The following is a 69,516-nucleotide window of genomic DNA, read 5'->3' as shown; positions in this document are numbered from 1 at the left end:
TATTGTTATCAGTCAATGTGGTCGTCACCACATGTGGTGTGCCACCAAAGTCCATAATAATGTCATGTAGCCATTGTAGATAAGGAAGCATCAACATCAATCGGCATGTTAGTTTCTAAATTTGTTAACTACAAATTACAATATTAAATGATCTTCTTAAAATTTATAGCAAATAGATTTTCATATCTGAGCATGCAGATATACCTAAGCAAGTCACATGTACATCTACATGCCTAGATAAAAAACGCCAATGCCATATCAACTGACACATGTGGATAATCTCGTAATTATGTCAAATCATCAATTGCAGAACAAGTAAGTATCAAACTAGTTACTCACTAGGAAGTGATGGTAATATCTTAAACACCTATATAGCGATACACATCTAATATCATGACATACACATCTAATAATAAGCCAACATATTTTAAACTAAAATATATATCTAATTTCAGGACCTAAATTGGCTAACTAAAATTGTTAACTATAATTTGCTAACTTTAATTTGAAAATTAACTCAGGTGTTTTGTGGTCTTTTCGGGTAGGAAGAGGATACATCGTTGAGGATCTGGAGGCCGAGAGTATGAGAGTGGTCATCTGGACCCGGATGACCAAATAGGATGGAGCGGCCGCCTCCACGCTACCTAGATCTACGCTCAACACCTCCACTGTCGTTGCTGCTCGCCATGGGGATGTCAAGGAGGCGACGAGGAGGCGGTGGTGGGCTGACGCGCGATGAGTACAAGGAGGCAGCGGTGGGCCGACGCACGGTGAGGATGAGGAGGCGGCGGTGGGTTGGCACGCGACAAGGACGAGGAGGCGGCGGCAGAGTGACATGCGATGAGGAGGAGGAGGCGGCGACGGGCCGACACATGACGAGGACAAGGAGGCGGCGGGCCGACACACGATGAGGATGAGGACTAGAAGGTGACGAGCCAATGCGTGATGAGGAGGCTGCGGACAGGAGGAGGCGACGATCGGGGAGGATGAGCGGCGTCAGGCTAAATGGAGCAGATGAGGAGAGCGACTAAGTGCTGGATATAAATATAACATAGGCATCAGTGCCGGTTCTAGTTCCAACCGGCACTGATAGTGACTATTAATACCGGTTCTTAAACTCCCATGCACGAGCAATAATTGAGACGCCAAGAACCGGCACTGATAGTGTCTATCAGTGCCAGTTCTTGATGCCTCAATCGTGGTTTACGCGCGAGAGTTTAAGAACCAGCATTGATACATCAATAATACCGTTACGCTTGAACCGACACTGATGAGGCGCTACTTATGACATGTTCTGTAGTAGTGTCACGTTCTCACTCACGTCTCGAGCCTTTTAGAGATCTAGGGTTTAGGGTATTTGTAGCGTTCTGGTTGCTTAAAACCAACTAATCTATTCTTTAATCATTAGTTACTTTTTCATGTGGTGTGTTTGAAAATTTGAAAAACAACATTTGTATTTTGACCCGATGGAGTAAACAAGAGACAAAATGAATGATAAAGTGCTCACCCCTTCTTCTCTTACAAAATACGCTCTCTCGCCTTTCTTAATACCTCTACCCTCCTTTTTTCCAATCTTTTGGTGCTGCAAAAGTGGATCTGTCGGTAGGGTCTGCATGCTAGCCAAGTAGTGATGCAAGTGGGCCAAGTTAGCTCCAGACATTGGTATATCTTAGCCCCTTTCACTTCATCAACCATTTGTTCAGAATGAAAGATCGAAAGGGTCGACAACCTCCAATTTATCTTAAGGAGGTATTAGGACTCGAAACCATGCCGGTTCAGTGAGAGCGCAGTCCCTCAACCGGTAGACCACGAGAGTCTTGGCACCATTTATTCAGAATGAACCACCGATTAGTAGGTGGAAGTGAGCCCCCGGCAGGGGCCGGTGGACTCATGCATTGGTCAACCTGGGCTCCGCCCCACCCCCTACCGTGCAACATTTTCTGAGGACTGAAGAGGCAGTTCGCAGTTAGTTCGGCTAGCAGCTAATCCAGTCCACAATATACACAAGAAATCAGTCCGTAGGCCGCAGACATGTACAAGCAAACATAGGTCATAGGTGGGCGATGGCAAGCCTAGTCTCACACAAATGCACATCTCACATTCTAACCACACGTCGTCACGGAATTGGGGATCAAGATCAGAGAGCTCGTAGCCTTGCACTCGCATGACACATCGAGGCTTGACCGCTCGAGCCATTGACGGCCTCCGTAGTCTGCTTCGTCAGTTGCTACGATTCCCCGGTGGACTCACAGAATTGGGGATCAATGAGCTTGCAGCCTCACACTCGCACGACGCATCAAGGCAATAATCTTGACCGCTGGAGCCATTGATGACCTCCTCGGTTGCTTTGCCTGCCTCCACACTCTCCGGCCACCACGATTCTCCACATCCCACTCCAACCGCAACTGGCTCCACCGCCCTCCCCCTATGGTTTATTCCTGGCTCCGCCACTGCCCCGGTTGAGTGGAATGGCGCCTGATGCCAGGTTGGATGTATAGCATTGATCTTGCATGAAATGCAAATCATGCAGTGGTACACTATGTGTCTATGTCCATGACTAGATGATGCCGATGGTACTTGCACTTTTGTCGACTCAGCCAGGATCGATGAAGCTTTCTCCTCGCCCTTGCACTTGATCGTGCTTCTATATTTGGGGGTTTTGGAGGCATACATGTCGAGATCACGGAAGTGACCAAAACTAGCTGGAATCAATGGGAATCGTTCTGGATGCATGCCGTTTTTTTTTTTTTTTTTTTTTTTTTTGCAATGTTTGATAGCGAAAGCACTAAACGTACGGGATCCGGTTCTGAGATTTTTCTCTAAGGGCTTATTTTTTTTCTTTTATTTGCAAGTAGGATTACACATATGATCGCTCGTAGAATTACACATGTGATCGTTTGTACGCAATGGCAGAGCCAAAGCCAAATTTTAGGGGGAGAGGCTCAACTCCTTGTTCTTTCTCCTTCCTATCCTTTTTTTCTCTTCTTCCTACTCCTCTTCTCCTCTTTTTTTTACTCTTTCATGCTCAAAAATTATAGAAGGGTTTAGAAACTCTCATGTGTTTTCGAGGTGAGTACTCGCATCCATCTGGGCTTGAATGCGGGCACTGCACGTAGTTCTCAAATGCAGTGCAAAACGTGAGCAAGTTAAGTGCATAAGCGGTTGATAAATCCAGGTGAAAATAGCCACCGTGCAAGTTTTTTCTACCTTTCGAAATCACATTGGATTTCTACCTAGATAGGGGATAGGGCAGGTGCAATGAAAGATACATGCTAAACCACATTCAGAAGAAAGTTTTCTAATACAAGATTTGGCTACGTGACATTAGATTTGTATAAATAAAGAGTTTAGCTGACCATTCCTAATACTGACAATGACAATATTCTAACCCTTCAGTCACTAAAGTGCCTCAAATATCCTATTGCAAAGAACAACCATCGATATCAACAATTGTTAGGTGAAACGTTTAACCACTAGTGGGTGGTTACAAGTGTCGTTGTACTATATGCGTATGTATTGTGCAGTGTAGATTATCTATTTATTTTGAGATCTATGTTAGTCCAAGAAAAATATGAAAAATAGTTGAGGATGAAATCGCTACACGAATCCCAAAGGGAGTGGCTTTTGTGTGGAGAATTGTAAGTTAGCATGCAGCATTGTGAACTGATTGCCTTCAATGAAAGCGGAAACATACTTTTATCTAAAAAAACCAACGAGAGTTGAACGGCTTTGTTTAATTTCCACCCAACCGTGCCAAGAACATAGGAATAAACATCACCGTACAAGATCTTCCAAAAAATCAAAATCAAAGAGGTGGTGCGTGGGAATGTATCTGTGTATCTGCTCACATACACGCTTTACCGGTATACCCTCCTGTTCTGGTATGATCAATCTTTTTCTTTTTTTTATGGAGTGGAATCTTATTCCTCACTTCTTCCCATATTATTAAGCACTCCACAATTGGCTGGCTCACCTAACAATTAGTATTGACTAGACGAATAGAGAAATACAATATTATAGGTATTTATACATATATAGTTTATCTTAACCGTTTATTTTTTTTATCTGATATTCATCTCTCTTATTCTCGCTCTAGAGGAAGCAGCTACAATGTCTCACAACACCACTGGTCCAGCACCTTTGAAACCTCGTACACGCGACGACATTGCTCAGCTGAGCTCATGATCACATGAGGCTTTGTTTAATTCCCACCCAACCGTGCGAAGAACATAGGAATACACATCACCATACAAGATCTTCCAAAACATCAAAATCAAAGAGGTGGTGCGTGGGAATGTATCTATGTACCTGCTCTCATACGTGAAATCCTATTCCTAACTTCTCATATATTGGATACTCCAAGATTAACCGGCTCACCTAACAACTAGTATTGATTAGACAAAGAAAGAAATACAAGATAACATACATTTATATACATCTAACTTATCTCAACCATATATCCCATTCATCTGATATTCATCCATCCTTAGATTCTCGCTCATGGAGGAAACAGCTACAATGTCTCACAACACCACTGGTTCAGCACCCCCGAAACCTCGTACACGCGACGACATTGCTCAGATGAGCTCATGATCACACGAGGCAGGCACCCTTTTTTATGTTGAAATAAAACGAGGCATTCACTTTAATAATGAGGGCACGCATCGATGAATATCGATCAGTGGCCACATCGGACGAGGCACGTACGCAATGCAGGATAAGATCATCGACCACCAAGATGGCACGGCACAGTGGCACCCAGCTGAAACTCGCAAGTAGTGGAGCCTCTCCAGAGTCATGGGCGCGCGTGCACACCAACTGCAGCTGGAAGAGACCAAATCAATGGCTGGCCAGATCAGCTGCGCGTTGGAATGCCACCGAAAATTGGCAAATTGCTCCGATCCGGCCGTGCAGTGCAGACGCCTGTTTTGATCGGTTCTTTGGGTCTGATGGCCGCACGGTGGCCGTGCTCTCCTCCTCCTGTCTCTCTGGATCCGTACCTGCAACAGCCACCGAGTGTACTGTCTGGATCCGGCGTGGCATGCAGAGGAACCAAACCATCAAAATGGCGCATGCCAGTCTGCAGGGTTTTTTTTTACCAGTAACTAAAAATTTACCCAAGATCACTGCTAAATATGATTTATTGGATAAAAATCGTAACTGGATATATCGGGCCGGATTTTTTTTTCCTTGGGTGCTTCTGTACGTAAGTGAAGTAGCTTGAGGGCTCGTTTGGATTTCCCATGGTTCTGTAGGAGGCGAGCTAAGGAATTTCCTCATGAGCGGTGGCTTCTGTAAAACTCTCGTGGCATTCATGCGTTCCAAACATGCCATGGTTCGCAGTCGCAGGACGGTGCAAGCATGCACTTAGCCTATAATAAGGTAGGAGCCTAGGAGGCTAATGCTTGGCAGGGTAACTTCTGGTCAACTTGTGTGCGTTGTTGCGTGGAACCATGCATCTGTGAGATGTATCACCAATAGCCGGCCTCTTTTCTGCAAGATACGGGGAGATGCGCCACTCTCACTGGGCGAAGGTGCATGCAATGGTATTATCGGCAACAGAACAGAACAGGGTCACAAGGAAGGAGATGAGATGCGATGAGATAGAAAGGGGCAAAGGCAACAGGGCCTAGTCGCCTCGCCCTACTGCAATGCAATTGCAAGCGCCACTAGTAAGATTGGCTGCAGGTCTTGGCCCGACCACCCAAGTTGCCCGCGCAAGCATCTCTCATCCCCCGCCGGGATCACCTCCGATTCGTGCGTGTTGCCAGAAAGGTCGCTCGCGCAAATGGGCACAGCATTACCACCACTACCCATCGATCGATCTAGCCATCCATCTCCGGGTTGGGTTACGCTGCAAGCCAAAAAAGTTGCTCGGAAGGCTTGCGTGCATGTCAGTTCAGCCACTGTCAGTCATTCTCAGGGCCTAGATTTTGGGTTTCAGGGTAAGCAGGGGGGTTTGGACCCATTTTGTCAAAAGAAGAGTACTATCAGTTCTCATCTCCTCGTGCGTTTTCCGATACTGATAGCGGTTTAGGTGCTTAATTGGGTCATGATTACGGTGTTTGTGTGTAGTGTATGATCAGTTTTAGTTACCTAGCTCAGTTGGTAACTGAAAGTTGAGACGGCTGTTCTGTCCTTTGAGTGTTAAGGGAGCTTAGTTCTAGGGCTTACAAGTTGAAAGTGCATCTAGTATGATCCTGTTTGATCGTGGACATGAGATTCGGTGCTCAGTGCTGTTCTCCATATCATGAGGGGCCAAGTGGCAAAAGTAACCGGGAATGATATTTCTGCTCCCTTTTCCCCTGCTCCTCCGGCAATGGCATCAAAGTTTGAAGGGTGGTGAAGCTGAGGAAGTGACGCTCATGCTGTCATGCATGCTGCCGTGGACTGCCAGATCAGCTTGCGTGTGAATGGCTGTCAAGTGCTGCCTGTTATGCCACTTCGCCAGTTCAAGCTTTCCTTTGGTCAGCTCTCTTTCAATCAACCAAGTCCTTTGGTCACTACGACAGGCCTCGAAAACAAAGTTTGCCACACGAGGATGGGTCCTCTGCATCAATTGAGATACGGTGCTGACACTGCATATGATTCGTTTCTTTGAGAAAAACTTTATTGTCTTTTTAAAAACGCACAAAAAGATGGTTCCTTTTCGATCGAACTGTCCGCGAGCAATGAACATGGGATCTCTATTTGATCCTCATGGATACTGTTTTGTGAGGCTGTCTGGGTGAATTGTGTGAACTAACAAAGGGCAATGGTATTGTGATCCTTGCATGCAATGGAATTGACAAGGAGACACATGGATCAAGCTCTAGGATCCCTTGTGCTGTTCTCGAATAAGGAACAGGTGTTGAGCTCAGGCTAAGCTGCATGCACCATTGACCAGAGCTTCCCTAGTGGACGGCTCCTCTCTTTTCAAGCCATTGGGAAAATGTACTCGGTAACTAGGCACCACACCTTTCGGTCTCCAAGTTCATGATGGGTGTAAACGTAGGTGCATCATAAAGGTTAGTGAAAGTGAGTACATTAGTAACAGTTCCAAGGATTTCAATTTCGTTTTACATTTTTTCATTCACCGGTGAATATTTTTTCGTCTTCTGCTCTGTTGGTCCTAGATGTCAGTGAAAGAAAATTTTAGAATTAGATATTTCGTTCTCCTCCGAAATTTCCAAAATTTATGAAATTTCACCAAAATTTCGATGAAATTTTAATCGTGAACAGCTTCATCTAAATATATAGGTGATATTAACTCTGATTAGTTGACTCGTGCGGAGGACTTGTAAACGATGTAAGTCACTAGTAAGGCCTTGTTTGGAACTCAGGAAATTTTCCCGACTCCTACGAGCGAATTAAATTGTAACCTGTAAATTCCGGCTCTCGAAACGTGGCGTGACCTTGGCTATTTGCGGGTGAAACTAAACATTAGTAACATTTTTTTTTCATTTTATTTTACAAAATTTAACCATCTTTAGTTAAAAAAGCGGAGAAGAAAGTTCACCCAAGCCCACCCAGTTATATCTTTGGTAGTTTCACACAAATAAAGTAGGAGCTGCCTAACAGTACTTAGTTTTACAGCACTTCTGCAATAAGGTCAAACTAGGTGTTATATCTAGAATCTCTAAATCTACTGGCTTTTTCATTTTTAGACAAGATAGGATAACAGCTTTGCATCTTCTGGCCACTTAGAATGGGTGTATATTTATGCATATGCCTTTTAAATTTATGGAGGTTGCCTTTTAAATTTATGGAGGTTGATATTGGCATGATGAGAACTAACCACCCTATCTTGCCTAATTTTGAAATGGAGAAAAACAACCTGATGAACCATCTTGACGCAAGCAAGCGTCAAATTTCACACCCTTTTTCTGCAATTGGACGTTGGAATATTGCGATGGGCAAGAAAGCTTCAAGAAACAAGAAGAGGACAACAAGGTACTGTTCATCTGCAAGCTTATCACACAATAATGCAATAAAAATGGCACCTAAATTTATTTCAAAGAAAATATCACCTTTGCATGAGTTTGTAGAAGAAAAGGGTGGTTTGTTTCCTCTTTGCTTTGGCTTACAAGCAACGGAAATTGCTTGAAAAACAGTGAGTTGTCCTTGCATTCATTGATGAAGAACATTAAGGAACAACATATTTATCGATTGATGGAGATATGAGTCCATTCGCATACTAAGATTTGGAATCAAGTACTGAATTGGAGGCTATCTACATGCCTACTTGAACAATCTATTCTCTCTTGGGGTAGCTCCTCCTCTGAGGCATACATGGCAGTACTACACATTTCAAGTGAGCTGAAACTGTCCTAGTTGACCAAGAACTTCTAAAATATCATCTGATCACTTCAACTTTCAACATTTCTGTTGTGTAAGAAAACTAAGTTCTATATTTTTTCCCTTTAACATTTATTTTTTATTCGAAGTGGAAAACAGGATCACTTAATGGGTCTGATCTTTTTAATTTTTTTTTTGAATTTACATAACTCCCATCTTGACGAATGTTGCTACCTCAAGAACTAGCTGTGCAAAAAGGGATTTATCAGATGGAAAGAAAGCCACAAAGTGTGTGGTTTCTGTGCACAAAGCTCCAGGCAAGGACAATAATTTGATGCACTTTTGCAGGTGCTATGTGAGCCTTAAGGGGCCCAAACTCTGCATTCCAAGGCTCTTGGGAAGAAAAGAGAGACACAACAGCTTTGTTTCTTGACACTTTATTTTTATTTTTCTGAAAATAAGCCTGTTTCCTTAGTTTACATGGATTCTTTGCTGGGGACAAAGCAGAAGTAGATCAGTATATATGAAGGCAATATAGGCTAGGTAACACAATACTGCAAAACAAGAGCAACTCTGAAGTTTCAACATCTTTTTCAGTTCGACGGAGGAGGACTTTTCGCGTATATCATCTGATTTCTCCTCCAAAATACAGGCAATCACGGAATGCGTAAGCAGATCTATCATCTTCCTGAAAGCAAGAAATCAGGTTCCTATTATTGGAAGCATTAATTAGCTCATAATCATTGCGATTACATTCTAGTACAAATAATACCCAAGTATACTGAATAAAACAACAGAAGTAAGGATGTTTCTCCAAAATGGCATTCCTGATGATTGGTTGCAAGCAAGCTACTGCCTAACTGATAGTGCTTCAATTCACACGGTTCTTCCAGCTAGAAACTATTGTACGCATGTAAGTATGGTTCCACTATATGTTTCTTTCTCCAATCAGATCAGTTCTGGCTACGCTCGTATCTAGGTGGTATCACTTTTTTTTTCATAAAGGAGGCCCACACCTCCTAACCACAAAGAAGCTGAGGAGCGTCTTCGGGTAGGAGCATTAGAGATCCAACCCAAATCACCCCCACTAGGGCTGCCCTCAGGAACCTAAGCCGGTGTCAGCTTGTGGAGGACAGTATGCTCAGTACTGTTATTGATCAAACCACTTTTCAGTGTTCATGAGAGAACTGAAAGCAGATGTTTCTTGTGTGACTATATACCCTGCCCCACCAGTCAATTTATATAGGAATCATTGCTCTTGTCAGCCTGGTTCAAAGAAAAAAAAAGAGAGCGCTTGTCTGCTAAGTCGTTGTTCATGCTAGGTTATGACTTAATCAGCAAAAAGGTTATAATTATCTTGCGAGTGCCGTTTCTTTTCCATTTTCACTGTATCTATCTCAGAATAGATATTTGGGGTTGATATTTTTAGGTCTTGATTATATTAACAAAAAGAAGTTTAACCCTTGTTGATGATTTGTGAACCGCTGATTTAACGAACTTGTTGAAGAAATATGGGTGCTTTGAGTAGACGAATTGCAGAGAACACACGTGAGTTTTTATATAAGGTCGGGCCAACTTAAGGATAATAATCCTATATTATGTTTGTCTTGTATTAATTTCAACCTATTATAAGGGGGTATGTGACTGGTTTAGATGGATCTAAATCTACTCAATAACTTCCTTGCTTGGCTTTAGGTGTCTTCTGGTTTGTCGAAAGGTTTAAGCGATCTCTTTGACTTTTGTTAGCTTGTGTTCAACTTGTCTGGCTTCCTCCTCCGCAGGGTCCCCAGGCTCAGTATATAAGGGGCATCGTACGTTATCTAGAGTCTTCCTTCCTATTTTTGGAGATAGACTACCCTATTTACGAGACACTCTGGTTTCTTACGGGTAGTTTTCTTTTATCAATAGATCCCCTTCCCAGAGATAGAGATATGTCCCGAAAATTACGAGAAACTCTAGGGTGACCAAATATGGTAATTATCCAGTAGTCATAGTCAAACCCCCCACCAGTACGTGAAATGAGGTTATGACGGATCAAGAAACTTAGCTCAGCTAAGGAAGACATCTTGACAGGCTACCTCTCCGAGTGATAACTCGGGCTTCCGGGTAGGATGTACATTCATCCGGGTTCCTGGTTGTGATCAGGTCACCTAGTCGGGATATTAGGCTTTCTCCGGGTAGATCTGTGAGCCTCCGATTAGGGATCTCATCCAAGTAGAAAATTCGGGTCAACCGATAAGCATTATCCCAACTTTCAGGATTCCGAGAAGGTTAGGGAAATCTGGCCCTCCGTCCGGTGAATTTTTGCGTCATGACAGAGATTTTGCGTGGTGATGAAAGAATATTTCCTCCTTTTCAGACAAAAGATCAAGATGACATTTGAAAACTGAGCGCCTTTGTCAACAGTTCCCACATGCGCCGGAAGAGATCCTGAACAGGAAATGTGATGGGACCCTAGCATAGAAGATCATAGCTCTGAGTAGGACTCGGACCCTAGCAAGTCCGTTTAGGCTTTCTTCTGTTTCATGTGCTTGAAAATAGAAACTTATTCTTTTGTTAGTAAAAAAACAAAAAATAATATAAGTGAAAACAGTGGGACTTCTTGAGAACTGGATACCGAGAAGATATTGATAACTTAACATGCTTAGTGCTACTCACTTCCTCCTCCGGCTAGGGTAGGATGACTTCGTTACTAATCGGGGAGCTTAATCAGGTCAGCCCTAGGTCCGACGTGAGTGGGAGCCATCGTAGTTCCAGGGCACTTGAGGGCACGATAGAGAACCTTTGTCACATACTGCGAGGTCGTAACTTAGAACATCATCTCCACGCGCCGCTTTGGCATGCGCACAATATGTTGTTATTAGCTCTTGGTATATTATATTCATCCGGCCCCTATTGGTTATCTAAAAAGAAAACTCAGATATGCAGTCAAAGATAAAAAATTGCAGACTGGCCATTATGAATTAGCCGACCAGGTAAAAAAAAAGAATTGAGCAATCATACTTCCCCTATGGTAGTAGAAACTCTTATTTCCTGAAGTTAGTTCCCGTATGACCTTGTCTAGGCTTATTCGCGTGCACGCAATAGGTAAATGTACCCAGATTGCAACTTACCACCGGTGTACCCGTCTCATGGGTGCTAGACGTTTAGTTTAGGGAAGACAAAAAAGAACATGAAGAGATTCAAGTAACCTTATGGTAAATATGAACATTTACTAGTATAAACTTACTCTCAGTACTTACACATACAACTTTTGGAGTTGGTTCCTGCCTTAAAACTTTTCCCTATAGTCTGTAATAAATAACTTGGTAGATTTGTTATATTTGTAGGAATTTAAACGCTTTTTGCATTTGATAGGAATACTTCATGTTGGATGCATTTGACAGCATATTGTGATCTCCTTATTGACTTCTTCCTTCGATTAGTTTGAGACTCGTTAATCACTAGTCGGAGCACTTATTATGACTAGCCTTAGGTTCGCTTGAGTGGGAAGTGTCGTAGGCTAGTCACTTGTGGAACGCGATAAGGAGCATTGTCGCAACCCGAGTTCACGACGTAATGATCCTTCCCTGCTAGTTCGAATTTTCTTTAGAGGGTACACAATATGTCTATTTCGGTTTCTAGCACCTAGTACTTGTTAAGCCTCTGACTTTCTGCCCAGAAGAATTTTCTGAGTAAGCAGTCTAAATAGAAAACGCAATAAAGAGAAAAGAGCTCATATTGCCTTTGGGTCGAGAAAAGCTTTTTACTGCTTATCCCATTGCCAGGCATAAGGATGCACAGAAAGAAAGTAAGGAAAGAAAAGAATTCGATCGACTTCCTAGGTAATATGATCGTTATTATTATGAAGGTACTCTTAGTACTTGCGCTTAGGACTTACAGAGCTTATTGATGACCCACGAGCTATTTTAGACCTAAAATCTTAAACCTAAATAACAAAGACTAAATTAATCCGATAAGTAGTGACCCTTATTACTTTGGGGGTAGTGTATGTGCTGTTACATGGGTTTTGAACTAATCATGAAACCCAGCCCTCAGATTTTTGGTTTGCATCTCGAGGCGTTGGTCACGGTTACGATTGAGGCTTCTTGTCCACCTTGATCCCTGAGCTCTGAGGTTCCTTGCTTGGTTGGTGTTGAGATGTCATATCGAGACTCCACTTATCACAACATAGACCTGCCTTGAGGCAACTCTAGATAGTGATGACCCATTCGGGTTCCAGGATCTTCATGCATTGGTAAGAGTAATACACGACTGTCATAAACTTGGAAAGAATAGGTCTTCCTAAGATGGCGTTGTATGCCATCTCAAAGTTGACCACATCTAATAGAATGTTTTATGTCTGGGAAGTTGTCATACTTCTCAAAGGTAATGGGGTCGATATCTGGCTGATGTGAGTGGCTGAAGATCCAGATACTATGTCGTGGAAGGCTTGTGTAACTAGCTTGATGGTAGATCCATCATAGATTTTTCATCAAATTGCTCCAGATAGGTGACTTGACTATACATGTTGCCGAAAATTACGTGGGAAGATCCTAACTTGTGCTGAATATGGCATTCACGGTTATCTTGACAGCCAAGTGGTTTGAACTCGGTGTCGTAATCCTTAGCGCATTGATCCATAAAGCGACTTACCTCATCGATAAAATCATTGCTGGAAAGTTCTTCGTCGAAGTTCACCTGTTCAATCACCGCTTTGTCGGTGGGAGGGCTGAAGTTGTCATAGAACCCCTCGTCAAAAAAATAGTCCTCTACATAGGTGTAGTCAACGACATGTTCCATGTACAATTTTCAACACCTATTGTCATGAACCCATGTCCTAGCTGCCCCTTCGAGGGCGGTTGGGAGGTAATTTTCCATTACCTTCTTCTCCCTACCAGCTGCTTGGATGGTCGTGGCATAGATTTGGAGAAACTCAACGGTGATTGTACTTCTATTGTATTTCTCGATCGTCCCAGGGTGGAATCTTGCCGACCAACTTACATTTCGCAGATCTGGGGAGAAGGTTAGGCATCCACTGATGGCGTCGTGCTTGGTTCTAGCAGGCTTGAGAGTTTTTCCCATAGAGATCAGAGATTGGTCCCGATTTGATCGATGTTAGGACATTCCTTGATTATATCGTTGAGGGGTAGATGAAGCCTCATCAGAAGCCCTCTGGTGCATTCGCCTATTATCGATAACCTCATGCAAGTCATTGATCGGATGACCTTTGACTGGCAATGCTCAGTGGCAATTGTTCTTCCGATTGTCTTCCCAGGAAGCTTTGTTCCTGGGGTTACGCCTCTTCGAGTCCGATGCATCTACTTGTGACGGGATATTGTCTCGTCTGCCCCGCAGCACTATTTCCATCTAGGGATAGATGAGAGTTCTCAGTTTGGATGATGACCTCCTTTGTCAAGTCGATCACCGAGTTCATCCAATCCTTATCATCTAGGGTAACCAAATATGTTGTGAGATGATGCATGAGGACCTCTTGTAGAAGAAGGATCCTCTTAGCGATTGCAGATTTAAATGATCAGCCCCTTGTTGATGGTTGGGAGACAGTAAGATCGGGGCTCCGTTAAGGACCGAGAGAGGTGGTCCCATCTAGAGCTGACCATTGCCCACACCCGGGACCGAGGGACCCTGTTTGTTTGTAGGATCATCGTTATGATTACCCAGATTGTTACACTCGTCTCCGATAGCAAAAACTTCTCGAGGGTAACCTCCACTGGAGGAAGTATCCAAAGCCATCATGGAAGTTTCATCGGATTGCTCCAAGTTAGTGTCTTGACAATCTATATTATCAAAAGCTACGGGGATTGATCCTGACTTATTGTGAATTGGACATTCATAATTGCTTAGTAGCTGAGTGGTTTGAAATCGATGCCGTAATATTTGGTGCATTGATACATGAATCGACTTACCTCGTCACTTGAATCATCGCCGCCAGAAAGTTTGTCAAAATTCATCTGATCGATCACCGGCTCGCAAGGAAGAGGGGTAAAGTTGTCGTAGAACACATCATCCGAAAAACTGGTTCTCGGTGAAGGCCTAGGTAACGTTGATGGCATGTTGTGTGTAGATTCTTCAACGCATATTGCCATGATCCCTACGGACGGTGCCAACTGTCAACAATTTGTGAACTGTCGATCTAACGAACTTGTTGAAGAAATAAGGGATGATTTGAGTAGACAAATTGTAGGAGAACACAGGGAAGTTTTATATAGGTTCATGTCTCTCTGAGGATAATAACTCTACGTCATATTTATCTTGTATTGATCTAAGTCTGTTACAATAGGGTATGTGGCTAGGCTAGATGGGTCTAAATATAGCCGGCGACTTCCTTGCTTGGTTTCGGATGTCTTCTGATTTGTCGACAGGTTTGAGCGATTTCTTTGGCTTGTGTTCGACTTGTCTAGCTTCCTCCTCCGCAGGGTCCTCAGGCTCTATATATATAGTGGGCGGCGTACGTTCTCTAGAGTCTTTGTTTCTGTTTTTAAAGATAAACTTCTCTATTTACAGGATACCTTAGGTTTATATATGTAGTTTCTTTTCATCCAGGGATCTCATCCTTAGAGATAGAGATATACATCAAAAATTAAAAAAAACTTAGAGTGCCCGAATATGGTAATTATCCAGTAATTATCGTGGACACTTTTAGCCCTCTTTAAAACACAGAGAGTGAGACTATATCTTAGATCCTGTAAAAAATCTTGTGAAATTTCTACGTGTTCCAAACAGTCCTTTAACCAGCTAGTACAAACTAGTTAGGAATATGGAATGGAACAGTTCCTGAAATTTATGGGTGCCTGAATCATATTAACTAGGGAAAAATATAATAAACTTTCAACAAATACGAATGAACTTGAGGAACTACATAGAGTTGTTTTAATAAGAGTAATGTGGCTTCTTTCTTAAAAAACAAGGGTATAATTGATGGGGCTACAGACTAAACACCAATCACCACAACCTTATGTTTTGCTATTAAGTTGTTTTGTGCACATGTGGCACCCTGAACAACCAGAACACTATCGGATTTTCAAGATAGTTTCCTTTTTTTTATTTTTCTTAGAGTTATTTGACTTTTCATGTATATAGCAGTTTGGTGAGGTAAGAACTCCGAAATCTACCAAAACAAATGCAAGCTAATCCCTTCGATGGTACTATAGTTCTATTTGTTTTAGCTATGAATTGTGAAAAATAACTTGTAAATTGTAAAAAGCTAGAATATATAATATGCAGAAGTGGATGGAAGGTGAATTGTTAGATTGTTATAATCTACAATCTGAAACAAACATGTTGGATTATAAAAGCTGTATTATACAATCTAGCTCTTAGATTATAACAATCCAGTAATTCGCCTTCTAACAGCTACTACATATTGACAATCTGCAATCTACAAGCTGAAATAAATATACCCTTAGGGCAAGTACATTGGTGTCATCTTATATACCACATCATGCATTGACATTGATCTTGAGACGATTTAACAGACAACCCTTATAATGAGTTGTTTATTCAGCTGTCTCATAGTAATTCCATAATTCCTTAATTTTTGTACGAAACAAATAAATATTATGAATTGCATAGCAATAACAACTCGTATAATGGTATGAAAGTAATAACTAATCCTAAATTTTTACATATGAGACCATCGATTCGCGAAACAATGGTTATTTCTCTCACCCCCTCTCTCTCCTCTATATCATCTAAAATCCTACGTGATATTGAATGAGAAGATCTATGAGATACCTGACGTGTACCGATGTACTTGTCCTTAGTGATACAACAACATGTGACAAAATCCTTTCCTTTAAGATTCATTTTTTTTAAGAAAAAATCGACGATGATATAACTATTTAGACAAATAATTGGCTAGGGATTTCAATGAAAGCCTCATTGCTTCTACTTCTGTCTAGCTTTGATGTTTCGATGAATAGGCCAAAATCACTACTACAAAACTATATATCGGTGCCAGTTAAAAAACAGTTTCACTGCTGGTTTTTTAATTGGCACTCTTTACTTGACACTGATAGTCAGTGACTATCAGTATCGGTCTAGAACTAGCACTGAAAATTCTTTTCAATACCGATTCATGCCTTTAACCGGTACTGATATGTGTTCCCGAGCCAAAAAAAAATAAATGAGCTGGCTCAAGAGAGCCGGCTCAGCTACCGCTCTTGCCGTCGCCACCATCATCCTCATGCTGCTGCCACAGCTATTGTGCTCAAATCAACTCATCTTATCCATACAAACATATCTCATAATCAAATCGAATCATCTCACATAGTCTCCAGAACTCAACATCTAACATAATCAAGCACCTTAGTTCTACAAGACGAACGCTAATTGGCAAGAACTCAACAACCTCTAACGAATTTGCCCCTCCGGTCGGTTGTGTGCACACCAAACGGTGGCACCGTTCTCTAGATAGCGGCCGGCCGCGCGGCTCCCCCCTAACTGCACCGCCCAGATATGGTGGTTCCACTGACAGAGGGCAACGATGAGCCATGCAGACGTGTAGATCCAGCAATTGGCCGGTGGTGGCGCTGCAGACTGTCCTTCAGTGGCACCTGTCGTCTAGTGATGCCCTTACGGGACAACGCTCCTTCGGGGCACGAGGCCAGTGGTGCCCACAGCTCTTCTCCCTGTGTCGCCTTTGTCGGCCGACCACACTTCTCAAAGGTGGACGATGTCATCTTGTAGAACTAAGGAGGCCGAAGGGGAGGCCGGTGGAGGCAGGAGGGGAGGAGGCCAGAGGGGAGGTCGGACGAGAGATGGGGGTGAGGACTTGAGGAGTGAGGTTGCAAGGGTGAGATACCGAGAGGATAAGGACACATCTGAATCGTGACTGAGGTGAACGAACGCCAGTGCGAGCCAAAAATCCATTGCATAAAAATTTCAGGTCCGATCATAGTATCAGTGCTAGTTCGTAATACTAACCGACACTAATACTAGTTATCAGTGTCGGTTTTTATCTGAATGGAGGAGTTAATACTTGGTATTGCTACCAACCAACACTGATACCTTATCAATATTGATTTTGACTAAACCGTCACTAATAAGACGACAATTATGACTAGTTCTGTAATAGTGAATCTTGACATGTTGGTATTACTAATAAAAGAGATCTTGACATGTTGGTATTAATAATAAAAGAAATCTTAACACAAGAAATTAATGCGACAAAAAAGTTAGAGGCTCCGTCCTTTTTCTCCTAGAAAACAATTGTCTCTTCTTTTGAAATGTGAAAAGGGCTAAATCAAATAAAATATCTTCCTTTGTATATTCTTTCCACGGGAGTGCATGGTACACAGGCGTTTATCCCGTAAAAATGCACCAAATATGAAAAATAGGAGGGTGAAAGCTTTCAGACAAAGTTCCAACAAATAGAAGAGAGAGAGAGAGAGGAGGGGTGTTATAAATCTTCACAAAATTTCAAGAGCAAGCTCGAAAAACAAAATTAAAGATAAGTCCATTCTGCAAGCCTGAATTATTGTATTTTATTAGAACTAAAATATGAAAAATTTATTTTCTTTAATGATAGTGTGTACCGAGAAATTAGATCCAAAACATATATAAAATCAACTCAAAAGGACATCGCATCAATACTTGTTATGTTTGACAGTTTGAGATGGTTGTTGTTGCACTCCAGTAATATCGAAGATAGCAGATGCACCCGTGCTCGCTCCTTGAATCCTCAGCCTGATTTCATCTAGGCCAGCGGATTGTACACATTGGCTGGCATATCAAGGGACAAGGGTGTATATAGAAACATCCAAAATTTTATGCATTTTTTAATATATCAATTATATAAAACACGAGTTTGTTCTTACGTCACCTCTTCCCTCCACTCTCCTTCCATTTAATAAAAATCTCTAAAATTTAAATAATTTATCCACTTTTATTATCCACTCTCGTACTCTACTTTTCTCGTCTCGTTACCGAGTACAGATATATACTTGCTTTACTAATAAAAATAACTAAACAAATTAGGAGAAAAATTTGCATATAATCTCATACTCCTATTTTGGATTCCATCTGAAATCAATCTACGGTATCGTTCCTAACGTATTCATTTAGCGGCGCTCTTGTGGTGCATCCACATATCTGTACATTGAGTTTATAATTGATGTTATCGCGTCTAATATTTGTGTTTTGTTGTAACATATGGACACTTAGCTAGTGTCTCCATGCCTTCTCCAACTCGATTTTTTATAAACATGTTAGTTCGGTTCTACATTTCGTTACATTAAGCACTACATATTTTACTACGGTTCTACATGTTTCTACAAATAAACCGCACAAATAAAGCCGCGATAACCCTTTCTACTTCTGAGGCAAGTGAAAATAAAACCAACACTTAACTCATTTTCACATGTTTCAAATGCAAGAAATGCTAATTGGGTGGAGTGTCCTCTAACCTTTCACACGCATAACCACATCTAATCTGAGTGGAGAGGGACAAATGTATAGCTAGCATGCACAAATTATTTCTCACCAATGTAAAAGAAATATCGACCACAAAGAAAGTGCAGACTAGATACACCCTTTGTATGACCCTGATCTGCTGGTGCATGCATGCACACCGCAATGTGCAGTGGTTGATGAATTATACGGCTGGGATCGAGTGTGTACCGAACCGTTGAGCACCCAGCACCAGCCCCAGCCCCAAAGGGGTAGGGCTCCGGCTATATATTCCTGCGCCCATCCCCAGGGCCAAACCACACATGCAGTTGTAGTAGCAGCAGACGCACCTTGTATAGCTCCTCTTGTGGCTCAGGGAGTCAGGGAGGGAAGTAGGGAAGGGGTCTTGGCTTTCTTCTCTCTGACGAAGAGAAGATCAGCAGATATCTCTTGAGCTCTAGCTAGCCCGTCTAGTTAGTCTCTCTCTCCTCTTCCTCTCCTTTCCACTGACACTTTCGTCAACTAACTATCAGCGATGGCGTTCTTGTCCATGGCTCACCCGGCGATCACCCTCTCCGGCGTTGCAGGTAAAGATTCATGCATGCCGGCCGGCCATGACCGGCGATCATGCATGCAAGTGCACAGCTCTAATCCATGCATCGATATGATCCTTCTCGTGCATGTGGCTTTTTTCTTTCTAGTTATATACTTTCTTGTGGAATTTTTCACATCACCTTTTGTGCATGGTTTTTCTTCTAATATCGTACGTTCTGTACGTCCTTCTAGATTGCACCGACAAGACGACGTACGAGATTTCTATTTTACCTTTTCCTCCTCATTTCGTTGCTGATATGTTAGTCTTTCTTTTCGTTTGTGCCATTGCACTGTAGTCATGCATTTCTGTTGTCATGCATGCAGCTCACACATGACAACAGACAGTCTTGTTGATTCATCAATACCTTTCATCTTTTGTTGTTGTACTACTCCATCTTCTTTAACTTTCTGTCCCCATTGATCTACTTTTTTCTTGTTTAGCAGTGATCACTGCACAGGTCAGACACCTTCTCTTTCTAGCTAGATCGAACACACACGCATGCATGCATCGCCTAGCCACTATTCAACTGAAGAAGGATAGGAGCGCATTTAATCATGGATTAAAATTGCCAACAGCTCACCATGCACTCTCTCAGAATCAGTACTATATATGCTCGATCTCCTTCTTGAAATGGCGATTGGTTGAGCAGTGAAGAAGGCGTGTGGCTGCAAACTTTTCCATGTTGCACCAGTAAATAGATGAAATCACAATAAAATACATCGCACCCAAAACTACCTCTCATTACCTACCAATCAGTTCCAGCCGTACTCTCTTACATACATACCGTTTTCTTCTAATTGGACACATTTCGAGTGCATTTGTGAATTAAGAATATATATATACTGAAAAATGTCACTGATAAGTGTTTGTTGCTGATCTTCCTTTCTGCAGGAAACATCATATCCTTCCTGGTGTTCCTCGCACCAGTGTAAGTTTTCTCTTCACTATCCCCATCGATCGTTTCAGCTGACTTCATTTACATGTGAAGTTTGACTGACCGATGGATGCATGCATGTACGGCGGTGCAGCACGACGTTCCTGCAGGTGTACCGCAAGAAGTCGACGGGTGGGTTCAGCTCCGTGCCGTACGTGGTGGCGCTCTTCAGCTCGGTGCTCTGGATCTTCTACGCGCTCGTCAAGACCAACTCCAGGCCACTGCTCACCATCAACGCCTTCGGCTGCGGCGTCGAGGCCGCCTACATCGCCTTCTACCTCGTCTACGCGCCCCGGAGGGCCAGGGTCAGGACCATCGCCTACTTCCTGCTGATGGACGTGGCGGCCTTCGCGCTCATCGTGCTCGTCACACTCAAAGTCGTTGCCCAGCCCTACCGGGTCAAGTTCCTCGGCAGCGTCTGCCTCGCCTTCTCCATGGCCGTCTTCGTGGCGCCTCTCAGCATCATCGTAAGCTTATATACATCATCTATCATTTCAGCCGACCTTGTGATAAGATTTGTTTTGGCTAATCAACTGGAACGATCCATGGATGTGCAGTTCAAGGTGATCAAGACGAAGAGCGTGGAGTTCATGCCCATCAGCCTGTCCTTCTGCCTCACCCTGAGCGCCGTCGCCTGGTTCTGCTACGGACTCTTCACCAAGGACCCCTACGTCATGGTATGCACCAATCATTAACTTGAGCTTCACAAGCACATGATGAGACATGCACGACACGGCTCTGATCTAACCATGCATGCATTGTTCTGCAGTACCCGAACGTCGGCGGCTTCTTCTTCAGCTGCATCCAGATGGGGCTCTACTTCTGGTACCGCAAGCCTAGGAACGTGAACGCCGTGCTGCCGACGACGACCGATGGCGCCGCCCCGTCCGTGGGTGGGCAGGTGATCGAGCTTCCCCCGCACACCGTCGCCATCCTGTCGGTGAGCGGCTCGAGCCCCATCCCCATCCTCGGCGTGCACAAGATCGAGGTGGTGGACCAGCTCCCGGTGGACTCCACGGCCGTCGACAAGGACCAGCAGCACAAGGCCGCCGCCGCCGCCGCTGAGACCTGCAGGCTGGCGGCGAACGCCGAGGGCAACAAGCTGGAGGTCATCGAGATCGTCGCCGCCGTGTGACCGCGTGCCGATGGACAATGGACAAGCAGCAAGAGTGGCCGCGCACTCTTGCAAGCATCATCAATATGGGTGTGTCGTTAAGTTAGTTGGTCTTTAATTGGTTAATTATTGGATTATGTCGTGTGATTAGTTGCCGTTAAGCTGCTGCTTGTGTGCGTCTTACGTAGTTTCGTTGGCACGAAATTTCATCTATACCACCAATAAGGCGAGCTAGCTAGCTACTATGCATGTGTGCGTGTGCTCTAGACCTCTAGTACACCTTGCAGTCTTATGGTCCTTCGCTGTGTGTAACGCAGTATCAATGCATGATGGGGAGATAAGATTGTAACAGAGGACAGAGCATCTATCTTAACATATTGTTTTGTGTGAACACCCCGGCCTGTCTCTTAAATTTGTGTCAACATAGTTTCTCATGTCCTGAACAAATTGACTAAAGATCAAAGCTTTTTAAACAAATAAAAAAAACTACTAAAGATCAGCAGTAGCAATAGGGATATATCAATCTTGTTTTATATTTTTTTCTCCGGCAAAAAGACTGAAATTCACAAAATTTTACCGAAATTTCGGTTATTTTTCATCCTCGGCTCTGCCATCGAAATTCACAAAAAAATTGCCGAAATTTTAATGCCTGATGAACAACAAGTGGTAGCTAGAGAGCAAAATGACCAGTTGGAACTTCATCTATTCATTGAGATAATCAGTTCAAACTCGGTGCTCATAAACACTGGATATGTCAAATGTGAGTGGCTATATGTAAGGCTACGTACCAACCAGCTCAGGACGTGCACTGCCACGGGCTCATGGCAAGGGAGAGCCAACGCACTGGCCCCGGCCCCCCTGCCGCGCTCAATTGCTGCCGCACAAGCAACGGCGGCATGATGGCGTATGTCGCCTATCGTTTCTTTCTTCCGCTGTGCCCATGCTGCTGCGTGCTGACTGTAACATGATCCGGCACAGCACCCACGGCTGCCTTTGCGTCAAGAATCTTGGCGTCGTCGCTTGATAAAAATCGTTTGGCTGTGCTTTTCCGTCCTGCCGAGAGATGAAAAGCGCACAGCACAGCCAGGTTTGAGATCATTCCCAGTGCGCTGCTGTGCCCAGATCATAGTGCCTGCTCTCAGTTTACGGCGTCGCGGCAGTGGATGGATCGAGTGGACGAGTCGGCACGGTCAGCCACTCTGCCGCCGCCCGCTCTGTGCTCGTACGGCGCCTCGCGCATGCGAACGGCCAGGCGGAGGACCGGCGGCGTGGGACTTGGGAGAAACAACAGCGGCTGAATCTTCGCACATCGCAAGCATTCTTCTCATCGGTCACTGCCGATCTGGGCTCAGCACTCTGTCTCCAAACAGATGACGACCAAGCTAAGTGATCATGGAGACTGAGAGAATCAGCGGGACTTAATCTTCTCAGAACAACTGGAGGCACACTTTCGCATGGACAACTCAAGCTTTTCGTTACCACTCGACAACGACCGCCAGTAAGTGTGAGAAATTACCTGCTACCTTATCTCGAACAATGGCTGGGAGAGAGAAAGAGAGAATTGCGAACAATGGCAAAAATCATCATATTTCCAGAGTAAGTACATGATCAGTAGGTATTCAGATAGAACGATTAAACAGGGAGAGAAGGAACATAAAGAATCAGATGGTGTTCACATGGCTGACCATCAACAAAGTAGTATATGCAACCCATAACCCAACATATTTCTCGTCACCAAGAATCTAGAAAAACAGCTACATTTCTCCATGCTTCCAGGATTGCCTTGAGAATAGAAAACAAGGTTTTTCTTATGACCATCATCCTCACAAATGGTAGAGATTTAGCATACATTAATCTCCTATTTTACCACAGAGTACAACTTGTTATGTTACAAGACTTTTCAATGGTCTGTCACAATCCATAGTGTATGAATCGTGGTTTTCGTTCTGTTAGAAGGTCAGACAGATAAGTCTTGCACAGAAAAACTCATGAGGTCTCTGATCAGTGAACAGATGTGTGGAGGTGAGAACTTTTGCTTCCTCTTCAGCATTTGCCCCTCGTGTGCTTCAGCATGAGGTTGCAGATGGAGTTAAGCAAATCATACATATACTGACCGCAGATCATGTGGCCTCGTGTTTCTTGAAATACCACTCCACCGTAGTCAGTCAGCGATGAAGATGAAACTTCCTGATCACGAGACTTGGAGATTACACAGCAAAGACCTTGAATGGCATCGTGAATCTCAGGTCAATGGACATCATTTTGTGTAATGCACTTCTGCGCGACAGCAATAGCCATGGAGAGCACATCAGCAGAAACACAGCCATGCAACCTTGGATCAAGTAGTTCCTGAAAGTTCTTTTGATCATTTAACTTGCCTCTTGCCTGCAAAGGTGGTATTTCTGAAATGGTCATCTGGGGAGAAGTGAGGAGATAGGGTACTTTCTATAAAGTGTAGTAGTCACAACCAGGCGCAGCACATCTCCAAGCCGATGATAAAACGAACATTATATGGTACCAAACAACTCTCTCAGGTATTATCCATCTTGGGACAGGTAACAGATAAATCACATATATATCGACATGTCCATCAATTTATATATCTCCATTAGTTCCAGAAAAGATTTTTCGACTTTAGACCATCCATCGATTTGTACTTCCAAACACGTTCAAATGAGCCACTACTCCAAACCTTGCTCTTTAATACCATAATGGCTCCAAAAATTGCCTTTCAATGCCATGAGGGAAAAGTCGACTAGTTAGGTACAGGGGAAAATAATAGAAGAGGAAAAGAAAACTAAAGCTGAATATATTGCTGGAAACAAGGAGCATACCCAGTAAGCTAGATTATGTTCCTCATCTTGTCTAGTACTATCAATGGCTTTACTTCCAGTAATCATCTCCAAGAGCACAACCCCAAAACTATAGATATCTGACCGAACTGATACTGATGAGCACAAATTACACTCTGGTGCAATATATCCAGGTGCCCCTTCATTGCAGATGCTTTTGCAAAAAGCTCATCACCAGCTGGGGCAATTTTAGCGGTCCCAAAATCAGAAACCTTTGGCGGAAATTCCTTGTCCAATAAAATATTGGTTGATTGAATGTCCCTGTGAATGATTGGTGGATTGACTCTAAGATGGAGTTGCTCCAGACCCCTAGCTGCACCAAGGGCAATATTCATTCTTGCATTCCAATCCAAGTCTATTTTCTCATTTGTTACAGTTCAGCTCAGTTAATAACAAAAACTGGAGACTTAAAAACTTACTGCATAATAAATCCAGGGCTAAAGAATAGCATGAGTCTACTGGATAACATCTGCATGTAGAATAAATTATTTCTTCAGAAGTTATACAGATTAAAATGAACCAAAGAATAGTTCCCCACACAGTCACCAGCTAGGATGCCCCTATACACGTATGGGTACACTGATATGGGGATACGGGAGTTTTGAAAAACAAGTATACACCGATATATATAAATTAAAAATAAGAATGCAGCAATTATAGAGAATGATATGAATGATTTCTCATACCAACAAATCGAGTTCAGGTTCAAATAGATAATCCTAGTATACTACTAGTCTACTACTAGACTACAAGTTCAAACAGTGCACTACATCATACATGATACAAGCCACAAAGCATGCGATGGCCGGCGGCTCATTCAAATCGGTGCTATTATATTTTAGGGTTGCATTGAGATGGGTAAATGGTTTGAAAAACTAGGCTCTTGAGATGGTGGGCTTCAATTTGAGGGTTATGGGCTGCGAAGTATTGGAGGAGTATTGGGATTATTTTTATTTATTTTTTAAGTTGTATTTTTTTATACTTTCCTGATATCGTATCGGAGACATATCGGCGTGTATCGGTATCGGATACGTATCGCAATATGGGTATCGCACTTCGGAGAAGAATCGGGGTAAGCTAGATCACCAGTGCATTGATATGACAGAGATGCAGTTCCTTTGCCTTTTCTTCTGATATACTACATCCACGGGTTCACACAACACATAACAAGAATGGGATTGTGGTTTTATTCATGGAGCTAAATAAACAAAATTCCCTTTTGAAGGCACCTGGATTATACTGAGCCAATAGAGACCAGCAGTATAGGTGCAATTTGCAATATATAGAGCAAAAAAGTCCAGATGATGAAAATCAAATCGTTCAAAATTGTGAATCTTTATAGTTGTATATTGCCAACGTATACATGTGGCAAAAAGAGCAGTCCGGAATGAAGGAATTGTTGTGTTTTCAATAGCAAAAGGCTGCAAAGCAAAAGTGACGTTCGGAGCTGCCTACCAGATATACGCAACTATGGGAAGTTAGTGAAAATATGGGTTTTTACAAAGATTAAAATTCATGGACAAAAAATCTTTGGGATTAAGTTCTCTCTAGTTGTTTCCTTTTTATCAATATATGTATTCACTTGTATCATTTTGCCTTTTATGTATTCCAATCACTATATTTGTCCTCCGAGAGACTATATTGACAAACAAGTTTGGATCACCTTAGATATTTACTATGACTGTTATAGAAGTCAAAGCTAGTTTAGGTTTAAAGCAACATGAACTGTTCAAGTTGAGTAGTCAAAATTAAATATAACACTACTTTTGTAGCTCATATATGAGCAAATAAGAAGGGTTAAAACTATCCTGGATCAGCAGCAAAAGTCCTTTAAGATACTAGCTCGTGTACACTATAAATATGGGTGTATACATAACAGAAAATGTGTAAGTTCTGCAGCACCAAAACCACCTTGTCTGTGATCTCTTTCTCTGTGTGTGTGTGTTGCCCAGTTCTGCAGCAAGAGTAGAACCAAATATCACTTTGTGTTTCTGTGTTCCAGCAATAGCAGTAAGGTAGAGTTGTCCTGTGCTTGCTTGTGCAGTAGGGGAGGTACTGTCCGTGAGGTGCAGGGAGAGTTTAGCTAACATTTGGTATTCAGAGCTGGGTTAGAGAGGATCTTGAGCCATGGCGTCAAGGTCTGCACCACGCAGAGAGGCGTCAAGGACGCTGCCACGCCATGAGCGTCGAGGCTCGCCTTCACCAGTTTCGCGCAAACCACGGCGTCATGATGACGATGTGCGTGAGATTATCGTGCAGCGCATCGTGAGGGAGCTCAGTGGCTCGACAACCTTTCCCACCCTCACGCGCACAAACTACACAGAGTGGTCACTAATGTTGAAAGTGATGTTGCAAGCCCGCAACCTCTGGGATGCGGTAGAGCTTGGCGACGCTGATGTCCAAGAGGACAGGATGGCTATGGAAGCCATCCTGCGCGCAGTTCCCGCTGAGATGATCCCGACCCTCGCCACCAAGAACATCGTGAAGGACGTCTGGGACGCCATCAAGATGATGCGTGTTGGCGTGGACCGCATGAGGAAGGCGAAGGCGCAGCAGATGTTGAAGGATTTTGAGTCGATCTCGTTCCGCGATGGCGAGATGATCGACGACTTCGCGTTGCGGCTTACTGGCATCGTCGGCTCCCTTGGTACGCTCTGCGAGAGCATCGACGAGCAGAAGGTAGTGGAGAAGTTCCCCCGCGTTGTCCCGACCCGGTTTACACAAAATGCGTTGTCGATCGAGATGCTCCTCGACATCTCGACCTTGTCGATCGAGGTCACTGGGCGGCTCAAGGCGACGGAGGACAGACTCGAGCCCATCGCTACGCAAGGCGCAAGCAGCCAATTGTTTCTCACTGAGGAGTAGTGGCAAGCGTGCATGCAGGAGCGGTAGACCGGCGAATCTTCGTCGATAGCTGGCAAAGGTGGTAGCGGGGGACTCCGTTGCACGCGCGGAACTCAGAGGAGGTACGGCGGCGGCAGCAGAGGCGGCGGTAGTGACCACAGCAGGGATGCTGTGCGCAACGCCCCACGCTACGCCACCCGCGACGACAAGTGCCGCAACTGCGGCAAAGCCGGACATTGGGCTAGGGACTGCCGCCAGCCCAAGCGGGAGATGTTGTCAGCGGTCGACAGGGCGTCCCGGTGGCCGACGACGGAACCTCTGCACCTTCCGCTTCCACTAAGCCGTGTTGCAGTGGGCGCTCCTACTGGCGTTCCTCGTGCCGCGGCACCGCGCCTCCATGCTCTTCCTCATCCAAGAGCCTCATCATCTACAGCGGCACCAAGAATCCATGGTGGAATTGTTGTGCCTGTGGGGCAGAACTTTGTTGGTAGCTTGGTGCTTGTGCGCTGCAGGCAAGGTGTTCGTGGAATTGCCCCATTAGAGGCAGCTGTGGAGAGTGAGCAAGGTGACGGAGCTAAACTCACCACAACAAAGATGGAGTGATCACACCCAATGCAAATCAGACAACCAAACACGATCTTCGCGATACAGGATAGCATGTGCAGACAAACAAAACACTATGTAATTGCATTGCGCAAGACAGGCTTGGACTGGCCTGGCTTATGTCCTAGCCAGGTTAGGCCTAAGCCAAGCAACCAAACACGTCCAAAGTTTCTAGCCGCGGCACAATTTTCTCTGAATAATCGAAAGCAGAGTAGACAAACACACCAAAGGACGCCGTAAATTACATTGTCTAATCCAGACAATGTCGTGTGGGCAATCCTCTACTCCATATTGCCAAATCTGCCTTCACCTTTCCTCTTCTCTTTTGCTGTTGTACCATCGGTCGAGCGCCAGAGAATCCAACACAGCAATTGTAAACTAATCGTGCAGGATCAAGACATGCACGGATCCGGTGTTTAAACCCTTGGGCACTGGATGTCAGTTTTGCAGGGGTCTCAGAATTTCGCAGGCAAATATATATATGCAATCTGACAAGCTTGAAAAACACGTCTTGATCTCAAAGTTAAGGTCTTAAAGAAAACAGGTTTGGTTGGAGAGTTTCACTCAAACTTGCTGACCACACCGATTATCATCAGTAGCTGCTCCAAGTCAACTTGCAACCAATCATGTAGTGTTACTGTGGACTTTGGAGCAAGTGAAAAGAAAGAAATCTTGGTTGAGGTGGCTGTCCTTTTTCTAAAGCAATTTGGCTATGCTACAGTGATATTGTTTTTATAAGAAAATAATATCTTTTATGCAGTCACTTTTTAGGGTATTTATTGGCTGAGATTTTGAAGATTGATACAGCAAGAAAGCCAGAGATAAAACATAAGCATGATGTGCCAAGTAGTGGAGGTGGTAGCCATAAACTTTTTCGTCAATAATGGGCGAAGGTTTAGTATAAACTATATGATTGATGATTTACATTTATATGATCTTTTATGTTTATATTTTCTTTCAACATTCAGCTATAAGCTGAAATAATATAATAATTAATTAGAGTTATATGCATCACACATACAAAAGGTCCGGACTTTTTCCCCATTGTCTAAAAAATATCAAGTGAATTATTGCCATGAAGCCATTGGTGCACCTCAGTTGACAATGAGGCCATGGGCTAGAGGTGCAAAGTACCTAATCATCACATTTTTTATGACGGAGCACGAAAACCAAAGTATCCCATCATCTGCTCCTAAATCTTAAAACTATCAACACGATATAAAGAGTCAAGAGACACGTAGCGCAGTTTATATATAGTGCAATGCAGCACTCTCCAGGCCCTCTCTTCAATACATTACTCTCTTGATGTCATCAACAAAGCTGCACCAAGAAACACCTTCACAATGACACCAAAGTATAAGATCAAGGCCGATGGAGCCTGAAGAGATCTGCCTACACTAGTTCAGTGCTACTACTCACTCTGCTGTGTTCAAAGCTACCTGATCGAGCTTCTGCGTGAATGAAGGATAGAAGAATCGGTAAGGGGCTGATCATGAGGACTCTGCTGGACCGGTGCCTGTCGTCGTCCAAGAAGGGCCGCGAGCTGCCGCCGGAGGGCCACCTGGCGGTGTACGTGGGCGCGGCGAGGGAGCGGTTCGTGGTCCGGACGGAGTGCGTCAACCACCGCCTGTTCAGGGCGCTGCTGGAGGAGGCTGAGGAGGCGCGCGGGCCGTACTGGTACGCGGCGGACGGCCCGCTCGAGCTGCCGTGCGACGCCGGGGAGTTCGCGCGCGTCGTGGAGGCGATCGAGCGGGAGATGGCCGAGGAGAGGACGGCAGTCGTCGGGTGCGGCGGCGGTGGCATCGTGAGAGGGCAATGGGCGACGCACCGGCCGGTGGCGGTCCACGGCAGGCAGGTGACCGTGCTTTGAGGTGATCGGTGTTCTGGTCATGCATGGCACGTGTTGCCGGCTGGTCATGAAAGATGGGCAGCATTTAGAGGCGAAGCCAAGGTAAAATACCCCGGTGTGCACCAGACTCGAAAAGAACGAATACTTGTTACTAATCCATATTTAATAGAGTACTGCTTAAAAATTATATACGTTATGAAATGATACACTAGGATATTTTTGGCTCTAGCATCACCCCTGGGTAGCGAAGTGTGTGATGCCTGGTCTTGTAACTGTTCTATTGCAGTTCAGCAGTTGTGATGTTCGTTTCAGGTTCTGTGTACATAGTTAGTGGATTCGGTGTGGTAAGTTTCAGCAATGTTCAGAGTGGCATAGTTTTTTTCTGACTCATGTAATCAGTAATTAGTAACTGTACTGAAACACTAAATCGCGAAAAATATAATGCAATTTTAGAAAGAACTTCCGGTCAAAAAACTTTGGAAAGAACTGAACTGGAGCGCTCGCCTCGCGCGCCACATCAGCATCAGCGTTGGGCCCCGATCGCGCCCAGCCAGCCTGACGGTGGACACCGCATCGTCCACGCCGACGTCCGCGACAACACCTCCGACGCGTCGTGCTGGTGCACCGCTTCTCCTACGCGCGTCCGCACGGTGCCGCCATCGTCGCCGGTCTCCTCCAGCATGCAAGCCACCGCATCTCTCTCACCGCTCACCCACCAGAATCCGCGCCACGCTCCGGTGCACACCGCCGGCACAGGACGGGCAACCAGACATTGAGCCTTTAGTCACAGACCTGCGGCCATGGCAGCGGGCCAGCCCTGCGTTGGAACGCAGGCATTCCGATTGGCGCGCGAGTCCCGGCTGTCCAGCTCCAGCCTCAGTGCACGCCGTGGCCAGCATTGGAAACACGCGCCGACCAGGTGGTCGATTCCGACCAGCCCGCCCACGGTGGTGCGGCATCATGCATCCACTGCACCGACATCGGCATCACCACCTCCGGCGTCCAACTGACAATTAGGATGCAGCAGCAGCAGCTCCAACGGTTCAGGATGATGCAGCATGAAAAGAAAAATAATCCTATAAGATCTGGGCTCTTGCATTTCATGCATAGACTTATTTATGAGGTGATACGTGGCATAAATAGATTTTTTTCCCTGAAGAATAAATCATTGTTTATTGAAACCAGACAGATGGTAGTACTTCTTACCACCAAACTGAATTACAATTGCAACTTGTTCTCATTGCGCACCGATCGTTTATACTGAATTCCGGAGAATGCGCTGAGCCGAGCCATTTTCTTATCACTGACATGACCCATCAAGTAGCAACCATCTGCACAATTGGACAACTGGATCTGAAGACCGCTGGAGCTGAAACATGGGTCAGGGTCTCCGAGACGAGACAATGCAGCGTCAGCTGGAGAGATGTGTGAACAGAAGAATGCTAGTGCCAGCTATTTGTTCCCTGAATACCTGAATGAATTTGGAGGAAAAGAGCTCCGCGGTGGCTTAAGAATTCTAAGTTTGGCAAGTAGACTGAACACCGTGGTCATGGTGATTTATTTCCATTGAAGTACTGCGATTAAAGGTTTCACGAGCAGTTACAAACTGTGCTACCATTCAGCAGATAAGCAATGTGTCACTTCGTCATGAAAGTACCGTCCATCTATGCTACAGTTCTTCAGGGCAGGATGTTTATGTCTGTGTTAGAGCCGATTAAAAGTTCCAACCCAAAGACAGGTGATTACAAGAATATGAATGCCCGCTATGGCCTCAGGTGATCCGTATAAGCAGAACCACCATAACAAACATGCAAGTCATCATAAAGATGAGCAGCCACTGGAAGCACGTCGTCTTGGAAGTCAGCGAGTGGACCTCCGCTGCTCGTGATGTTGCACGGCCGGTGCTTGCCAAGCTATGCTCCACGGCTCTCTCCGTGGAGTCAAGGATCTGCATAAGCAATGACCAATAATTGAACATACAACAGAAGAATATCTTTGTTGCAGTGTCAACGCAACGACTCTATCCACATAAAACCCAATGTAAACACAACAGAAAGCTGTAAAGGACTAAATCAGCGAATCATACCTTCTCTGTCTGTTGCACAGATTGGTTCATCATAAGACTGCTTTCCTTCAGTTGTCGTGCTAACTCAACCATTTCATCAGTCAAACCTTCTTGTAGCTTCCTGTACAGTAAGAAGATCCGGTAACAGTATGAGAATAGACAGACAAGTCATTTGATGATCTTGCACCAGCCTAAAGTTTCATGCAAAGGTCTTAAAACATTAGGAGAAAAAGGAAGCTAATAGTTATACATGGCACATATTATAGCTTCAAACGCAGCAATTTCAGTGAAACCAGTCAATGAATGGACCCAGTAAATGGGTTGTTTGTGTGCAATAAAGAAACTGTGGCCGAGAGTCGAGAATAATGAGGCATTGAGATGGAGCCGGAGATAGGAGAGAATCTTTGCAAAAATTAAAACAAAAAGTAGCATACCTATGCTTCTCAATGTGAGCCTGTGCTTCTGCATCCAATTTGATAGGTGTTCCGATATCTCCTTTTCTCTCGTAATGGCTTGGTCCAACCTCTACATGAGTTCTATTTAATTACACCTGTTAGTGCATTAGTTGTAATGGTAAGAACCGGAAACAAATAAAAGGGGACCAAATTTAACTTACGTTGATCTCCTTCGCAGTCCTGATGATAAAGAAATTGGACTTTCTGCCTTTGCTTTTTCATAAGAGCTTTCTTCTTTGCTGCTTTCGGCAACTGGCTTTTCATTTTCTGGCTGCACCAACAAGAATATAGTAATAATAAGTGTATCTAAAAGCTACATGAGATTAAGTTTCAGATAAAAAAAGTTGACAACATCATATGTTGTAGTTGCTTTGAGTTTTATGCATGATAATGGGGGAAAAACGAATCAACACAACAAAAACATACCACTGAAGCAGCGAGCCTGGCAGCTAGCGCTTCAATCTTTTCGGAATACTCAGAAAGCTTAGCTTTTGAAATGCTGAAAAAGAGAAAATTCAGTAAAAACATGTTCTTCTGATCATGGAAAAAAATATAACATAAGCAGTGAAGGGGAAGTTTCAACATAGGTAAATGCTTGCTTCGCTCCACCAATTACTAAGATCACTGAACCGGGTATAGGATTATCCATAAAAAAGCGAAGCAATAGCCCAGAAATTATTATCATCAAAATGCAGGCCACCAAATAAAAGATGACGGGAACTTATAAGTTATAACTACGAAATCTTTGTATAACAGTATAAGGGTTTTGAGATGCAGGATGGAGCATATCTTTATAGAAAGAGTATCCAGATTTTCAGAAACATCCTTTTAGTAATTCTGAAAGAGAAACCATGCATTTATCGAGTGGCTACCCATGGCGCCTTTAATGTAAAGAAGAAAGACTTCTCTGGAAGCTAGGTTAGTGTAGCACTTGTGCGTAAAGGAAAAGATCATGAGTTCCTCAATCCTCATTCTTGTCTTTTTTGGGGGGGCCATTCTTGTGTTATCAGAATGTAAAGGCATTCAAAAGGCTTAACAAAATATTGAAACACATTATCAGCCAAAGCAAAATAGCAGCAGAGTTTATTCTTTCATTAGCAGCCGGTACTCCTCGTACAGACTTCAAGATTTTACATTAATGCAAAATGCCAATGCACCGGCAAGATCAATGTTGAAATTTATGTTTAAAAGTTTTACATTGGACAAACAAATTTTGATGTTTTTGTTTGGTACTGTCATATGGCAGTTGGTTTTCGCTTTTTTCCCTTCAAAAAATTATGGATCCTCAACAAACATTGGCTAGGTCACTGATAGCCGGCATATCACTGTATCAATATTCTGAAAAAAGCTTTCAACACTACGCCATTGCAGAAAACACACCTTGATATCCCTTCTGGTGTAGTTTCTGCTCCTAGCTGCTCCAACAGCTCTCTGGCTGTGGTCACATACTGCATTGGAATGGAGGCTGTCAGTGCTTAGCACACAGTTCATTCAAAATGATATTTTTTATACCAAAAATTAATACTGAATAAAATAGAATGAGGCTACATCTATTTCTTCTCTTCCTTTTAAAGAAATAGAATAGTATCTACTTCAGACCGTTAAACATAAACAAAGTGCCATGGAAATCTGACTACCTAAGAAATTCGTATCAGACGCTTACATACATGGACAAGCTTAGCCTGATTCTGCTGCCGAGGAGCCGCCTCCAGCAGCCGTCTCAGGTTCACTTCCACCTTGTTGAGCCTCATGTTGAAGCAGTGGCAAACTTGACTTGGGGCATGGTGGGTTCAGCTGAACACCCAAAAAAATTGGAAGAAAAAAAAAGTGCACCTGCACCTCGGGTAATCGTTTTTTCTCTCCCTGGAGAAGAACCTAATCGAACCACGGATTATGGATTGGATTAAATTAGAAGGCTGCCACGCAGCAGACAAATCTGCAAGTAAACTGAATGGAGATAGAGAAATATTCGGATTTGATTGCTCACAACAGAAGAAACGGATCCAATTCGGACGGATCTCCACTCCACGCTAGTCGCCCAGTCCGATACCGGTCGAGGGCGGGGAAGAGGAGGGGACGTGACCTCTCGAAGAGGGGAGACTTCGGTAGAAGGAGCCTTTCTTGCTGTGCACCGTCGCCGGCGGTGAAGTGTCCGATGATGATGCAGCTGGAGAAATAGGGAGGGGGAGAGAATGCAACGACCGAGCACGAGAAGAAGCCTCTCCGTTTTGCAACTTTCCAGTTTTACCCCTCGATCACCGCTCGAATCTGATGTCAGAGGCCATCTCAGATGCAAACTCATGAAACATTGAGATAAACAAAATTCTATATCAAAAAACATCTTGCAAAATTTTAACTCAAACAACAACCTTTACAAAGAGAAAAAAAATGACAAGTTTTCAAGAATCAGAAAAGACAATAATAGATGCTCAGATTTGACTTTTTTCCTGTCGCTTTGTAAAGGTTGTTGTTTGAGTTGAGATTTTGTGAGATGTATGATGTTAGCATGGCCTAAATTACCAAAAATTTTGAATTTTTTATAGCTATTTAGATTATGTTTGGTAGAACACCGACTCCCAAATTCACCTCAGATGTTGTGGTTGTAGGTGAATATAAAGTAGTTTGAGTAAATATTTTTAGTCTAAAATGTAAATAAAATTGAGAACCTTTACAGTACACCATGATACTAGATGGTGGAGAGTATCATTGTTATGATCCAACCGTCCATTTTAATAGGTATTATTATAATTATCTTGATACCTTTAGGGGTAATTACGTCAATGACTGACCGGACTTCGGACCTTCACCACCCATCAAGATCGAGCGACGGAGGGTGAAAACTCTAATAAATGAAATGAACAGAATAAGTGAAAGCTTATCCGAAGAATAAACTAATATTTTGATCTTTCCTAATTAAATATATAATTTACAAGTTTATCATGGTTTTTTTTTTCCAATCCTACCCTTATGATACCCATGATACTCTTTAATGATACCCATGATACTGATGAGCGATAGAGTATCATTGGGTCAATCTAAACCACCGGATGAGAAAAATAGACGGCATACACTCATTTAGGTGTACTGTAAAAGTCCTCATAAAATTATCTATATAAACATTCTCAATGTACACTTAGCTTTAGCTTTACAGGTTTATGAAACTATGGATATCTTTTTAACTCTACGATGTTTAGAGTTAGAGCCCTGTCAAATAAATTATATGATGTTCTATATAATGTGCCAAAATGAAGCTATGGATAAATAAAATGATTTATATGATGTTTCAAGGATTTAGAGTGGGAGCGCGAGATATGTTTATGAGAGAACAGTGGTTAACGAAAGGGAATGAAAGAACTTTCATGTGTAATCGCTAGAAAAACAAAAGAGGCGGTGGAATACTTTTTATATGAATGTTTGATGATGTGGTTACTCTCTTTCTCCTCAACTACGTATTGGTTAGCCGGTTGAGTCATGCTTTCTTTCTCGCGTGCGTCCCGACTGAGCCAGCCTCCCTCTTCCTCCACCGAGCCAGCCTTCCTTCCATGCGTATACTCTAGTTATAACATGACGAACACTCTAGTTATAATACAGTGAACACTACATTTACAATATTGTAGAGACTCGAGTTATAACACGATAGACACTCTAGTTACAACATGATAGACACTCTAGCTACGATATGCATTTTTGAGTATAGATTAGTTACAACATGGTAGATATTTTAGTTATAACATGCTAAACACTACAGTACAACATGGTAGACAATTTAATCACAACATGCTAAATAATACAGCTGCAACATTATCGATTACTACAGTAACAACTAACAACTCTATGTCTATAGTTGAAATTAATAGTTGCAATCACTCTATATTACATGTTGTAACTCCTCTATACATATAGTTATATTCGTTGCTCACAAGTTGAGAACACGCTCGGTAATCCAATGGGTCCGCGAGGTCAGTGGGTGGGACCGCGTTCTATGCCTATAGTTATAAAATATAGTTGCAATGGCTCTATGCTTATAGTTGTAACTCATCTATACACGAAGTTATAACTAATTGCAATCGCTGCTCGGTCTCCAATAGACCCGCGGGGTCGATGGGTAGGAGCGTGCGCGTCAAAGCCCGATTGGCTGCTCGGTCGGGCACGCGCACTCGGCCTGGCATATTCTACAGATACATTGTACGTACATATGATATATATATATATTTGTTAGTTATTACTGTAGTAATCGGTAATGTTGTTACTGTAGTAATCGATATACCTACCACCGTCACGGTTCTCTATCATTCAATTTAGGGGTCCTTCTACGAGATACAAGTATAGTATTTACATCAAAATCGAATCAGTTCGAGACTTTTCGATAAAATATGTCCAATGAAAACAACCCTTAAAGGCCGGTTGGAACATGAGAATTTAGTAAGGTTCTTGTGGCATCTGTAGTGCGATTTCTGCGAAATTCTTGCGTTCCGATAAGGCCTAATCGTTTTCTGTAAAACAAGCCATTGTCTCGTGTTCTCCCTGGTCCAGACGCATGACGTGGCTGTGAAGCAAACTGAGCCATGTTTTGCCCGGTCCAAAAGTTATAATATTTCCTGCGAAATTTCTGCGAACATTACGGCGAATTCTCGTATTCTAAACAAGTCCTAAAAGTTTGCCGGAAGTAATTTTTTTCTGGGCATTTTTAGTTTTCAGGAGGATCAGGAGGTAGGAGGGAATGAGGGATGTGGGGCACCAAATGACATCACAGCCATGAACCGTGTGCTAAATGAGTATAAAGATAGGCTGCACATAGTGCTAAGAGATAGGCTGCCACTGGAGTACCTTCTCGGCAACACACCAAGGGCTGGCATTTTGATATCATTGTGAAAGCAAAACAGCAGGGACATTCGATAGGAAATTGCCAGGTGAAGGAATGAACCTCAAGTTCAACAATATGAGAAACACAAGATAGCCACTTTCAAAACAATAGGATGAACACCAGCAGGGAAAAAGGACTGTATAGTATTGAACAGTGGAAGAAATTCTACATTGACCTGACCAATCAATACCAAGTAGCAGAACAAAATGATTATACAGTCGACTATAACGGATATATCTTCGCACCAATATTAACACCACGGTTCACACCTGAACTCTCCGACCGATGATCTATGAATTCTGGACTGGATGTAACGAAGGAACAACCATAAGCATGTACAGCAAAAAAGTGAACTGGATGGAAAATCGCAATCTCACTGCATCTACTAATTCCTTATGCTAGGAACCCACAGACACGCCCTCTTTTGGAGTAGAGGTGGCACCAGCAGTGACACCCTCTTTTGGAGAAGAGGTGACACGAAGGACTGCCTGGGCACTTAATGGGGAAAGCTTTGATTGGCAGAAGGCCTCCCATGATTCTGCATCCAGTGAGGCAGAAAGTGTGCCGTCATTTTCACCAGAAGTTGAGACCTGGGACTTCTCGTAGAGTACTTGCAGCTCCAATGCCAGGTTGCGAGCAGCCTCCCTTGACTCGGGAAGCTGGTCGCTAAGTTGGGTTGCTGCGATCTGTATGAGCTTATCCATTCCGTATTCTTTGATTCCCTCCGCATCCTGGTCAAAAGAAAAAACATCGTTTTGTGAAACAAACAAAGTAGCAATATACCCTTCACATGCAGGACAGCAAAGAGGCGTTACTGCATGCAGATCCTCAATACATAAAATTAATATATTCAACCTCCATTTACTGTTGCACTATGGAATATGACAGGAATACAGAGGTGAAGAAGCAAAGCCCTTTGAAAATACAACTTACAGCTTATGTATCTGCCATCTTAATATTCTAAACCCATCAATCCCTAACACATCGACTAGTTGTTTCCGCCTAATGACATGGGAGGTTCAAAGTTCAAAACATATATCTATGTCTCTAAAAGACAAACTAAAAAGCTCTGGAAGAAACTGGATGTAGAATCTAACCAGGCCCATGAATAGAGAAGTACACAAGGAGGTGAAATTATTAATCTCTATCTAATTGGCACTTGGGGGCTGGGGCATCAGATAAGCAAACTACAATATGCATTGAATTATTAAGATTTGGCGATAAGAAATGGGGCTACAGAAGCTGTGATCCTAAACACATTTTCAGGTGAGGCATTCACTTACAAGGCGAGGTACACTCTTGCTGAAACACACTGACGCTTTTGCTCGAATTCGTGGATTCCTATTCTTGAGGTAGGGCTGCATTCTCAATAACAGCACCGAAGGGGAGATCCAACTTGTCATTGATATAAGAGCTGCCTCAGCAGCTTCACAAACAAAGCGTTTATCTTGTGAAGCTTTTAGAAATAGTTGCATTAGCTGTGAACACATTAGACAGAAAAGTTGTTCTGAGAGACTAATTAATACAGTAATTCTGAATAGCACATCTGAGTAAAGCAACACAGACCAGCAGATCAATTGAGTCAACCATTAGGTCACCATAGGCCTTAAACATGTCAGCACATGTCATTAGTGCTGTTTTACAGACAGCACTCCTTGGATTCTTGACAGATTTCACAATAAGAGGAACTAGAGGCTCCCTACAATTCAAATAGTTCATACCAAATAATTAATAGAAGAGATACCATACAATTTTAAAGCGCTAGCATGGATAAGTGGTGCAAAATATGTCAGAAGGATTATCCGAAAGAAAAACCATTTCAAGTGCATATGCTGGGGAACAACTTACAGCAGCTCCTGCAATCTTTCCTTGTGATATATTGCCAACTGACGAACATTGTTAAGGGCTTCACATGTCATAACCCAGTCCTTAGAATCCAACCTTTTAACCAAAGTCTGTCAGGAAAAAATAGAAAATGATAAATATCAGCTTTGAGTAGAGCATAAAAGGAAGTCAATTGTCCAGCAAAAGATTGTCAATAACAAAAAGTATGCCATACACTGAGGCTTGCGTCAACATCTGGGAGATCTAGTAGATTCTCAGAATCAATGTACTCTACGTCTACACTCCCAACCTCATTTCCATTAGTCACAGCATCAGGGCAAGCAGACGGAGCATTTTCTTCCTTGTTTGTGCATTTGTTGCCATTCAACACAGGCTTGCTTATGCACGATTTCAGAGAATTATCTTTTCCTTTCTCTAGGTCCGCTGATTGAGAAATATTGAGATCTTTCAAAGCACTTGCTGACATATTCACACCCTGCATAGCGAATTGACAGAAATGGGGATAAGAACAACATGAGGAAATATCAGTCCCTCCTAATAGTTATTTGGAGCATTTTCTATAAATAGATGGTAAAGCTACAGTGAACCATTCGTTGCAACAACAAACAAGTAAAACAGCTGCGCAAAAATCATAAGAAAATGGAATTGGAAGTTTCAGTTACATAGTTCCACCAGATCAATCAATACACGAAGCTAGCCAAATAACAAAAGCACATCCAATGAGATAAGATAATCCAATCCAACACAATTTGGATGCTGGTGAGCTCTCGCTAGACTACAGTCCACAAGTATTAGATCTCCTCAAGCGGTCAAGCCTTAGGCCAGAAACGATTTAGACTAAGATGACTAGCACACCAAGGGACACCCAAAATTTTTGGAAAACTGCACCGGCACCTCTGATGGAACCTAATCAGACCACGCATCAAACAAATCCCTAACTAACTGAATCGAGCGTGAGAAAAAAATGGATTTGATTTACCAGTCACAACAAAGTGATAGTCCCCTCAGTCCCGTACCACTACCAGTACAAGTAGATATTTAGAATGCGGGGAAGAGGAGAAGGGCGGCGCCTCTCGGGTCGACTAAAGGAGATTCCGGTGGAAGGATACCCGGTTTACTGTCTCCCGTCGCCGTCGACCTCACCGCCGGCAACCAGGAACGCCCCTCATTTCCGCAGCTATCCAGTCCCACCCCTAGATCCACGGGGGAATAACAACGCAATTCCAGCGCAGTAATTCCCAAACAAAACCCGCCCCGGCGAGATCACAAGAGGAAACGGGCTCGAAGTCCAGATCCGCGAGGGTGTAGATGCCGCGTGGGAGAGGACCGCGAGATCGCGAGGAGGGATTGGGAGGGGAGGGTTACCTGCGACGAGAGCGCGTCGGAGCCGGGAGGCAGGGGCGCGCCGACGAGGCGGTGGAAGGCGGCAGTTCGCTCTCGCAGTCTCGCTCGCTGCTGGGGGGCGGCGTTTCTGGGCTTGGGTTGGGGGGGGGGGGGGGGGGGTGTTGTCCTGTTGCTGTTGCTGCGCTCTGGACTTGGACTTGGACTTGGTCTGCGACAATTGCATCCAAGGACCTGTGCAATTGTGATATCACCTTCCGGCTATGGCAGCACATGTAATGTTTGCACTGGAACAGTATCTCCGTGTCAGCTAGCAGCCTAGCACGTGTCATGCGGCATCTTTGGATTTGTAAAAATATTATTTAAAATGAAAAAAAATACAGAAATAGTGACAGTCAGCACTCTAATTATCGACAAATCATGTGTCCCACCAATGATATTCTAAGAAAATTTTTATAACTTTTGTATATCATCTCGAATGAAGATAATTTTTATATAAAAATGGTATCTGCCGATGGTATCTAAAACTCTACAGTTGACCTTTTTTTTTATTTAAATCTGTTTAGATCTATAATTTCTAGTCACTTTTTTACATCTAAACAGATTCAAATAAAAATATATTTAACTATAAAGTTATAGATATCATCGATAGATACAAATTTTATATAAAGAACATCTCCATCTAAGATTATATGAAATATTATTTTTTTTAAAAAAAATATCATCTACGAGACACATGACATATCGGCATCAGGTACCTAAAGGTCCTTAGGGTATTCCATGTCACCTATCCGATTGCCGATAATGGACTAGTCGACAAAGGACTAGTTGGTACTTTGATTGTCGATAGGTGTCTAGTCGGCAATTGAAGTACCGACTAGTTCATATTTATGCGTCTTTCTTATTTTAAATATTATTTTTATAATTTTTTAATAAAATAATATTATTTAAAAAAGATACGCATCTCTGGTTTTCTTCTTTATGTACGCATGTGTGCGGTAGAAAAAAAGCAGAAAGACAGATGCCAATAGCATTGCAATTCAATCGCAGCGACAAGTGACTGACGTTGAGGAAATATTGATCTCGTGGCGTTGGCTAAGAACATGCAGTAACTATCTAAACGGATTCAAATAGAAATATGTTCAACTATAAAGTTGTAGATATCATCGATAGATGCAATTTTTATATAAAGAAAATCTCCATCCAAGATCATATAAAAGATTATAATTTTTTTTAAATATCATTTACGAGACACAGAACCTGTCGGCACCCAGTGCCTACAGGTCCCTAGGATATTACATGTCACCTATCTGATTGTCGACAGTAGACTAGTTAACAAATGACTAGTCAGTACTCCGATTATCGATAGGTGGCTAATCGGCAATTGGAGCACCGACTAGTCCATATTTATGCGATTTTCTTATTTTAAATATTATTTTTGTATTTTTTAATAAAATAATATTATTTTGAAAAAAGATTCGTATCTCTTGTTTTCTTCTTTATGTACGCATGTGTGCGGTAGAAAACAAGCACAAAGACAGATGCCAATAACATTGCAATTCAATCGCAGCGACAAGTGATTGACGTTGAGGAAATATTGATCTCGTGGCGTTGGCTAATAACATGCAGTAACTATCTAAGAAACCAAGCAGCATAGAAATTGATCTGAGCGACCTTAAAACCTCCTGAAACCAATACTACGATCCTTCATTTGACAATGAAATTTTCTCCGTGCTACTGGCTTGTGTACTCTACTGCGAAATGGCGATCATATAGGACCTCTACGCAAAATACCTCATTGGGTTCCGAAAATAATTCAGCGATAATTAAGGGGATCCCATTCCATTTGCGGTGGCCGTCTGCTGCCTCGATTTGAACGACCCCCCTGCTCGCGAGCTGTCAGAGACGGGCCACGTGTCAGAGTACCGGAGCGTGGGCCATGCAGTGAGCTCACTACTTCCACCTCCCGGCGGAGGAAATGAGGAGCCGGCCTGCCGGCCGTTTGGACGCCGGCGAGGTCGCGTCGATGATTGGCGGCGGCCTGGTGAGTGTGGAGTTTTTTTTAATAATAATATTTTGATGGAAAATTGGAAAAATAAAGTTCAAAAATAGAAAATTACAAAAATAAGTGACATCTGCACTCGAGTGTCGACTAGACATCTATCAACATTTATAATATTAACTAGATCCTTATCGACACTCCGAATACTAACAAACAGCTAGATCTACGCCACGGAGGCTGCTGTCCTTGTGCGAAGGCTTGTCGATACTCCAAAGTACTGACAAGTGGTCATATAGGATCTATCGGCACTCCTGTTACCCTGTAGAGTGGGATATGTTGACCCCCTGTTGGCTTGCAAAACGGGACCAGGAGGCACATTGAGTGTCCACAGGTCTTGGCCTGTCGGCACTCTAACTACTGATATATTTTTTCCCTACGGTCACATGCGTGTCACATGGGATGTTGGCATTCCGAATATCGACATGATATATTTTTGCAATTTTCCATGTTTAAACTTTATTTTTGCATTTTTTAATTAAAATGTTGTTATTAAAAAAATCGAGTGTGGCAGTAGCGAGTTCGTTATTCGACCCGGCCCAATACAACACAGCCGGCCTAACCCGTTTCACAAGATCGCCACCTCCAGGACTGGGCCGTTTGGCCCAAACACTACCTCCAAAACCCTAATGCCCCACAACGGACGGCCAAAACCTCACGAAGCCTCCAGCAACGCGAATCCAACGCTCTAAACGCACCCACGTCGCTCAGAAGCAGCTCCTATAAAACCACCGCCCGGCTTCAAAGGTACAGCCGCCGCGCGCTCCACCCGCCTCCTCTTCCTCCTCGCCGTCGCCCAGCTCGTTCGCTCGCTCCAACCAGCCGCCGGCGGAATGGTACGCGCCTCTCCTCGCTCGGTTCCTCTCACCTGCTGGCTGCCACCCTCCTTGCCGTGATCGGCACTGGAGTGCTTCGCGATCTTGTGAAATTTTAGGCTAGTTGCCATCGATGTTTTTGCAAATTATGTTAGGCTTCGCTGCCGTTTGATCTATTGATCCTAAGTGTCCCGTGTTAATCGGCAATCTTGCAGGCCCCAAAACGAGGCGGCAAGGCGCCGGTCCCGGCGAAGAAGAAAACGGTGAGCCGCTGATTCCTGGAACTAACGTGTGCCCATCTACCTTATTCTTGGTTTGATTTGGTGATGCGTTGGTCGGTGCAGGAGAAGGTGACGAACCCGCTGTTCGAGAAGAGGCCGAAGCAGTTCGGGATCGGCGGCGCGCTGCCGCCCAAGAAGGACCTGCACCGCTTCGTCAAGTGGCCCAAGGTCGTGCGCATCCAGCGCCAGCGCCGCATCCTCAAGCAGCGGCTCAAGGTGCCCCCGGCGCTCAACCAGTTCACCCGTACCCTCGACAAGAACCTTGGTATACTTCCGTCCATTTACATTTTCAACGCGTGCTTGTCTAGCTAGAATTTGTCATGGTTTTAATAATGTCATATTGATAGGCATTACAATACAGTGGTTGGCTGCTTGCCGTTGGTAGGCATTACAATATAGTGGCTGATGTTTGTTATGAGTTTTATTGTTTGAATTGTACTAAATTCTATAAATGTACACAAAGTGGTTCTAGGCTCGAGTAAGCTCGCTATGGTGTAAAATTCTTAGTTGTAGTTCTTATTGTATCATCTCTCAGAAATCCGTGGAACTTTTGGAAGTCAACCCTAGCACTAGCAGTACTGCTAAACAGGCATAAGTGATGTAAAGTTACGTACCTCGTATGTGTAGGCGAATCTTAGTGAGGTTAACCACCCACAAACCTACCTTCCTTCCAATCCTGCACACTCTTTCCTTTTTGTAAACCTTTCATTTCTCCTTGTTGCACTACTCCACATCAGCGAAGGAATATGTGTTGGGGCATTGCTGCATTGGTTGAGTGGTATGTGTAGACCCCAGACAGGGAGGTATGTCTTGGTGAACAGAAGCAGTGGTAAATAAGGGAAGGGATAGGTGATAGGCCATGTCCATTAGTCCTCATTTCTTAGACCGTTCTTTACTATGGGTTCCATCATGAATCCCCTTCAAATGCTTAAACACCCCCTTCTAGGTGTGATCGATAAGGAAAAGGCATGTTCCCTTGTGTCTCTTTTGGTGTCTCTTTAACAGGCCCTGCATCTAACATGTTTTTCCTTCATTGGTAACCAACTTACCTCATGTTGCAGTTCTCCATTGATTTCCTGGATGCATAGTAGACTTTGTAAACTGGGCATGATGTATCTTTGTGTAGTGAAACAGCCCTCCGCTAGTTTCGTGGATGAAGATGAACATTAAAAAATTTATCTCTGAGCAGCTTCCATTCATTATGCCTTTTGTTCTCAGTTCCTAAGCAGTGTATTTTGCTTGTATGTTGTTGCTAAGGTCACGTAACTATATTCAATTTGTTCCCGCTCTCTTTTGCTCATCAAATCAGTCTTGTAACCTTGTGGCTTTCTCTGTGCTCTCTTGTGACTTTAAAAAAAATAGATGAGTTTATAGATTTTTATCTTGTTAAGTAATGCAAGTACATTCGTTTTAGATTTGTCAGTCCCTTTGTTAATTTTTTCACACATGATTTTTTGTTTCAGCAACAAACTTGTTCAAGATGCTTCTTAAGTACCGCCCTGAAGACAAGGCTGCCAAGAAGGAGAGGCTTTTGAAGAGGGCCCAGGCTGAAAACGAAGGGAAAACTGTTGAGGCAAAGAAACCAATAGTTGTGAAGTATGGCCTTAACCATGTGACTTACCTCATTGAGCAGGTATGTGCACCCACTTCTTTCTTGTGTTGTACTTTGCTTAGTGATCACGTCTATGGTCATCAAATTATATTGCACTAATTCAAATTGTTTTTTTTTTTTGGCAGAGCAAGGCCCAGCTTGTTGTGATTGCTCATGATGTTGATCCGATTGAGCTGGTTGTGTGGCTCCCAGCCCTTTGCAGGAAAATGGAGGTTCCATACTGCATTGTCAAGGGAAAAGCACGCCTTGGATCGGTATTACTTCCCTTGCACCTTTCTTTTGCTTGTTAAATGTCAAAAGGGATGGCAACAAATACTTTGCTAACAAATAATTTGCTGTAGATTGTTCACAAGAAGACTGCATCTGTTCTATGCCTCACCACAGTCAAGAATGAGGACAAACTTGAGTTCAGCAAGATCTTGGAGGCTATTAAGGTGGGGATTTATGAATATCTGTTTCTCAATATCCAATTTTGTGCTATTGATTTGTCAACTAACTGGAACTTGATTCTCTCCCAGGCCAACTTCAATGACAAGTTTGATGAGGTCAGGAAGAAGTGGGGTGGTGGTGTCATGGGCTCAAAATCACAGGCGAAAACCAAGGCCAGGGAAAAGCTGCTCGCGAAGGAGGCTGCACAGCGGATGACCTAAATTTAGCCTTTTAAATCATCTTGTACTTCTCCTGAGTAGTGTGGAAGCATACGGTGGTTGTCTGGTCTTGTTTTGGGAGTCATTTTTGTTCACGAGACAAAAAGGATCCGTGTAAGAATTCAATATTTTTGTTCAATGCTGGTTAGTTCATTTGACTCTGCATTGGTGAAGCTCTACTGCAACTTTCTATATGCGCTACTATTTTGAAGACTTGTGTCAAATGAAAGCGTGTAACCTGCTGTTGTGATGTCAGACATTGCTCGCTACTTTTGCCCTCTTTTAGAACTATTTAGTAAGCATTGTTTATTCCCTCCCAAGAAGAGGTAAATATGTTTGCCGGCTAGCATTGCTGGATTCACGTTAGCTTTGGCCGAATGTATGTACAAGGAACTTTCTGTACAATGCAGGTGCTTAATGTTTGCACAAAATATTCACAACTAGTCCCAGGCTGGGACTCAGCCCCTTTATTATGCCCTAACCCTATGTCAGATTTCTATAGAGAATGCCATTTCTTGGTAGCTTTTATGAGATCGGAGTCCCATGATCAAGAGTAGGATCTGATCAGCCTGAGTCCCTGAAACGAGCCCTTGAGCAGGCTACCCAGGATGGACACCGCGCTGCCCTCCTCCCAAGGGCTTGACGGGCGCGAGGCTGCCGCACTTCACCCTCAGCATGGCGTGCCCAAGCTGCTCGCCCACCGCGTCCACCATCCTGCCGTCGACGGGGTTGCCGTACGCGTCCGACACGTAGAACGTGTCCTCGGCCACGCCGTCCCTGGTCGAGATCGCCGCGCGGATGATGGACATGCTGTTCTCCCGGAACACGCGCGTGATCTCCGACAGGAGCCCCACCCTGTCCTCCGTCCTCACCTCAAGCTCCAGACCCTGCAAAGATGAAGGACCACTCTGTCATGTCAATGCCGACGCTGCCGCAATGTGATCACCACGGTGAGTTCGTACGTCGGATGCACGCACGCCTCTCGGACAGCGGCCTCAAGGCACCGGATGAGGCGGATCCGCTCGGCATCGGAGCGCACCGGGTTGCCCGTCGACGTGCCGAATGTAGTATTCCTGCAGCCACGCCGGAAGATGAATGAGCTTACTGGTGAGAATCTTGTCATCTTGACAATGGTTTGGATGTTCATACTTGGTAGGCCTCCTTGGTCCCTCCCTCGGCGTCGACCGTGCCGTGGAACACGACGTACTGCAGGTCGGTGAGCGTGCACAGCGTGTCGAACAGCAGCTTCGCCGGTCCCTGCACCGCAGGATCACCACCGTGTACCGCCTCTCCGTGCAGTCCATGACCACGACCTTGCCGGCCTTGGGCCTCGCCTTGCCGCTCTCCTCGTCGCCGGCGACCTCCTGCCCGGCGCAGACGCCGCCGTCGTCGAGCATTAGCTTGTGCAGGCGCCTCTCCGCGTGCGCCGCGCCCACGGACACTGCCGTGTCGGCTTTCTTCGCGACGCTGCCGCGGTTGCTCTTGACGTCGCCCTGCATTACGTTGCAGAGAAGCTCCCGCACCTTGGACAGCCGGCCTGCGTCGTGGATGGCGAGCCCGGTGGCCTCGTCGGTGATCTGGATCACCGCGGCGGCGCGCCTGTCGTGCGTCCACACCTCGGCCTTCACGATGTTGCAGCTCAGAGAGGCGAGCACGGCGCACACCTCGGAAAGCAGGCCCGGGCGATCGGTGCCAGTGAGCTCAATACATGTGGACTGATCCTCCGATGGCACAACGACATTGGCCGGCCCGATTGCCGGAGGCACGAGGTAGTCTTCTGATTCAAGGCACTAGCGAAGATTCGCAAAGGTAAGGCATCTTGCAGAATTACATCAGGGCTAATCGATAAATAGATGCTTACTTTCTGAATCTGCTCAATGATCTCCCTGTTCTCCAGCTTATTCCCATATTGATCGGTCACATTGAACACTGGACGTGAACCAAGAAACAAAGAAATTCATCATGACAAATCCTCATGTATTTTCCCGAGGAGCAAGTCAAGCTCGAAAATTTGAGAGGCTTATAATCAGTACCATCCATGAACCAGTTGCCGTCCGAAGAAATGTACGCCTTGGTGACGACGAGGTTGAGATCGACAGGACTTGAACTGCTTCCAGTAAAATGCCATGCTTCTTGAGCCCTATCAACCTGACAAGATATAAAAATCCATTGCATTATCAATCAAGGGTGATGGAGAATAGCATCCATTTCAGGTAACACGTTAAGCGGTCGGATCTCCATCCGACACGCCACAAGTCCTTCTTCAACCTCTGTCAGATCCTGATACTAGCTCGCTCCCTAGCTCCCGCCCACCTACGATTGTCTCCGACAGCATCCCCGCCATGTTAACCTCTCCATTTTGGAGTTCCCCGTCCTGATACTGGTCCATCCGACGGTCTTCCACCGCCCCGGCAGGCGGCACCCCCGTCACCTCAATACTCCGCCCCCACACCGCCTCCTCCGTCGGGTCGATCTCTCCCCCTATGAGCTCTTCTAAACCCGATGACAAAGGAAGGCTCCCTTAAACCCCGTCAATGGCAACACCTCTCCTAAATTCGATAGAGTTTGTGCGTTCACACAATCGCTTGAAAACTCTAGGAAGCGTGATCAATTAATAGCTATTCCTTTGTTTCAAATTTAATCTAATGGCTAGCACAAAGCTAGAGTGGTTAGTTAGAAGCGTGGTCCTGCATGAAAGGGAAGTTCATCTCACCCGGATGACGGTCGCGTTGTCGCACGAGTCATTGTCTATCACCACTCTGCAAGAAACAGCACAGTAGGTGATGAGCACTTGGCAACAGGTAATAGTGAAGATAATTTGGAACCAATTGTTCGCAAACAGTCAAGTTTAGAAGTTGATAGAGGACCGTTGGGCAGTAAAGCATCTTCAGTAGACAGCATAGAATCACAGATTGATTCTATATAGCCTTTACCAAAGAAGTGGGAATCTAAAAATGGACTCCTTGTCTTTGGACAACGTGACAGTGGCAGTAGGAGTAAGGCAAAGAATAAAGGAGTTCATCGCCTCCATGTACGGAACATGATGAGCTAGAATTTTTCTGTTTTTTAAAAAAAGCAAAACTAGATTTTGTGAGGTTTCAATACGTTACATACTTAAGAAAGGTTTGCTTTACTGCTATTTGAGTTGAGGAATACATGGACTAGTCCTGATCTCAAATAAAAAAAAAGATGGACCAGTTTGTTTAAAAAAAAAAACGAAACGGGACTAGTTAGATATACAAGTAAATTCAGTAGCACAATATCCAGTCCTATCCTAAGAGTGATTGAGATTCACATAGATAGAGATTTACGTGCGATTATTGCTGAAAAACCGATACGGATGCTAATTACTGCTTGCAGTCCAGTCCAAATAACATGCTTGCATGGTATGGCAAATAATTGCTTAATTTCCGTAGCAATTTGCAGAAATGAACTAGGGAACTTGCGCTCACCAATCCATTGCACGAAAACAAGAACAGATTAAATTAAAAATAGACGAGAACAGAGACGCAAACTTAAAAAGAAAAAAAAAACAAGAACCCAAAAGAAAGATAAAGAGAGGAAAAGAAACCATGAACAGATCCGTAGATAAACTCATACACCAGGACAAGTACTGTTACTGCTTGTATATACCTGGGCGGGTTCATCCTCCTGACCAGCTTGGCGTACTCGTCGTCGTCCTCCTCCTCCACCTCCCTGCACCTCACCATGGCGCGAAGCAAAGGCAGGCAGGCAGGCAGCGGTTGCGTCTGGCTCACCTGTCTGTCGGGTAAGGAGAAGAGCGGCGAGGCAGCTGCGGAGCGGAGGGAGGAGGGATGGGACGGGAGGCGAGGAGGGGTGGGGCGGGGGGAAGGAAACGCCACGCAGTCTCCCTTAGCAATGGCGCGCGGGAGCGCAGGCAGCAGCGAGCGAGAGATACGGGCGGAGTAAAGGCCTTGACCAGTTTGCCTTGGCCTGGTCTTCCTCCACGACGCGCGGTTTCTAAGTGGGCGTGCGTGTGGTTGATGGGTGCACCGGGCCGTGCATTGCAGCATCTTTTCGGGTGTGATTTTTTTTTTTCCCGAGAAACTCCGGTACAACATGTAAACATACATGCATATTTATAGTACTAAACGCATGTACTAACATATAATACGTAAACACGCATGTATATTTATAATATTGAACACACGTACTAACATATAATACGTAAATACGTGTGTATATTTATAGTACTAAACGCACACACTAGTAACTATTAAAGATTGAAGATATGTAACTAAGAAACTCCAAGCCATGGGTAAACGGAGAAGAAGGTTGGCTAATATAGGTGACCTGTCGCTGGTGCTGTAATGTGGCGAGTCGCCGAACTGAGCTCGCGTGCGTTGGATAGGTTAAGGTCGGGAGGCGGCAGGCCGATGGTTCATCCGGATTGGTGCGAGAGCGCAGGGTTGGACCACGTCACCAGCCCTTGGTCCCACATGTGCGTGGGGTCAACTTTATCCGTTTCAGCTGGCGACCGAAAAGAACCTTCAGCTATTTTCATCTTCTTCAGTACTGTGTGCCTTATTTCTGAATCCACATACACCCATCCATGCCTTTCAGTTTTATTGACTTTCTATTGGGTAACGTTATCTGGACATCTATGTCTAGTTTTTTTTTAATGGTACATGTCAAATTCGAGTTGAATTTTGATATTTTCTTTGCCAGATCAGATACCCAAATCCAAATTGGTTTCCGACAGGTAACACTGCTTATCGGATATCAAAGCTATCGTTTGAGATGAGTCAAAAATCGCAGGAGCTTGAGTTTCGCAAGAATTTCACTGCTGGACAATCGACGCCGAATCTCATAAGATTTGTTCAATTTTAAGCAGGGGCCAAGGTTTTCTCATGGGATCAATGCACTCGTTTGGATTCAGATGAACATGTACAGATGTACTGCTTCAACTTATGAAATCTTATATGCTTGGCCGTTCCATCTCTGGTGAGATGGTTGCGAAAAGGCAAAGGCAAAGACAAAGTGCAGGCTCGTGCCTTTCGAGCTAACGGCAGATCAGATACCGTCCTCTCGGGAATCCGCCGAGATATATCTTTCAACTACTTGCGGATCGGAGAGAATTTCGGGAAAGAGACAGGAAAGCCAACTTGTTCTTGGACAGCGAATTGCATTTAAATCGCGGGGCATGCATGCCTCTGCTGATAAGAAGCATTCATCGGCATGCGCCAAATACAGTGTATATATATATGGATAATTTTACGGTACATCTAAATAATTATGGATCGTTCATCTTATTAAGATCGTAATGGTTAGAATTAAAAAAGATGACCTATTATCTCTAAAGAGGTAATAGATCATCCATAATTATTATATTTATTATTATGTTTTTGTTTTAAAAAGTCAATTAATATCTATTAATTAGTTATTTTTTTCTTTTAAAAAGTTTTGGTACGGTTAGTGGTGGTTGGATTTTGCTCCCACTGGATTTTGCTCCTAGGCAACAATTTATTTTGTACATGTGTGACTTCATACGTGTACCACTCAATCACTAAGCCTCACTAGGCACGTTCGAATGTGACTTCACACGAAAACAAAGCAGCTGTTTCATGTGTAACACTTGTACGTGTGCATGTTCGAAAGGTTTATACGAGCACACACGTGATAGGATGTATATGTGTGATAGGATATACTAACTACACATGTTGACTAAATTTTGTGACTAAAATTTTCTTTATAATTTATAGGCGGCATACCTATCTCTATTTATTAAATTTGTAAAGATAATATGTGATGATTCATAGGGTATACGTCACATATGATAGCATATACGAAAGTTTAGTGTTACCATACATATGACATAGCTAAATCAAACGATCTGTAAAAAAATTGAAGGACGTACACTTTTCATTAGGTGTCCTGTACGAAATTTGAAAGACCTAATAATATGATAGTGTACCACACAACATGTGAATGTAACAATTATTTTAGCATGCTTATGGTGTCGTTCCTAGCTAACGACGTAATCATCAGGTGATATGGTAGAGTACACTATTAAAATTAGGAATGTGATGTGAAACATGACAAGTTCAGCACCATGTAATATAAGAACATGAAAAATATGTTAGCTCGCATAAGGTACAGTTTCTGACCATGGCACAATAATTGAGTGCCACTTACTTTGAGGTATCTCTCTAGATTACGCGATATTGCAAATGTTGTACCGGACCATTGTACCTCTGATGAACCTGCAGTCTACACTATTAACGTAAGTGAAGGGTATGATCTAATAGTCACATGTGATATATCCGTTGTCACATGTGACATGAAAGATGCTTAAAGCACCGGATCCTTGGAGGGAATCATCTGCGAAAGCGGGGGTCAACGAAGCAAAAACGTGAATGTCGACTTGAGTAACGAAAACATTGGTGAGAATCTAATGACCTAAAAACCCAAGGTTTTCTCCGCAAGATTTGTCCACGGATGGTGAGTTAGGGCTTAAGATCAGGCCGAGAGGCTTAGTCGATGGACAACAGGTACAATACTTGACGTGATACTTGCTTAGAGATATGTCGCTAGCCTACTGAACCGTTCTAGGCGTGTCCTTGGAGTATGTCCTCGTTTGAACATGTCTAGTTGCTCTTTCAGTTGTAAAACTCATGGGAGATATATATGTGGGCTCAGGAGGATGTGATACCTCTAGTGGTGAATATGAGTATCTATCAGATGAAGACGATATTATAAGTGTGGTACTAGACCATTTGATCACTTTTGAGATCCTACGTCATCAACATGAGAGCATGATCGTCATATGTAATATAACTGTTGGTCATTTCAAGTCACCTACCCAATGCTACTTTCATATATTAATGCTTAATGAAAGATTACTTCCGTGGCTTGTTGACTGAACAATCATACACGATGTAGGCCAAAGCAATTGAGAGGCCATGCCAAAATCCTGCACTTTAAAAAGTACAGAGCTTACACGATAATCACACTCATCGTTTGCCAAAATTTTCAAGTAACATCTCAAACTAATTACCAGATAATCGTGTAAGTCACATATTATACCCATTTCAGTTTCTATGCATCAGAAATCACAAATTCATTTTGACGTACAGGGAAAACACATACCTGTGCACTTGCAGCTCTGATGTAGCCAGCGACCAGAGGAAGGCGATGGTGATGACGGCGAGTAGAGGAACCAGCCAATGGGGGAGGGGACGCCGGGGGGCACTGGACACAGGAGCAGCAATCCTTTCCTCCGGTTTTGCCCTGCAGCTTCATGCTCAGCAAGCAGCCACCGGCACACCACGCCGACGATGAGCTCATGAATGCGCCGTCTGCCTCGCGCTGCGCGACGTCCTCCTTCCCCTACCGTTGTCGCTGCTCCGCCTAGAGTGGACCAAGCGGACGTCGCGCGAGGATAGGAGAGCGCTTCACTATACCGCCACCACTATCCTCTCCTCTCACTGCCGCTGCTGCCTTCTCTTGAAGCAGTCGCCTCCTGCTAATGTCCTAGCCACTCTAGCCCCCAAGCGGAGGAGGCGCGAGGCGAGGGTGCGGACTTGCGGTAGCTCAGGGGATGAGGGCAGACGGACGCGACAGACTAGAAGGGGAGGAGTAATGCGTCCCCAGTCTTGCAGGAGCTCAAGCGCCTCTTGCGACGCGTGGCTCTTCGCCGTCTCCTTCTCCGGTGAAGCGCCATCTAGCGGACGTGCAGAACCGCTGCTCCACTGCCGCTTCAACGCCGTCGCCACCCTCCTTCCCTTCGCGCATGGAGGATGCTGTGATTTGCATAACCGCACTGAACGAATTCTCCATATCCCGTGATTTGTGGAACGGGAAGATCGCTGCAGTTTGTTGCGTTCGGTGAGATCGGCAGTGAATCGGCAAGATTGGAAGGGAATAGTCGAGGAAAGAGGGAGTGATGGAGATCAAGAGGCGGCAAGGAACGAGATCGAAGGAGACTCCTCGTACGTGGATCGGTAACCGGGAGTAGCTGGTTCCCTTTATTTCTTAATCGATGAAATCTTTTCTCTCTCTCTTAAAAATGATGGGTTCAGATTAAATTAACCTCTTGCCTCCTAGGAGGTAACCGGGGTACCGTAAAAGATCTCTTCTTCATCCCAAAGATCTTTGATGACGATGATGACAGCATCGATCGAGTTGCAACTGATGCAGCACCATGGAGAAACCTGACAGCAACTCTTCAGTTGCAAGCCAGCACCGCGTCAAGAGGCTGTAATTTTACAAGATCTTGTTTCTCCATGATAACCTCGCGTGCTACACGCAGATGCAATTCTGCGATAATGACGCAAGTTTTCCTTTTTGATGCCGTCCTCGTATTACACGTGGGGATAAAAACGGAGCAAATTTGGCACGATAAAACTAGGAGCCAGAGGATGATGAAGCGTGCCATATTGCCATGGCGTTGAGATGGTATTATTATGCCCAACTGAAGTGCAAGCTTTTCGATGGTGGCAGTAATCTAAACTACCACGAATCGAATCGATCCTATCCTTGGAGGACCAACGCAATTTCGCCAGCTGATGATTCGTCACCAATGGAGGCCGAATCAGCCAGCAATTCCGGATAACAGGAAGGTGATTACAGGCTCACCATGTGAAGGAGAATCAGAATCAGAACTGGTATTCTGGGAATTGCAATAATCTAGCAAGTGAAGATGAGCAGAATTTCCTTTCCATAATGCAAGTCGAGTGCTACTAGATCTTGAGATATCATGTCGTGTCAATCCAGCTCCAGCCACCAGCAGTCCAGCTCAATATCTGCTGCTCTTGTTTTGGAGCGAGCACCGGCGCCCAAAGTTTAAGCTGATTCTTCGCTCTGTTCTATCTGCATCTGCTGCACAATCATATTGCTGGCTGTGTATATTGGCCGATCGAATCGTGTGCCATGAGATGATCTTGCAGTGCTCCTTTTGTCGCCGAACGTCAACGAGACAAGTTTATCAACTGAATAATGTTTGTCAGCATCCGCAGTCTTCGTTGTAACTGAGGTAAGAAAGATGGTCCCTTCCCCATTTCTTCTTCTGAAGTTTGGGTTTCATAGAAAGATCAGTCATACTTGTACAGTCCTTCACCTCGGCTCAGGGGGGAAACTTGAACCCCCCCCCCCCCCAAAAAAAAAACATATCTAGAAGTTTAATTGGCTAAAATTTGCCCGGGTGTTTTAAAATCCTTACGAACATCCGAACTATTGATGCTCCAGGGTCGCAGTTGGCCAAAGTGTGTTGTTGCGCTCACACCACCTGCGTTCGAGCTCCGTTCAACGTTGATTCTCATCAATTTCATAGTCGAGGTCTCCCTTACTATATTTCCTAAAAAAACATCCGAACTTTTGTCACCATCACTTGAGGTCAAATCTCAACCACAAAAAGGCAAGACCTAATGGATGAAATTCAAGTGTTAGAAGCCCTAAAACACCAAGACGATGTACCGTGAAGACTAACCTATGCTCGTTCCCCTTCTGAAGATAAACCAAGAGAAGAAAAGGAATGGATTTCTGCGGATGAGATACGCACCCGGGGATTCCGGGCTTGCTAGTCTGACACCGACACGGCACCAGCACCTCAGCAGTGCCACTGATGGTCTGCGCGAGTCTTTGCCAGGGCCTAATGGTGACTGGCTCGGCGATGCTCCACTCGTCATTCTGCGTGGAGACCTACCGTGTGGTTCTCTGTTCAGTCCGCATCATGTGTGCTCGCGACTCTCGTGTGTACCGGGATTTTATTTCTTAGATAGTGGCTGTATTTATTATAGTTATATAGAGATTATGATAAATTTTTGTTCGGTTGTATCAGTTTAATATAATGATAAAAGTTAATAAAATTATCTTTTCTGAAAAAAAGTTTGTGATCGTGTTGCTGAAATATCCACCGATTAGATTGCATCATGCTGCATCAGTCGCTGCTCTACGGTGAGCACTGAGATTTTTCAGAGCATGATTCGGTAGGACGATTAGGGACTAAACGAACTAATTTCCCTATCTTTTTCATGTTTCATGTTCAGTAGCTACTATCAGGACTCCACAGTAATATGCTACCTGATTTTTTTTTAAAAAAAGAGCTAAAAAATGTAGGTCAGCCTGAAAATAAAAAACGCAAAATTTGGTGGCACGGAAAGGCCGGAATGCAAAAGCCCATGATGGAATTGGAGCCTACAAAATCACAGCGCATCTGCATTTCGTTCCCTTTCTGTTCTTTCCGGTGTTTGAGTGTCATCTTGTGCCAAAGCGCAAGTTGAACCGGAGAATGCAAAGCAGCCAGCCGAGTCCCGGCGAAATCCTGGCGATGCCTTCCTTGATTGAAATCTCGTCGCGTGTCACCTTGCTAATCCAAGGGATTTTGGCCTTGGCGCGTAATAGAATCGGACCCCTTCAATTTGTCTCTTCGTCGCTAACAAAAAGACCTTTCTCCCATGCAATTGTCAAAAAGGGGAAAAAAAGATCCAGTTGTTTAGTTGCAAGGAAATGGATCATCTGATTTGCTGAAGCAAATGGACATGAATCCTCTGATTTTGTTGAAGCAAAGTTAGAGGTGATACAGTAATTCGTGAGTGTATAAACAGTAAATAGGCTAAGTAGCAAAATACTGTTGAAAGGGGTACTGTAGCAGTACTGTACCACTGAAATCCTAACCATCCATTAGCGATCCGACTGACAGGAAAATACGAACTGCGAGTACTGTAGCACGCCGGATACGAATCCGAAGCAAAGGCATGGAGGTAGAACCAGGAACAGTATTTTGTGAGATGAGCTATAATGACCTACAATAAAACATTGTAGCATGAATACGGTTCACATGGCGCTGTGTGAAATTTACTGTATACCAGATACGGTAACGGGTAGCATTACTGTAGAGTAATGTAGCCCTAGATCCAACCGCTTATGTAAGGGTAAAGTCAGGTTACTGTTCCTCCGCCGAGTCAGAGGATTCATTTCCTAGTTGCAAGCTCTTTCTCGGGGAAATTCCTGCTGCGAAGGGTGATTTTTCTTGCATTGCAAGTTCTGCTGGAACTTTTCAGTTTTCACACCAGGAGAGAAAATGAGAACAAAGTACGTGTTTTGTCCTAAATGAACGTCAATTTTTTTTACATCTGAAGAGGTGATTTTTTTAGACGTGAGACAGACTGCCAGGGAGAGGATAACCTTATCCGGACCAGCTCGGCAGCGGGGATGAGAGCAGCAGCCGGCAGGGTACGCAGGGCCGAGTTTTTTTTATATATTTTCTAACTTAAATCATTAAATAAATAGACTCCGGTGAAAAGATTTTCAATAATAAATACCTACCACCTCTCTCAGGACACTCTTAGAGAGCGGTAAATATGCTACAGTAGCACAGCGAGGTCTTATCGCTTTTTCCCAAGACGGTTAAGCCTTACCGCCTGTTCAGAGTGCGGTAGCCCCGTCATGAACTGTGCCCGTGATGAACAGTACTCAACGTTCAATTTTCCACCTGTCTTCTCTATTTAAAATAGTAGTTTTTTGTTGTTCCAAAAATTTTAGAACTTTTTGTACATATTTCATAATCCATGTGCAACCTATTTTAATTGAATTCACCTAAAAAGAACGTGTAGAATTAAACTAAAATTCAAAAAAATAATCTACTTTTATAACTTCTAGCAATTGTTAGGGTATCAAATAAATTCTAAAAAATCTGGAATAATTCATTAATATTTTTCTTATGTGATGGAATAATTTCTAAAATTATTTTCAGCCCTATTTTTATAATATATGTTTGAATTCAAATTGTGTTAAAAAAGAATATCACATGAAATTATAAAAATACATATAAATTGAGCATTACAAAGGAACTCACTTTTTCACCATATAACCTAGTACTGAAAAGAATTTTAGAAATTATTTCATCACATAAGAAAATATTAGTGATTTTTTCTAGATTTTTGGAAATTTATTTGATGCCCTAACAATTGCTAGAAGTTATAAAAGTAGATTTTTTTTAGAATTTTAGTTTAAATTCTACACAGGTTTTTTAGGTAAATATAATTAAAATGGGTTGCATATGGATTATAGAATACGTAAAAAAAATTCTAAATTTTTTAAGCAATAGAAGACCACAGTTTTAAATAGAGAAAATAAAAATAGAAATTGAACGTTGATACTGTTTATCACGGTATATCCGCTCTCAAGGAGCTATAAGGCCTGACTGACTAATAAGAGGAGGTAAGATCTGTTCTCCGAAGTTTATTTACTGCCTTTAAGAATCTTTTTCTCCGAAGTTTATATATTTAATTATTTAAGTTAGAAAATATAAAAATAATAAAACTCCGCAGGGCCGTCCGAATCTCGGATGGAGCCCACGAGCTCCCCGTCGCTTCCGTTGGATGCGCCAAGCGCGCGGGCCATGTCCTCCCGCCACCCCAACTTGGCGTCGCCTGTCCACCCAAGGACGCGCACGGTATGGCCCAAAAGTGCGCGCCTCACAAGCGATCCATTTTCGAACGTGACTTCCGCTTCTGGATCACACTGCTTTTCCGAGAAAACGTACGGGGGATCAAATCATGCTCATCTAGTGTGCAAATTCGTTGTGGACTCACATAACGCCTCCTGAAGATCGAAGATGCAGTATTTAGAGTTAGTTTGATAAAATCACTATATACGTCTCGCTAGTGACGGATACGTCACATACTACTGAAAGAACATTTCGTTTTTTAGACAAATGAGGAGCAAATATGATATTTAATCCTTCACTAACCATCCAAACAAGCTTAGTTCTCTTATGACTCGGACACCTACTTGTTGAACTACTGCATATAGTAACCTTTTGTCCATCTGAAAAAACACACTATGAAGAAAGCATCTTGTAAAAACATCGACTCGCTCAGTTGCATTTCCGGATTGAATCTGAATTTTTAAACCGGCGGGAGAGAGAAATCACAGAGAGACGCCACCAGAGAAAAACTGAACAACAACTTGTAACCAGCCACCTTTCTCTGGATACGGCTGCCATGGGCGCGGCTCGTAGCAAATCACATGCCGGCCGGGCCGGGAAGAAGCTGAACTCGGCGACGAGATAAGGGAGGGACCAACACATTTGCATCGGCCGCCGGGACGGTCCCGTGCTTTGGTAACGATATAAGCGATGGCAGTCCCAAGGGGCAAAAAAGGACAGAGAATTCCGTTAAAAACATGAGGACCGAGGCCAATCGGCCTTGAGCAGTGCGTTCTTGTTTGAACCTTTTCTTTCTTTTTTGCCAGGGCTCTTGTTTCTACCTGTCCTCGTCGGGAACCGGTTCTCGTTTCTGCTGCTCCTGCCGCCTCGAGATCAGTTTCTCTTGGTTCGTGTTGAGCAACTGCCTTTTGATTGGTGGCCTGAATCCTGACCAGCAAGCACCAGAGGCAGCACAGTCAATCATGTGCGCCTTTAAAATTACTTTCTGCAAACTTCAGAAACAAAACTTCTTCTGAATTACTCCTACATGGATGATCGGATTCCTGTCGATTGAGTCACGTACTGTGACTTTCTGCATTTGTCAAAACTTGTGTACCTGGGCAGTTGTGCAACGGTCGAGAAGAGGTCAGGGCGTGCAGTTTGGAAGGATTCGCAGACCTTTTTCAGATGCCAAATTACTTTACACATACCCGTTCGTTTCAAGACTGCCGGATCAGTATCTCATCGATACGGTCCGTGACCAGGATCGATTCTCCGACGTCTTTGCAACGACCAGGTACGGCGCGTAGCTCATGCAATGCAAACGCTTGCTGCACTCCCTCCATGTGGTACAACTTTCAGATTTAAACAAGCACACCACTTATCTGAATAGCACATACAAATACGTCAATTAAGCAATTTATCGATTTCACACTTTTTGTCGAAAAGATACATTCACTCTTTTCATGCACCAAAAATTTAAGTTACTCTCAAAACATATAGAAAATATAATTTTCTTTTACTCGTCACACGGGAAATGCAACTCCATGTGGATGCGAGCTTATACGGCTATCTCGGTCATCTATCCATCCCACATAATACTCATCTATCTTTTGATTCTTTCGTATACCTATGATTTTACTCACCAATTTCTTTAATGTAAATCTTAACACAAATAAACAATCCTGATCTAATGGCTCGTTGCACGGTGGTGCAATATAGGGCCAAAGTATGTAGGGGCTTACTACAATCCACTTATCTCATACTTGTATTTTATGCCTTAACATTAGAGATGTAACTTGACCGATCTGCACACACTTTTATACATATATATATATATATACAAGCAGTCACTTCTACTGTTACTAATCTTGACCGGAAAACTGCTGTAGTGGAGCCGGCATGCAAAGCTTGTGCCGTCACGTGACGGGCACACGGTCTGCTCAGCTTTCCCTGGCACCGTACCATCTTCACTGCGCAAACACGATTATATGTCTGATTATTATGAACGCGCTCGCACCACAACCGTTCGATATGCTTGATGCATCAGCTCCTACACGCAGGCTACCGTGGGCGCACACCCAAGACCCAACTCCAGAGCCATTTCAACAGCTAGCCTCCGTGATCTATCTATGATGATCCTTGTAGAACAACGGGAGGTGAAGAAAGAGCACGGGCCGCAAGAAACAACGCAAGTTGCGAGGCAGGGCTTAGCCAGACCACTTCCGGAATAACGCAAGAAACAGAGCTACGTAAGCAGTAGAAAGCTTACAAAACCTAGCCAGCCCATCTGGCCTCGATTTGTCTAGGATTCGTGTAGTTCCGGCAGGGTGTTGATTTGCCCTGATTCGGTTTCAATTTGGCTGCAAGTTGTGAGGCAGGGCTTTGATTTGTGCAGCAAGACTTCATTTGGCTTCGATTTTTGTGCAAGGTTTCTATCTCGCTCCAATCATGCCATGCTTCACTGTTGCAAGGTCGCCGAGGACTCGAGGTCCTTCGCATGGCTGTAACAGGAGGGAGCACCAGTGAGCTTTTTGTAGAAACGAGATTTACCTCAATATGGAGTTATATAACCACAGAATTGACAACGGAAAGGAAAACAAAAAGCTGGGAGATCAGTCTACAAAAGTTCACCACAAACAGATAACCAACAAAGACGTAAACAACTCACCTATGAGCTAGACACAGCAAAAACACAACCATACTACAACAGACACCAACATTAAGATGATATCAAAGACAATGCTTAAAATTCCACCACATCAAACACTAGCATTTGATTCATTTTGAAGGTCGAAGTACATTGAAGAACCTTGGACAAAGTTGCCTCCAAAGTCTTCCTATATCCCATTTTAAAAAGAATCTTCTATTTCTGCAAATATGAAATCCTAGAAAAAATCACATCAATAGAAAGCGCAAGGATTTTTTTTCCTATCACCATCTTATTGCGAGCTCTCCAAACCGTCCATGCTAAACCTTAAAACAAGAATACACCCAATTTTTTGCGAGCCTTTAAAATTCGAACTAAGCCAATTAGACAAAAGATCTTCCATAGACTTGGCCTGGTTCCTCCAGCCAAAACACTACATAAGACAACATCAAGTAAAACAAGCTAAGAGACACTTAAAAAGAATATGGCCAGTTGTTTCCAAATGCCCACATAGACAGTAGTTCTCATTTCCTTTCCAACCCTTTTTTTTAGAGATGCAGTAGATTGTATTCTATTGTGAAAAGCCTGTCAAAGAAAGATCTTAATTTTCAGAGGCAGATTGCTATCCCAAATCACACCAGCTCCCTTGATGATGACACTCCCAAAGATGATAAACCTATATAGAGATCTAGTTATAAAATCTCTAGATTTATCTAGAGCCTAGAACACCTCATCATCATTATCATTTAAGTTCACCTCTTAAAGCCTCCCTTATAGCTTATGTAAATTCTCTTGTTCACTCTGATTTAATGTCTTTCTAAACACAATACTCCAGTGGTTATCCATGACACGGTCCTCTACTAAGATATCAGGGTCTTCACAGAGCTTATACAAGTCATGATTCTGAATGTGAATAGGAGTATCACCCGGCCAAATGTCCTTCCAGAAGACAACCTTGTCCTCCCTATTGACCTTATAATAAGCACTCACTTAAAGAGATGCTTAACTTTATACAGACCCGACCAAAATTGGGATGTACCTCTCCTCTTAGAACTAAAGAACAAACCATTAGGCATGTATTTGGCTTTGAGGATTTGACACCATATCTCCTCACTATTCCTAATAATCTTCCAAATCCATTTCACTAGAAGGCACTCATTCAGTGTCTTAGTATTTGCAATATTCAGCTCACCAAACTCCTTAAGTTTACACACTGCATCCCATTTAACCATATGATATTTAAACTTATTATTAGCACCTTGCAAAAAAAATGCTCTTATGGAGTCCATCTTATCATGCACCCTTGCTAGCAAGAGGTAGAAACCCATATTATAAATAGTGAGATTACTCAAGCACGAGTTGGTCATAATCAATCTACCCCCTGAAGACGTAGTCTTTCCTTTCCAATGGGCCAGCCAACCTTTTTATGCAACTTGAGGCTTAAAGTTCAAAAGCTCTCACACCTAGGTGTTGATCAGAGATAGGAATGCCCAAATAGCTGACAGGAAAACTCCCAACTTACGGTTCAACATATTAGCAATTTTTTCTTTACCTTCTTGATCATACCAAAAAACAAACACTTCACTTTTGTGGAAGTTGATCTTAAATTCTGATAACCACTCAAAATAATATACGATCACCTTCAGGTTTAGAATGGACTGGTCAATTCCATCAACTATAATAATAATATCATTAGCATATTGAATATGAGACAACCCCTTGGTATTAAGTGGTCAATCACTCCTGTAATTAGCCCTTTATCAACTATTTTATCAATCAATTTCCCTAGAATATCAGCCACAAAATTGAACAGGATGGGTGATAAAGGATCCCCTTGTCTTAAGCCTTGAAAAGTCTTGAAATATGAACTCCGTTTACAATTAATATTTATGCAAACCTGACACCTTTGGATAAATTGCATAACCCATTTGATCCACAAAGCAAGAAAGACTTTTCTCTCCAACACTTATTGAAGAAAATTCCATTTAACTTTATCATAGCCTTCTCAAAGTCAATTTTTAGAATGATACCTTGTCTTTTGCTATGTTTGAGTTCATGCAAAATTTTATGTAAGATCACAACTCCCTTTAAAATGTTTCTTCCTTTAATAAAAATTGTTTGCTGCTGCTTAATCAGATGGTCTGCCAAAGGGCTGATCCTATCGGTCATCATATTGGAAAACATCTTGTAATCCACATTCAACAAACAGATATGCCTATATTGTTTGATGTTAATTGCATCCCTAACTTTAGAAAGTAAAGTAATAACCTCATAGTTTAACCTTTTAAGATCACGACCCCCTTTCTGAAAATCTCTCACCATATCCATAATATCACATTTGATCACATCCCAGAAATTTCTGAAGAGAGATATCCCAAAACTATTTGGACCAAGTGCAGTGTCTAACTTCATGTTAAACACCACACCCTCCAATTCTTCTTCAGTAATTTCCTTAATTAAGGACTCACTATCTTGATTTTGGATATGTTGCTCCATGCCCCAAAATTTTTCCTTGATATGGTTGTGCTTATTTGTATTAGAGCCAAATAGGTTTTTGTAAAAACCTACAACATGTTTCTCCAAATCAACTTGCTCTGAAAGTAGGCCATTCTTCCAGAGAAAAAAGTGACACTTCCTTCTTCTTCCATTAGCACAGTGATGAAAATCCAGTGTTACTATCCCCCTGAAAAATCCAATCCTGACCAGCTCTTTGTTGCCAGTAGATCTCATCCATGAGATATAAGTGTTCCATCTTTTTTTCTAACTTATATCTAAGCTCTCATTCTTCAACACTAAGCCAAGCATGTTCTGCTCTCTAATCAAAATCATTTAAAAGAAGGGGCAATTCCTTATGCCATCGGTAAAACTTTCAAATCCCTTATATGTCATCGTGTGTCTATGACGCGTGGGGCTATCTTAGTAACTGATGTATGGGGCCTAAGGGCATATCTGGGATTTAAGTTTTGGCCAGTGGCATGTGAGGAATTATATCTTAAAAGAACATTCATCTCTTTTCTCATTTTCTTATTATCACCAATCTAGATCAAATGCTAGCCTTTAAGAAATTGCCTAGCTTTGGACAGGCACCCATGCTATTTATCCAAAGAGTAAATCTGCTCTGGCATTCTTTCCTTCCATTAACCCCATTTTTGAAAGACTTTATCTCTAAACCTTTATGCAGCAACAATTGTTTCTCAAAAAGAAATACTTCTATCTAGGTATTTGTTTGACATCCAAATCTAACACTATAGGAGTATGATCTGAACCAACCCTGGTTAGACTTATCACAATACTAAGGGGAAATTTAATTTCCTAATCACAGGAGACCAAAACTCTATCCAAGTTCACCATAACCAAATTCTTATGTTTATTTGTCCAAGTGAACCTCATCCCTTTCCTTTTTAGTTCAATGAGCTGATTAAGATCAACAAAATCATTGAACAAGTCAACCAGCCTTGGGTTAACATGACCTGTGTTAATATCCTCCTTGGCCCTAATCAAGTTAAAATCGCCCCCAAGAGCTAGAGGAAGTGACTCCTTGTCACAAATATCCTGTAACTCCTTAATAAAGTCATTTGATAAATCATGATTTGTAGGACCATAAACTGTAACCATGCTCCATCTAACATTTGACCTTCTATTTCTCAAAGTTAACTGAATACAAAACTCTCCTACCCAGTGATCTACTTCAAGAACATCCCCTTTGATGCCCACTAGAATTCCCCTGGAAAGACCCCTAGATGGTAACTGGAACTAGAAACATTCTGCACCACCAACCAGTTGAGATAGTTCCTTGCTATCAAAGCCAATTTTCATGGTTTTTTGCAACCCAATCCCATCTAAACTCTCTTGTTTAATAATCTCTTTTACCTGACCTCTTCTGGACTTTTTAGCCAGCCCTCTAACATTCCAGAAAAGAAATATCATTTTAAAAATTTTTATTGCCTGGTCCCTTCTTCTTAGCTCTATCTGGAACACACCTTGTGTTACCAGTTTGATCACTTTCTGAAATATCCCTCTTACTATTATCAGTGACCTCTATGGTCATATGAGACAAAAGATTCTCATTAACCCTAACATCATTATTAGCTAAAGATTAAAGGTAAGCTTTGTAATTACCTTCAACAATAGAAGCTCTAGAATATTCTTAAGCTTTGAAAGCAGAAATGGTACCCTCTAAATCTTCTACTTCTATATCTATTTGATCAATAACAAAGCCAATATGTTCATCAGAAGCATTATTAAGCATAGTAAAAGGGTTGAGAGAAGAGGAATTATCTCAATCCTCCAGATTTTTTATTTTCATCCTAGCCAGACCTCTTCTTGAATTGGAACACCATCCCTAGGAGCACTTGTACTGAATCTAGTAGCAACGAAATTTTGTTTAACCTTTTTTTCTAGCTTTCTTAACAACAGGGATAAACCACCTTGGTCTTTGTCATCATTGACTCCACCTTCCTCTCCTATACAGGTATCATCAGGTCGAGACTCAAATTCCAAATCCTTCAAACCATCATTAGGATCAGTAATGATATGAATTATAATCTGGGTGGTACATTTATGTATGTTCTGAGTCTCAACTCTAGAAATAATACCAGACTGACCCTCTCCCAAATAAACAATTTTCTCACCTTGAATATTCATAGAAGGCCAATTTGTAGCCTCCATAAGATAAGGACCATCTAAGCCGTGCACCAAAATTTGACCATGAGGCAACTATACTTGGTCATTCTTATCAGATTTTAACTCTCCGTTATCATTAGTTATAGCACTGCCTAATTTCACCAGATCCTTGTGATTGTCATGAATAGCATCTGTATGACCCTGAGACATCTTGAGTATATCCAACTCCTCACCATCTTGTAGCTGCTTAATCCTGGACTCTAAGATTTCTCTGTTCATATCAATCTTCAGAGATAAGCTTGCATCACCCCCCTTAATGTGCTTCTTAAAGTTTGAAAATGCCAGTATAGTTCTCTCCTTGGGATCAAAGGCTGCAATAGGGGTCACCTCATCATATAGAACTAATTCCTTTGTAACCACAATATCTTAGCATTTTCTGACTTTAGATGCATTTTCTCCCTTAGAAATCTCCTCTTGCCATGACTTAGACCCGCCTTTATACTCTCTCTTAGAATTGTTATCCTCATTTGATGAAAAATCGTCCATATCATTATCCTCATCATCATCTTGTTGACCTTTGGGGTCAGGTTTGGAGGGCCCATCCTCCCGCATTTTACCACCAAAGGTTTCAACAACATATGTGTCCTTGCCCATTTTGTTGAAGAATATCTCAATAGTTGACCTTATCTTTAAAGGATTCTTGTAGTTCACTTTCACTCTTGCTGGTCCTTTTGTAAGGAACCATCCAGACAATATTCTAATTAATTATTAAATCAATCATTTACTTAATCATGACTTCAATGATTAATCAAAATATCATTTCAGTAGTCCCGACACGTGTTTTATGCCCAAGATCGAAACACATGCCTTTCTAACATATACATCACAACAAAGTTTAATAAAGAGCGAGTAATTTAATTATATTATAAGTTCTTAAGCATCCACAATTTTTTACAATTTATAGCAAAAGAGAGCTAGGAGGAGACTAAAACTAATCAACTCCTAGATAAAAGAGAACTATGCAGCAGAAGCTAAAACTATAAACAACAAAAGGAGGATGGAGCTATATGCCCTTAGGCTCCATCACAAAAGCACAACCTCCGAGTAGTTATCTACTCATGCTCACCACCACTCACGATGGGTGCGAAGTAGCCAAAGATCAACTCCTCCTCGTCGGTAGTACCTAAAAGAGTAGCGTGAGTACGAAGTTACTCGCAAGACTTAATCCTTATTGGGTATTTATAGATAACCCGACTCTAAGGATTATGAATTGGGATGTTAGCAAGAATATAGTCACATGATTAATTAAATTTATATACGAAAGCAAAATTTGATAAAAAAAAAACATGTGTGAACATCTAGACTTAACCAACATAATTATCTAACCCATCTGAACATATATGTAAAAGAAACCATAGTAGTAACATCTGTAAAGAACCATCTCAACCCAAAAACTACCTTAAACCAAACTCGTAACTCTACGACTGCTATAAATGGACAAAAGCATGCTTATGACCAAGAGTACGACATTTTGAAATGTTTTTACACTCTGCAGGAGGTACAACTTTACCTATAAGACTTGAGGATCATACGACTTGAGTGACCACACAGGTCCGTCTAAGAGGTACTCGTGTCAACCTTTCCCAATAAACCCACAACCATTTGAATCAGGCATCGCTCGGTGTGGAGCTCACTTAGATTAACTTCTGGAGCAATCTCAAGTGTCTCTTATAAGTTCGTCTGCTCACACCGTCGATGTGTAAGCTCAAATGATCACAACTACAGAGGTATTCAGCTTATCTTACCATTAGAGCCAACTGAAACAACGATCGGTGCTTAAGAGATGCAAGCGATCTATGATGTCCGGGTTCCTCTCCCGACCTACCTCGTGGAACTTCATATTGGGGCAGAAGAAACATCCCTAACACCGTCCATATCTCGCCTCATCCTCACTACTCATACAAGACCCGGCATCGACTCAACAACATGCATAACATACATAAAGTATATTTTATCACATTAGGCACATATGATCCAAATTAATGAGAGAAACATGCTTAGATGCTTCTCTTGCTGCTCTGGTGATTACCTAATGCTACCTATGAAACACACGCAGAAATCTGGTAGATTGGCGTCGCCTTCGCTCATGCTCGCATCACGCTCTGTTCTTCGTTCACTAAAGAAGAACGCATGCAATGATGAGTATGAATGGGGTGCAACAATATATGCTACAATATGCATAACAACAAGCTAAAAGTGCAAGACATGCAAAATAATAACAAACTTTGCAATCTAAACAACTTCAAAAAGCTAACAGGAGGCCAGAGACTTCGGGTTGAACTCAGAACCTTCGGGTTGTACTCTGGAGGGGGGTTCTCGATTAGCTATTTTTGAATTAATTTGAAAGGTCCAGGCTGAGTCCAGAACCTCCGGGTTGGGCCAGAATGTCTAGGTGAGGCTCTGAGAGAGGGTTCTCTACTAAATCTAAATCGAATTAACACGGACCCTCCGGGTTTAACCCAGACTATCCGGGTAGGGCAGACTTGGACTTCTCGATGATCTCTCTCGATTGATTTGATTCGCATGTTAAATCCATTCCACCTAAACATGAATATACACTACACAAAAGGTTCTAGACTCAAATTGCACCATAAACCCTAACGATTTTTTGAGCATAATTCACCAGAATGTTCCAGGTTTACCTAGAACATCCGGGCAATACCCGAACTATCGAGCTGTCCAGAGAGGTTGCTTCGAGGGGGGTAACTCAGCCGATTTGATTTGCGAGCCTCTTCAAACCAATGGGAAACATGTTTGAGATAGTTCATAGAGTTTAGAACTCATTCACCAACCTAGCAACACGATTCCTAGCACAAATCTCATCCGAATCTTCTCTTTTTGCTCCAAAGCTCAACAACTCGACAACTCCGCAAACTTAGCTCTAAACTTGAAATCGACCAACCAATTCACGCATTCTTGCCAAGGGAAGCCTAAACGACTTACCCACGATGCTTGTTGGGTTGGTGACCACTAGGTGATGAAGGAAACAAAGAAATCACCTCGGAAGAGGAGTCCAACCGTGGCTCCTCGTGCTTCAAGCAAGAACACCAAGAATGTCAAGAACGGCTCAAATCTTCTAGGAAAACGCAAATGAATTGGATGGATGGGAAGCTTAGGATCTAGTGATCGCATGAGGGAACCACATGCGTACCTCGATTCGGCTTCTAGAGGGAGGAATCGAGGGAGAAAGAGAGAGGGCTTGAGAGGGAGGGGTTTGCTCTTCTGTTTGGTCGGTTGGAAACTGGAGAGAGAGAGAGAGAGAGAGAGAGAGAGAGAGAGAGAGAGAGAGAGAGAGAGAGCATGGTGGGAGTGAGGGAGTGGGTGGCTGCACGTGGGGGAAAGGGAAATGGAATGGTTGGCCACTCAAATGGGTCCTACATGTAAGAGAAGGAAGATATTTTCAATGTGAATTCTATTCCTTTCTCTCTTGAATTTTCTTCTCTCATCAGATTGACTCGAAACGAAATGCTCTAGTGTGCCAAAATAAATTGCCCAAATTTAGACATGATGCTAATGACACACGATTAGGCTTAATCACGTGATTACGGATTTGGAAAGTTACATCTTCTCTCCTAAGACTTAATTCATCAACAACTACAAGCTCTGCCACAAGAGAAGTGATCTCCTTGATGAGCTCCTCCTCTTTAGCATAATCATGTATACCAAAAGTCTTGATCCATGTTGATTGGAGTAGATTAGCCACACTAGGATCAATATTTCTTTTAGAAATCTTAACCACCAGAGAGTGTAAAGGTAACTCAACCATAAAGAGCCTAGAAAACATTTCCAGAGATTCTTTTGTAGGGAACATCACAAGAACTTCTTTGCCATCAATCATCCTAATATTCCATTTCCAATTAGGATCAATAAGGTTTTTAAGTTCAGCTTCTATGTTTTCCTCATTAGCATCACCCTTGATAACATTAATCACCCCAGTAGTTAAGAAAAGCTTAGTCTTAGATTCAGGAATGTTGAGACAATAAAAACCTTTCTCCGGAATTCTAAAATCATACATTTTAAGTTTTTTCTCCTTAGAGATAATGAACTACACTCTATAGCCTTATGACCAAACTTCTTACATTTATAACAAACAAGTTTATTACTACAATCAATCTGATGATGTCCTTCTTGCTGACATCGAAAGCACATGATAATCTGATATTGTTTCGGCTTAGGAGCTTTACCTCGAGATGGATCTCAGTGCAGATCGACGAAATTTTTCATCGGAGGGTCCCCGGCCTTCTGGAACTGGGTTCCCCCATGAGCATCTTGAGGTATATTCCTACCACCCCACCCACCCTGTGGATTCAACTTTCTGCCCTCATGAGTAGAGTTCCAACAACCTCCTTGGTCT

The 69,516-nt window shown here is 43.1% G+C and overlaps 5 protein-coding genes and 1 pseudogene across 6 annotated transcripts; 3 read left to right on the top strand and 3 right to left on the bottom strand.

Annotated features, from left to right (window-relative positions):
* The first annotated feature begins 18,861 nt into the window (after positions 1–18,861).
* On the top strand, positions 18,862–21,700 carry LOC133898445 (bidirectional sugar transporter SWEET11-like). The gene is made up of 5 exons (XM_062339142.1): positions 18,862–19,253; positions 20,153–20,189; positions 20,290–20,662; positions 20,753–20,872; positions 20,965–21,700. Exons 1-5 carry the CDS (start codon positions 19,202–19,204, stop codon positions 21,328–21,330), a joined length of 948 nt encoding a protein of 315 aa, XP_062195126.1. The 5' UTR covers positions 18,862–19,201; the 3' UTR covers positions 21,331–21,700.
* A 7,221-nt stretch (positions 21,701–28,921) lies between these two features.
* On the top strand, positions 28,922–29,743 carry LOC133898354 (auxin-responsive protein SAUR71-like). The gene has a single exon (XM_062339023.1). The coding sequence runs from the start codon at positions 29,068–29,070 to the stop codon at positions 29,476–29,478; it is 411 nt and encodes a 136-aa protein (XP_062195007.1). The 5' UTR covers positions 28,922–29,067; the 3' UTR covers positions 29,479–29,743.
* Positions 29,744–30,987: 1,244 nt separating this feature from the next.
* On the bottom strand, positions 30,988–34,209 carry LOC133899667 (uncharacterized). Of its 2 annotated transcripts, XM_062340695.1 has the most exons (8): positions 33,965–34,209; positions 33,645–33,852; positions 33,358–33,425; positions 32,404–32,476; positions 32,139–32,248; positions 31,957–32,058; positions 31,544–31,643; positions 30,988–31,405 (listed from the first exon to the last, which is right to left on the bottom strand). In XM_062340695.1, exons 2-8 carry the CDS (start codon positions 33,726–33,728, stop codon positions 31,229–31,231), a joined length of 714 nt encoding a protein of 237 aa, XP_062196679.1. In that variant the 5' UTR covers positions 33,729–33,852; positions 33,965–34,209; the 3' UTR covers positions 30,988–31,228. The 2 variants fall into 2 exon arrangements, with proteins under 2 accessions (XP_062196679.1, XP_062196680.1); XM_062340696.1 differs by lacking the exon at positions 33,965–34,209 and having other exon boundaries at positions 33,641–33,770.
* A 2,757-nt stretch (positions 34,210–36,966) lies between these two features.
* On the bottom strand, positions 36,967–40,173 carry LOC133899425 (uncharacterized). The gene is made up of 6 exons (XM_062340411.1): positions 40,052–40,173; positions 38,901–39,161; positions 38,690–38,796; positions 38,408–38,540; positions 38,125–38,319; positions 36,967–37,572 (listed from the first exon to the last, which is right to left on the bottom strand). Exons 2-6 carry the CDS (start codon positions 39,150–39,152, stop codon positions 37,240–37,242), a joined length of 1,020 nt encoding a protein of 339 aa, XP_062196395.1. The 5' UTR covers positions 39,153–39,161; positions 40,052–40,173; the 3' UTR covers positions 36,967–37,239.
* A 2,604-nt stretch (positions 40,174–42,777) lies between these two features.
* Positions 42,778–45,599, top strand: LOC133898870 (large ribosomal subunit protein eL8y-like). Its single transcript, XM_062339662.1, has 7 exons — positions 42,778–42,922; positions 43,117–43,164; positions 43,246–43,447; positions 44,646–44,815; positions 44,920–45,048; positions 45,136–45,228; positions 45,313–45,599. Exons 1-7 carry the CDS (start codon positions 42,920–42,922, stop codon positions 45,442–45,444), a joined length of 777 nt encoding a protein of 258 aa, XP_062195646.1. The 5' UTR covers positions 42,778–42,919; the 3' UTR covers positions 45,445–45,599.
* Positions 45,600–45,714: 115 nt separating this feature from the next.
* LOC133898660 (ACT domain-containing protein ACR6-like) lies at positions 45,715–49,490 on the bottom strand (annotated as a pseudogene).
* Between the last annotated feature and the right edge of the window lie 20,026 nt (positions 49,491–69,516).

The sequence above is a fragment of the Phragmites australis genome, chromosome 18 (assembly GCF_958298935.1).
Source record: "Phragmites australis chromosome 18, lpPhrAust1.1, whole genome shotgun sequence".
In the NCBI taxonomy this organism is placed as follows: Eukaryota; Viridiplantae; Streptophyta; class Magnoliopsida; order Poales; family Poaceae; genus Phragmites; species Phragmites australis.
Note: the sequence above shows the minus strand (reverse complement) of the source record. Positions and strands in the feature narration are given on the sequence as shown.

Coding starts and splice junctions, on each gene's coding strand:
- LOC133898445 (XM_062339142.1), top strand. CDS start 19,202: ATGGCGTTCTTGTCCATGGCTCACCCGGCGATCACCCTCTCCGGCGTT. Junction 20,190..20,289: donor CTGGTGTTCCTCGCACCAGT/GTAAGTTTTCTC, acceptor ACGGCGGTGCAG/CACGACGTTCCTGCAGGTGT. Junction 20,873..20,964: donor CCAAGGACCCCTACGTCATG/GTATGCACCAAT, acceptor ATTGTTCTGCAG/TACCCGAACGTCGGCGGCTT.
- LOC133898870 (XM_062339662.1), top strand. Junction 43,165..43,245: donor TCCCGGCGAAGAAGAAAACG/GTGAGCCGCTGA, acceptor TGGTCGGTGCAG/GAGAAGGTGACGAACCCGCT. Junction 44,816..44,919: donor TGACTTACCTCATTGAGCAG/GTATGTGCACCC, acceptor TTTTTTTGGCAG/AGCAAGGCCCAGCTTGTTGT.
- LOC133899667 (XM_062340695.1), bottom strand. CDS start 33,728: ATGAGGCTCAACAAGGTGGAAGTGAACCTGAGACGGCTGCTGGAGGCG. Junction 33,426..33,644: donor ATCAGGCTAAGCTTGTCCAT/GTATGTAAGCGT, acceptor ATTCCAATGCAG/TATGTGACCACAGCCAGAGA. Junction 31,644..31,956: donor GCTCACATTGAGAAGCATAG/GTATGCTACTTT, acceptor CTTACTGTACAG/GAAGCTACAAGAAGGTTTGA.
- LOC133898354 (XM_062339023.1), top strand. CDS start 29,068: ATGAAGGATAGAAGAATCGGTAAGGGGCTGATCATGAGGACTCTGCTG.
- LOC133899425 (XM_062340411.1), bottom strand. CDS start 39,152: ATGTCAGCAAGTGCTTTGAAAGATCTCAATATTTCTCAATCAGCGGAC. Junction 38,541..38,689: donor GAAAGATTGCAGGAGCTGCT/GTAAGTTGTTCC, acceptor TTTGAATTGTAG/GGAGCCTCTAGTTCCTCTTA. Junction 37,573..38,124: donor GCAAGAGTGTACCTCGCCTT/GTAAGTGAATGC, acceptor TCTTTTGACCAG/GATGCGGAGGGAATCAAAGA.